The 72,089-nt window shown below is 35.6% G+C and overlaps 1 long non-coding RNA gene across 1 annotated transcript; it reads left to right on the top strand.

The window, feature by feature from the left end:
* The first annotated feature begins 32,773 nt into the window (after positions 1-32,773).
* On the top strand, positions 32,774-34,076 carry LOC113352936. The gene is made up of 2 exons (XR_003360997.1): positions 32,774-33,573; positions 33,753-34,076. It is a non-coding gene; the product is annotated as an uncharacterized LOC113352936 (long non-coding RNA).
* Positions 34,077-72,089: the final 38,013 nt, after the last annotated feature.

Raw genomic sequence — 72,089 nt, 5'->3', positions numbered from 1 at the left:
AAAGATAGCCCAACACTTTTGCGTACAACCAAACAAATCATTTAAGCAGATTATAATTTTATAGAGGTTGTAACAAGAACCAAGAGATGACAGGAAATAGACAAAAGCTAATACTTTAAGTACCACAGGTCTATAAACAACAGTTTAGCTATAGACGATAAGAAGATAGCTCAACATAACAGACGCAAATACGAAAAGTATACCTGCTTATTAACACATCTTACTCACAAGGATTTTTATGAGTAATCTCTTTAAACCTTGTGATTAATTAGCACAAGTATGAGCAATACGCTCATCAAGAGTTTTGTGTTTATGATCAAGTCTCATTTTCCTCCTGAACCTAGAGAGGGATCCCTTTTCATGCGAGAAGTTATAATAAAACTTACTGTCATCAAAGTATGAGATAACGTTTGAATTCATACCATAAGGGTTTTGGTTTGAGGGGTAAGATACCCTGTTGACGAAATCTTTATACTCTTCAATTTCCTTCAAATTGTTTATTATTTCATCAATTTTCCTCCTCTCTTCTGAACTTCCTTTGTTAAAGACACCATAATTCCCAGAGATCAAAACACTATATTCCTTTAGAGGATGTCTTCTTTGCTCTTGAGCATTCGAGGAACTCACTGAACTGACTTTCCTATACACAGGATAAGTACGAAAACCAATTGGTTTAGTCATACGAATGTCAGTTACACATTTAAGAATTAAATCTAAGGTGTGTTGAAGATGAACAAGGGAGTTTTTCTTCAACCTAGAGGATCCTTTTTGCATAACAGAGCATTTTGTTTCACAGACAAGACAAGACAAGACATACTTTCTCGCATGGATCCTTAGAGGACGTTATATAGTTGTTACACTATTTCTCGTCAAAGCAATTTTCAAGATGATCGAAACATACATGACTTGCGTCACTAGGTAAATAAAAACATGATAGAAGCGAAACGCTTACCAACACATATTTCGAGATGTAGATAAGCGAGGTATACTCGGCCAGAAATACCAAATGTGTATAATCTAAGTCTATATATAGCATAAGAATTTTTTCTCAAGAAGTAGGAGATAGAATAGATAGACTTTTGAGTGACAGATAAGTTCAAGTCTTCACATTCCTTTTTGTCGAGAAGTTCCACTGGTTTCTTGAGTAGTTCTTCCACTTGTATGATGAATCTCCATGAAGTCCTTGAGCTCAACTACACTTACTATCCTAGTCCGAGACTTAGCTATAATAGACTAGAAATCAAGACTCATAGTTTTGATCACTAACATTGATAAACATGCTTGAGATAGCAACACATGCGAGTTTGACCGAGCAGTGCTCTAACAGAAAGAACTTTTGCTCTTTTGATTCCAGAAGAATGACTTTGTTTGGATTCAAAAATCGCTTGCAACTCTTCTTGAATTGCCTTTGTTCTTGCGGTGAAGGTCGCCTTAAAAATCTTACATAAGTTCCAAAAGTCTCTGTTTTTATAGAAGGAATAAACTGGAGTTGTTAGAGCACTTCTCGGTCGAACTCGCAAGCGTTGATATCTCAAGCTTGTTTGTCAAGTTTAGTTGTCAAAATTATAAGCTTGATTTCTAGTCTACTTATAGATATGTCTCGGATTAGGATAGAATGTGTATTTGAGCTTTAGATTTCACGACGTTCATCGATTGAAGACGAAGAACTACTAAGGGGAGCTTGTGAAACTTCATCAACAAAAGGTATGTGGAGACTTGAACTTATCAATCACTCAAAAGTCTATTCTATCTCCTATTGAGACAAAAGTCGTATAGCTATATAAACTTTATTTATACACATTTGATATTTCGATCTGAGTTTAACTCGCTTATATCTTTCTCGAAATATGTGTTGGAAAGCTTTTTGCTTTAACTACATCCATCATTATTCTTGACGAAAGTCAAAAGATGATCATGTGAAAATCACCTGGTAACATCTTACATGATTTGTGTGAGACAATCATTTGATGTAGGCTCGGAATATTTCGTATTGATCATTCGATCACTTGAGCTAATAGTTTGTGTGAGACAGCTATTGTCGTCTTCTAAGAATGTTTCAATTATTAAAATGGGAGTTAAGAGCTAACACCCATGTCTGGATGCATTACGGTTTGTGTATTAAGTGTACGAACTATTTTTTCGGAATTCAGGATCGGAAGTTTGCATTTCCTTTCACAAACTTATTCAACTATTAAGTCATGGTACTTAAGTTTGCATACCCATTCGCAAACTGATTTAACTGTTGAAGTCCGGAACCAAGTTTGCGTACCCGTTCGCAAATGGTTTCAACTGAGTTCGGTCCGAAGATAAAGTTTGTGTACCCGTTTGCAAACTGTCGGCTTGTGACCAATGTCCGGAACTTAAGTTCGCGTACCCGCTCGCAAACTTAAGTGGCTCAAGTTCTTAAATTGGTTAAGCATGATTTCATACTCATGAAAAAATATATTTATAGGTTAAGGAATGCAATCTTTGCAAATAGTGGCTAATGATCCTTTTGAATCAATCAGATTTTGCTTTAATTGTGTCTTGTATACTTCTACGAGAATATAAACAATTGAACAACTCTATGAGTAACATAATTAGGTTCATTTGATTATCAATTGATCTATAAGTGTTAAGATGAACATGGTTAAGAGAAAGTGTTCATATGGCTAACTTCGGTTAATTGTTATTGAGCCAACTCAATATATACGTTTAGGTACCTTTACAATATCTAAATGAAGGTATGTTTCATTTGTGTGTAACAAGATAAGACAGTCTAACGGTTGAAACATATTAGCTTGGATCTTAAATCAGGTTTCATCTAACGGTGAATATTGATTTCTTTGTTCCAAAGTTATCAAACCCTGATTTGAAGACTATATAAGGGAGAACTCTAGCAACTGGAAAACCTAATCCCCACACCTCCTGTGTGATAGTAGTTGCAACTAGATTCGATTCTCTTTAACCCAGGTTTTTCGTAAAACCATTACAGGTTAACGACTTAAAAACTTCATTGGGATTCTGAAGCCAGACCCAACTATTTTCTCTGTAGTTGTGTGTTCTGATCTTACTTTGTCCTATCGTATTCAGTACTATCTTCTCCAAGATTTTCTCGAGATTTATCTCTGATAGGTAAGATATAAAAAGTACTCACAAAGCTCTTCATCTCATTCTTTGTGATTCCGCAATAACTTTTTCTACCACCATATAGTTAAGTTATTGTAAGGTGATTGATATTACTAGGCTGTTCTTCCGGAATATAAGACCGGTGTATCAATTGGTTCCTGTTCACCTTGATTATCAAAAAACGGAACAAAAACTCGTAGGTATTTATGTGGAACAAATTTATCTATTCAATAGACTTTTCTGTGTGAGACATATTTGTTTATCAAGTCTTCGACTTTGGGTCGTAGAAACTCTTAGTTGTGGGTGAGATCAGGTAAGGGAATCAAGTGCGTAGAGTCTTGCTGGGATTCAGAGGCATAAGGAACGCGACTGTACCTTAATCAGTGTGAGATTGGTTAAGGCTCAACTACATTCCAGTCCGAAGTTAACTTGTAGTAGGATAGAATCCTTAGATGATTAATACAATATGGTGTTCAAATCTGGACTAGGTCCTGGAGTTTTTCTACATTTGCAGTTTCCTCGTTAACAAAACTTCTAGTGTCTGTGTTGTTTCTTTTCCGCATTATATTTTCTATATAATTGAAATATCACAGGTTGTGCGTAGTTCAATCAATTGGTAAATCCAACCTTTGGTTGTCGATTGAAATTGATTAACACTTGAACATTGGTCTTTGGTACCGTTCAAGTTGTTTCTCATAATAATCAGGCTCGCGAACTTCTATCTGTTTGATTTGCTGACTACATTGAGAAACAGAGATATAACTCTTGGATATATTTTCCTTGATTGAGTCTAACTGTCTAGTTGATTCTCTTAGAATTATATTGGAGTTAGTCCATACAAATTGCCTAAACGAAATATTGGGTGTAGTTGTTAGACACCCTCTTTTTCAGGAGTGACTCAGGAGTTAGAAGCGAGGGCCACTATAAAAAGTATTATTACGGAGAAGTGAATTCATTCGTGAAGAAACAACCAGCGTAACTTGCTTAGCAAGAAATGTAAGACTCAATTTCAAATACAAACAATATATGAGAGATTATGTTATTGTTATATATTATACCCATATAGGTGCTTCAAGCCTCTCATTAATAGTGAAATCTGCGAGTATTGGTTGGTTCACTTTTTACTATAGGAACTAACTAAGAACTTCCTATCTCCTCTTTATACAATTATCATGAATTATACCCGTTATAAACCAGATCAACCTGACTAAGAGAAATAAGTTTCTTAAGTAGAGGCTTAATCCTATTGGTCAAGAATTTGGAGATTATTATATATGGTGTATTTTGCAAACTAGAAAGTCTACATTTACAATAAGCTGGGTCATCCATTTTTGGAATAATAGCGGACAAAGATAAATGAATTTAGACCACAATAACCACATCTTTACCAACTTACAACCGTTTCTAAGTCACAATTTGAATTTGGTGGGGTGTTAATATCAAAAAAAAAAAAACTTGGAAAAGAAAACTTCTTCTGTTGACTGTTCCAATATATTTCAATAGTTGTAGTTTGGTAGTTGTTTGTCGGTGAAAAAGGTTTCTGCTGGTTCTGGTTAATTCGTGTGTGTGGATGATAAATGAGTCTAAACCCTAAACAATGTACTACACGGGAGTACTTTTGATTCGAGAGATCAATCTGTACAATCCTGGCCTAAACCAAGAAATGGCCATTCCAGGATTGCTTCGGTCACAATGTGAAGGAGAAGGGTTGGTCTTAGGGAGGGAAGCGAAGAGAGTGTTGAGACCAGAATCATTGATCCTGAAGGTGTGGTTGTTTATGACTTTTATCAGAAAGTAGAACTGACTAGCAGAATAGAAAGCTACCAGGTGATTTCTGGATACTACGTTGTTCTCCGACCAAAACTTGTTGTTTGGTGGAAATAGGTGAAACCTACTTATACAAGTTGTAGTAAAACGTACCCTGGTCTCGTAGGAAGTGAAAACGATTGAGTAGTGGAAGAGTGGAGTAACGTGTAACGTCAGAATTTATTCTTCCATGATGAAGGAAACGTTTACACCATTACTTCTTTCCATTGCTAACCTCCCTTCTTCATGACAATTTCTTGTAACGGGTGTATTGCACGCCGCACGCTGTAAACCGCCATACCAATACCATGATGAGTATCCCCCAGTTTCTGACATGTTTTATGTATCTAGTGTTTTCGTGGAAAACATGTAGCAATTTGCTACGTGTGGCAAGTTAAAATCGAAAGGCTTGCCGCAGGAAAATAGCATGCGATGCTATTAGGCTTATCTTGGCTAGTCGCCTGAAACTTGCCACGAGCCTGCCGGCTCTGTGGAGAATTTTGATGGCTGAGATTGCATCTCATGATGAAGGGTATCCGTTGTTTATGGCTACCTTCTGTTGGCGTCTGGTAATGGCGCAATGGCACCTTTGGTGCATTCCAGCGGCGTTGCAGCATGGCTGGCATGGCTCGTGCATGCCAGTGGCACAGTGGAATGGCTGGCATAGTTTGTGCATACCAGCAGCATGATGGTATAAGTGTCACCTGGTGTAGCCATGGCCACTGGATTTAGGCGGCTGGTCGCCTAAAAGTTTCCACAAGTCTTTCAGTTTGGTGGAAAACTTGGAGGCTGAGATCGCATCTCATGAGGAAGGGCAGCCGTTGATTATGGCTACCTTCTGTTGGCGCCTGGTAATGGCGCAATGGCACCTTTGGTGCATGCCAGTGGCACGGTGGAATGGTTGGCATAGTTTGTGCATGCCAGCGGCTTGATGGTATAAGTGGCACCTGGCGTAGCCATGACCACTGAATTTAGGCGGCTGGTCACCTAAAAGTTTCCACAAGTCTTTCAGTTTGGTGGCAAACTTGGAAGGTTGAGATTGCATCTCATGGGGAAGGGTAACCGCTGATTATGCCTACCTTCCCTTGGCGCCTGACAATGGCACAGTGGCGCCTTTAATGAATTCCAGTGGCACGATGGTGCGAGTGGCGCCTGGTGTAGCCATGGACACTGAAATTTTGGCACGTTGGTGTTAGACCCAAACGTGGTGTGGCAACATCAGTTTTAACAGCCACATTGATCCCCATGTTCTGTGGAACATTTTTTTGGCTCGGTTGGTGCGACAACTTTGCCCAAATTAGGGTTTCGACATGCGAAACCCTAATTAGCATATATGGCATGTAGTATGCAGTAGGTGGCACGTTTGGCATGTGCACTTGACACACCTGTTTGGCGTGTGCGATTGGCATGTTTGGCATTCCGTTTGGCTCATGCGCGTTTGGCATGGCATTTGGCATGTGCTCCTGGCATGTTTGTTTTTGTCATGTTTGGCATGCCGTTAGCATGTTGGCATAGTTTTGGGAAGCCAACTTAGTATGGTACCCTTTTGACACAATTTCTATCCTTTTTAAAGCTGTGGCAGGTTTAGAGCAACCTGATTGGTCAATGGAAGCAGGGAGTCGGCCAAGCATGGGCGTGGACACCCTTTTGGTGCGCGTGGCAGGTTTAATGCGACCTGATTGGTCGATGGGAAATAGGACCGGCAAGTATGGGCCCAGCCACAACTTATGTGCGTGTGGCGAGTTTAAGGCGACCTGATTGGTCGAAGGAAATATGGCCGGTTTAGGATGGGGTGTGGCCAATGGAAAATGGCACCGGTTGTCCTAAGGCATGGCCATGCCTCTCTTTGTTGCCGGTCCTATCTCGCGGCTCCTTGTTTTCTGATTCTGGGCGAGATTTTGCATCTGCTAATCCATGGAGGATCAATTACCTAGTTTTCCTAGGCTTAATTTCGACAAACAAGGTTTGATATACTGCACAAGGCGCAAAACCCTAACTTTTGCAAATTAGTCAGGATAATTGATTGAATTATATGTGTTTACACAAAGTTATTTTAAGTTCATTGCCAGAGGGCAGCATGCTTTCTGATTGAATACCTTATGCAAAGACCTTATCCTTGATACTTGGAAATTCGTGCTACTCTGCTACGAGTGAACACATATTGTCATGCCATATCAACATTAAGGGTTCAGCCGAGGAACATAGCACAGAAAGCATTCAAAGAAACTTATATTAATTGAATGTAGGCAAGGTGCCAAAATTACAGAATGCCATACATGCACCATTCTGGGTAAATTTCATAAGAAAAGATTGAGTTGCTCAATAAACGTTCTAGTGAAGAGGTTGACACTCATGGCTCCGCGATGCCACATCAAATGTAAGGTTTTAAAATTTTAACCCTAAGCTAAAAACCACCATCAACAATATTTACTTAATATTGTTAACTGCTACGTATTGATCTTTGTACCATGATGACTATTATTATAGAGGCGGAATTCAGAATAATAATAGACGAAAACTAGAAAACAGAACACACTTAAAACCAGATTCGAAAAAAATATCTTCTCTAGATTATGAACAAGAAAACTATTACAATTCTCTCTTTGTTACGCTCACAATCTCTCTAAACAGTGGATAACCTTAAACTGTTTACTAAGCTTGCTTTTGCAATAATCAATTGCCTCACAAACTTCTCTCTAGGTGTGCGTGTTAAACCTCCTTTTCTAGGGGTAAAACCACACTCTCTAGATTTAGGTATGCCTGTATCACAAACCACACTCTAGATCTAAGTGTGTCTGTATCACAAACCACACTCCAGATGTCTTAGCTATGAGATAAACATCTCTATTTATAGCTTTAACAGTTTCCTAAAACCTTATAGGAATCTATTTCCTTATATAGGAATAATACCTTTTCTAGGTATATTACCTTGTCTAGGAAGTATTCATTTTCTAGGTATATTTCCTTATTTATGAATAATACCTTGTTTAGGAATATTTCCTTATCTAAGAATACTTCCTAAAAATCAGTATTCCTTCACAAATTACATTTCTATCCTCAATTAGTCTTGAGGATCATTAGTTCCCGGAGAGAGGAAGATACACATGTATGATGCGCCCCGACTCAAGAACTTGAACTCCCGTGAAAGTTGGATTTGGAGGTTAGGGAACTCGAGGGTTCCTTTCAACTTGATGAACCATCTCTCTTTGATGGAAAATGGACCTTGACGTCTAATTTTAAAAGCTTCCATATCTCTTCGTCTTGTCGTAGTCATTCTTCATTCTGTGATGCAATCCTGTTTGAGCGGTTCTTCTTCTCCTTCTTCAAAAACACTAGATGGAGACGTAATCTTTTTATTCGCCTTACGATTGTGTGTATGAGAATGAATACCTTTGTTCGATTCCTTAAGGGTAACTTGAACCGATTGCGTGTCTTCTTATAGCTCATCCACCTTTTCTTCCATAGTTTGTGGTTCTCCATGCTTAGGATCATCAACTGACTTTCCCATCTTTGATTCCCTTGTTCTACTAACGTATTCTAGCTTCTCGAGCACCTCACCAAGTTTTACGTAGAGAGACCTAGTGAAAACCATAAACTGAAAAAGCGGGGGTCTAACAACACCACCCTATATTTTGCTTAGCAATCTGTATGGACTAACTCCAATATACTTTTCTAGAGAATCAACTAGACAGTCAGACTCAATCTAGATTAAAGTATATCGAGGAGTTAATATCCCTCTCTTGATTTGATTTACTTGAGCTAATAGAATCAACGAGTCTTTAATCAAATACAAGGAATAACTTGGATGGTACCAAAGACCAATATCCAAGGATCAATCAACGACCAAAGGTTGGATTACTCTAATTGATGATCTAACGCACAACCTGTATTATTTCAATTATAAAGATAAAACAATATAATGCGGAAATTGAAATAACACGGACACTAGAAATTTTGTTAACGAGGAAACCGCAAATGCAGAAAAACCCCGAGAACTAGTCCAGATTGAACACACATTGTATTAAGCCGCTACAGACACTAGCCTACTCCAAGATAACTTCGGACTGGACTTTAGTTGAACCCCAATCAATCTCCCACTGACCCAAGGTACATTTATGCTCCTACGCCTCTGATCCCAGCAGAATACTGCGCACTTGATTCCCTTAGATGATCTCACCCACAACTAAGAGTTGTTACGACCAAAAATCACAGGCTTTGATAATAAACAAATCTATCTCACACATACAAGTCTATCAAAGAATCAATCTGTCTCCCACAGATAAATCCTAAAGGTTTTGTTCCGTGTTTTGATAATAATCAGGTAAACAGGATCCAATTGATAATCCGGTCTTATATTCCTGAAGAACAGCCTAGAGTTACCAATCACCTCACAACAATCTTAATCCTATGGTAGCGAAACAAGATGTTGCGGAATCACGAACAATGAGACGAAGATGTTTGTGATTACTTTTTATATCTTGCCTATCGGAGATATCAATCTCAAGACAATCAATCTGATTGTACTCGTACGATAGAAGATGCAAGATCAGATCACACAACTACGATAGAAGTAGTATCGGTCTGGCTTCACAATCCCAATGAAGTCTTTAAGTCGTTAACCTGGTTTTAGAAGAATAAAACCAAAGGTTAAAGGAGAATCAACTCTAGCACGCAAACTAGTATCACTCGTAAGGTGTGGGGATTAGTTTTGCACAATACTAGATGTCTCCTTTATATAGTCTTTCAAATCAGGGTTTGCAATCAATGTTAGCTTAATAACAAAGCATTCAATATTCACGGTTAGATGCAAACCTGATTTTGATTCAAGCTAATATTTCTCAACCGTTAGATCGAAAACTTAGCTTGTTATACACACTTGACAATGCACGCTTCTAGGTTTGTTAACCGTACCCAAACGTATGCACTTATTGGTTCAACAACAGTTAACCAAATGGTTAGCCATATGAGCATTTCATATCAACCATGTTCTTCCTCACGATAACTAGTTCAAATAACTTCAAATCAACTAGTTAGAGAGTTGTTCAATTGCAAGGAAATCTTATGTACTATACAAGACACAATTGAAGAAAAGATGATTTGATTCGCTCAAATCGGTTCATGAACTTTTTATAGACACGGTTTGCAAACTGCATTCCTTAGTCTTTTTAAGTTTAAGTTCAGAAATCATCTTCAGATATATAACCTTCTCAAGTTCGCAGACTAGGTTCGCGGACTTAAGTTACCGGGTAGAGTTTACAAACTCCAGCAGAAATTCTTGGGTATGAGAACTTCGCCGGTTCGCGGACTTAGTTTCACGCAAGTAGTTTGTCAACTCCAACAGAAATTCTCGGGTTTGAGAACTTCGACAGTTCGCGAACTGGGTTCGCGGACTTGGCTCACGCCATTCTTCCGGTTCTCTTGATCAACAAAGTTCGCAAACTTTGGTTCAAGGAATAAGAATTATACATAAATGTGTTTCCACAACAATGCTTATGTCCACCATTGGTTATGTAATCTAAAATCTCATTTCAATCATTGAAACATTCTTAGAGGACGTTATATAGTTGTTACACCATTTCTCGTCAAAGCAGTTTTCAAGATGATTGAAACATAACATGACTTTCGTCACATGGTAAATATAAACTTGATCGAAGCGAAAATCTTACCAACACATATTTCGAGATATAGATAGGCGAGGTATATTCGGCTCGAAATACCAAATGTGTATAATCCAAGTCTATATATATAGGATACAACTTCTTGTCTCAAAGAGTAGGAGATATAGAAGATAGACTTTTGAGTGATAGATAAGTTCAAGTCTTCACATACCTTTTTTTCGAGAAGTTCCACCGGTTCCTTGAGTAGTTCTTCTACTTGTATGACGAATCGCCATGAAGTCCTGGAGCTCAACTACACTTTCTATCCTATCCGAGACTTAGCTATAATAGACTAGAAATCAATACTTATAGTTTTGATCACTAACATTGAAAAACATGCTTGAGATAACAACGCATGCGAGTTCGACCGATCAATGCTCTAATAATCTCCCCCTTTGTCAATTTTTAGTGACAAAACTATCAATACATATGGAATACAAAAAAGATAATGAAACTTTAGTAGCTCGTATTCCACATGTCTAATCTTCAACATTCCTCAAAATTTTCGTCACTTCCAAGTACTCCAATGATCCCAAAGGTTATAAGTTTAGCATCACCGCTGTTGAAGATCCGTAGCTATAACAATGAGAAAACATAGTTCTCGATCATTGTTATACAGTGTCATAGTATTATTATTCAGCGTCAAAGTTCAATTGTATCACAACTTCAACAATAATACTATGGTGATCTGTATCGCTCCCCCTTAGTCAATACTCCATCTCACATGGAAACCACTCCCACTTACATAATGATCCGAAAACCATATGTATTTGTAGTATGAACTACATATTAATTCTTCCCCTTTTTGTCAATAAAATTGGCAAAGGTGCAAGAACGGGATCATAATGAAATTTCCGAAAGAGACATTTCATGACCAAAAGAAAAAATGCATACCAACTAATTTAGTTGCAATCATAAAGCCGAAGCTAAATGCATTCATCAAGGAGTTTAAAGATACAAGATAACCCCTTTAATATCCCACAGCCGCACACCCTTCAAGATATGACCATTAAGCACAATTCAAAAGAACTCTCCCCCATTTTATGTCATTCCCGAAAGAACAACAAGAGCGACCTTAATTTCAAAAGAAAAGAAGGATTTCATTGGATGCCAAAAACCATGAGAATGATTTTCTATATCCAAAAAACTCAATCAAATTAATCACAAGTAAACCCATGATTAATTTAATCGGAATACGTAATTGAATTAAACACAAGAGGTGATCAATTCAATTAATTATGCTCAACATAAGAGAACTTATGGAGACACGAAAATACTCAACTAGATTAATTACAAGAGAACCCATAATTAATCTAATTGGAATGCACAAATAAACTAATCACAAAAGTAATTAATTTAATTGTCATTTGTTTTGCTCGACATAAGAAACCTTACAGAGCAATAACTAAATAACCAAACAAAATGATCAATTTAGTTCAATATGCTCGACATAACATATCTCACGGAACACCAACTAAGATAATAAATCAACTTGGTTATATAGTGCTCAACATAAGATGCATTACGGAGCCTCACAGTAACACATACAAATATGGATCAGGGATGATCAATGCTGCAGAATACACAAGGATTCATTCTATCTTCAATCACTATTTTCATAACGACAATTAATAGACATAATCCTTGAGAACAAAAGATTTTAACCTATCTTCTATCAAATGTTTGACTATATAGTCTTAACTTTTGTATTTGTCAAAAGTCTATTCATTCTTTTACCAATACGTGAATACTGATCACAAACGACTTTACTTTTGACAGAGTATAGGACAAACATAGTTCATGGACGTAAATACCAATATCCCATAACAAATTGCAATATATCAAATCATAAAGATTAACACTTCAAAAACATCATCCTCCAAATATTTTTAGAATTTAAACCAAAAAACCTAAAAAATAACAAGAAGATGAAACATAATAACTATGTGTAGTCACAATCATTGCTATTCAAGCACTAGTTATTCTTCCAACTAAGCCAAAAAGAAGACAAACTAGGCAACAATGTCTTTGAGAAATTCCTTATCATTCCCGAACTCCTTGTCGTCAACAACCATTGAAATATAAGGTTCATGGAGGAAGGAGTCAATACCAACGAACCGTCTTGGCTGATGATGTCGAAACAGGGCCTTTTGAATTCCAAAGATCTTAAAACGCAAGCCTTTATTTCACTAATCTCCTTTCTTACATCCTTAGACTCATCAAGAACATCGGAAAACTTCTGAGAGTTAGAAGGGACATCCCTTGGCTTTCTTGTATTCCTCCTCTTTCTTTTCAAGGAAAGAGTTACTGGAGATTTATCTTTTTCCTTGATTGATGGCTTAACAATCATATTGACATCTTTTCCATCCAAAGACATGATGCTTATAGAACAATTATAAAAAATTGGTTTTTGTGAGTGGAATTCACAATCTCATCAAGCAGTCTTAAGATATAAAGGATATCAGAGAGGAAAAAGGAATGTAAGGTCCGCAACCTTTAAACAGGTTCGTGGACGCCCAACTCTAAACCCTATAAAGAGTAGAATTGTCGATAATAACCCTTTACTTTATTTGATAGACAGGAAAAACAAACTAAAAGAATTTTTTCTTCCTAAAGCCTGAGCGGTACACAATCTTATCTCTTTTGATCAGGCACATGAGACAAGATTTACCAAACAACACAATCAATTTGTGTTGTGATGAACAACAATTTTTCCACCATTTTCCTCTAGAGAGGAATCCTCAGACTTCTGTCTATCAAAGCGATTTGACCATACCTTCTTCTATAATGGTCTTATTTTGTCTTTGGAAACCAACTTCTCAGACGAAGATAAAATCCTACATACCTCAGCAGTCTTCTGAGCAAGTTTAAGATTTCTTACCAATCGATTTGATCTTCGTTGAAGTTTGTTGGCGTGCCTCACTTGATGTTTGTGCTTGTAACATCTTGATAGTTCATGACCTTTCTGAGAACAAAACGAGCACGTCAAACTTGGATAGTATTCAGGCATCTGAACGCATCTAAACACATAGTAAATCCTGAAACATTACAACCATAGTTTCCAAAGGATGGGTCAATTGATTCTTCCAGCTTGATTGGATTCTCCTCTTCACCGAAACCATCAATGTTGATATATGTATTGCTACAATTATCAAAATCAATGTTTTCACATAGAAGACCGACACTTGATTTCCTGTCTTCATCTGAATCATAGATCTCAGACATCTCATCAAGTGTTACATCAAGACCTTTGTTCCCAGTGTATTTTCTACGATTTGGGCACTCGTTTGCAAAATGACCAAAACCTTTACACTTAAAGCACTGTGGCATATCCTCGTCATCAGCCTCGTCAGCATCCCTGTTTTTAGGAGGAGCGTGATTATGAGGTTTATCTAGGTTTGTCTCTTGAAAACCGTTTACTTCTCTTCAATAGAAGATCCCTAAACTGTCTTGTGATCAAGGAGACTGATTTGTCAAGATCTTCATCCGAAAAATCCTCAGGCCGATCATCCTCAGAGACATAAAAACTTTTACCTTTATCAAGTAATTTAGTGTTCTTGTGTGCTTTAAAGGCAACATCCTTTCCGATTTTGTATGTTTGCTCATGATCAAAGATATTTAGCTTTCCAACCAATGTATTTCTGGAAAGATTATCAAGGTTATTTCCCTCAACGATGGCATGCTTCTTAGACTCGTATCTAGATGGCAGCGATCTGAGAATTTTCATCACAATGTCCTTTTCAGGAATAGTCTTACCCAATGCAAAAGATGCATTAACAATTTAAGACACTCTATAATTAAACTCATCAAATGTATCTTCATATGCCATACGAAGGTTCTCCCAATCAGAATTAAGATTTTGAAGTCTAGCTCCCTTTTCACTGGAGTTACCTTCAAATATGTTTTCTAAGATATCCAAAGCATCTTTGGACCTAGTGCAATTTGACACATGGTGCTGAAGATTTGGGGTAATGGCATGTATGATTGCATTCAAACTGTCGGAATTTCGCTTTGCAGCAAGTATCTCGGCAGGACTGCATTCACTAATATTCTTGGGAACGTTTACATCTCCTTCTGCCATAACGGGAGCATCATAGCTATTAAACATATACCCATGATTGAAAATCACGTGCTTAAAGAAAAGCTCGCATAGCAATTTTCCACCATAAGTAATTAGATCCATCGATGACTGGTGGTACGTTAATAGAGATAACACCTCTGTCCATAGAGTCAGATCGCTACAAACACAGACTTGTAAGGTCTTGAACGTGTTGCCTGCTCTGATACCAATTGAAAAAGTGGGGTTCTAACAACACCACCCAATATTTCACTTAGCAATCTGTATGGACTAACTCCAATATACTTTTCTAGAGAATCAACTAGACAGTCAGACTCAATCTAGATTAAAGTATATCGAGGAGTTAATATCTCTCTCTTGATTTGATTTACTCGAGCTAATAGAATCAGCGAGTCTTTAATCAAATACAACGAATAACTTGGATGGTACCAAAGACCAATATCCAAGGATCAATAAATGAAAATCAACAACCAAAGGTTGGATTACTCTAATTGATGATCTAACACACAACCTGTATTATTTCAATTATAAAGATAAAACAATATAATGCGGAAATTGAAATAACACAAACACCAAAAATTTTGTTAACGAGGAAACCGCAAATGCAGAAAAACCGGGGGACCTAGTCCAGATTGAACACACAATGTATTAAGCCGTTACAGACACTAGCCTACTCCAAGCTAACTTCGGACTGGACTGTAGTTGAACCCCAATCAATCTCCCACTGATCCAAGGTACAATTATGCTCATATGCCTCTGATCCCAGCATGATACTGCGCACTTGATTCCCTTAGCTGATCTCACCCAAAACTAAGAGTTTTTATGACCCAAAATCTCATGCTATGACAATAAACAAATCTGTCTCACACAGACAAGTCTATCAAAGGATCAATCTGTCTCCCACAGATAAACCTTAAAGGTTTTGTTCCGTCTTTTGATAATAATCAAGGTGAACAGGAACCAATTGATAATCCGGCCTTATATTCCCGAAGAATAGCCAAGAGTTATCAATCACCTCATAACAATCTTAATCGTATGGTAGCGAAACAAGATGTTGCGGAATCACAAACAATGAGACGAAGATGTTTGTGATTACTTTTTATATCTTGCCTATCGGAGATATCAATCTCAAGACAATCAATCTGATTGTACTCGTACGATAGAAGATGCAAGATCAGATCACACAACTACGATAAAAGTAGTATCGGTCTGGCTTCACAATCCCAATGAAGTCTTTAAGTCGTTAACCTGGTTTTAGAAGAAGAAAACCAAAGGTTAAAGGAGAATCGACTCTAGCACGCAAACTAGTATCACACGTAAGGTGTGGGGATTAGTTTTGCACAATACTAGATGTCTCCTTTATATAGTCTTTCAAATCAGGGTTTGCAATCAATGTTAGCTTAGTAACAAAGCATTCAATATTCACCGCTAGATGAAAACGTGATTTAGATTCAAGCTAATATTTCTCAACCGTTAAATCGAAAACTTAGCTTGTTACACACACTTGACAATGCATGCTTCTAGGTTTGTTAACTGTACCCAAATGTATGCACTTGTTGGTTCAACAATAGTTAACCAAATAGTTAGCCATACGAGCATTTCATATCAACCATGTTCTTCTTCACCATAACGAGTTCAAATAACTTCAAATCAACTAGTTAGAGAGTTGTTCAATTTCAAGGAAATCTTATGTACTACACAAAACACAATTGAAGCAAAGATGATTTGATTCACTCGAATCGGTTCATGAACTTTTTATAGCCACGGTTTGCAAAATGCATTCCTTAGTCTTTTGAAGTTTAAGTTCAAAAATCATCTTCAGATATATAACCTTCTCAAGTTCGCAGACTAGGTTCGCAGACTTAAGTTACCGGGTAGAGTTTACAAACTCCAGCAGAAATTCTCGGGTATGAGAACTTCGCCGGTTCACGGACTGGGTTCGCGGACTTAGTTTCACGCAAGTAGTTTGTCAACTCCAGCAGAAATTCTTGGGTTTGAGAACTTCAGAAGTTCGCGGACTGGGTTCGCGGACTTGGCTCACGCCATTCTTCCGGTTCTCTTGATAAACAAAGTTCGCAAACTTTGGTTCAAGGAATAGGACTTATACATAAATGTGTTTCCACAACAATGCTTATGTCCACCATTGGTTATGTACTCTAAACTCTAATTTTAATTATTGAAACATTCTTAGAGGACGTAATATAGTTGTTACACCATTTCTCGTCAAAGCAATTTTCAAGATAATTGAAACATAACATGAATTTCGTCACATGGTAAAGATAAACTTGACTGAAGCGAAAATCTTACCAACACATATTTCGAGATATATATAGGTGAGGTATACTCGGCTCAAAATACCAATTGTGTATAATCCAAGTCTATATATATAGCATACGACTTCTTGTCTCAAAGAGTAGGAGATACAGTAGATAGACTTTTGAGTGATAGATAAGTTCAAGTTTTCACATACCTTTTTGTCGAGAAGTTCCACCGGTTCCTTGAGTAGTTCTTCTATTTGTATGATGAATCGCCATGAAGTCCATGAGCTCAACTACACTTTCTATCCTAGTCTGAGACTTAGCTATAATATACTAGAAATCAAGACTTATAGTTTTGATCACTAACATTGACAAATATGGTTGAGATAGCAATGCACGCGAGTTCGACCGAGCAACGCTCTAACGTAAACCACAAGAATCTTTTCTAAAAGAATGAACCTTGCTCTGATACCAACTTGGTACATATTGATCTCTATACCTTGATGACTACTATTATAGAGGCGGAATTCAGAATAATAATAGGCGAAAACTAGAAAACAGAACACACTGAAAACCAAATTCGAAGAAAATATCTTCTCTAAATTATGAACAAGAAAACTATTACAATTCTCTCTTTTTTACGCTCACAATCTCTATAAACAGTGGATAACCTTAAACTGTTTACTAAACTTGCGTTTGCAATAACCAATTGCCTCACAAACTTCTCTCTAGGTGTGTGTGTTAAACCTCCTTTTCTAGGGGTAAAACCACACTCTCTAGATTTAGGTGTTTCTTTATCACAAACCACACTCTAGATCTAAGTGTGTTTCTATCACAAACAACACTCCATATGTCTTAGTTATGAGCTAAACATCTCTATTTATAGCTTTAACGGTTTCCCAAAACCTTCTAGGAATCTATTTCCTTATCTAGGAATAATACCTTTTCTAGGTATATTACCTTGTCTAGGAAGTATTCATTTTCTAGGTATATTTCCTTATTTATGAATAATACCTTGTTTAGGAATATTTCCTTATCTAAGAATACTGCCTAAAAAACAGTATTCCTTCCCGAATTGCATTTCTATCCTCAATCGGTCTTGAGGATCATTAGTTCCCGGAGATAGGAAGATACACATGTATCATTAACATTATGTTTCCTTCAAAAGAATCTGTGACTTTGTTGTGGTTTTTTTTTTTTGGTTCAAAAGATAATTTCATTATGAAGACAATGACCGACGATGTATAAGCGTGTGAAAGATTACTGTTCACCATTTTGAACAACTCAATTGGTGCTTGATAATCAATGTAATCCACGTAGATCAGCCTTTGGAAGAATGAAAAGATAAAAGATATCTAAAATCTATTTATCACTAATTAGAAGAATCACAAACGGATTCGCCTTCGAGTGCAAATTTTGAGACAAAAGGAAATTTTTTGGTTAACTGATCAGTCTTAATGCCATAAAAAAATAAGAACTGTAAGATGATGCAAGATAAGAAAATATACACGGATTTCAAGATGCATCCTCAGCTCCTTCTTGAACAATCTTCAAATGTTTGATATACCGTTAATATGCATTAGGATTTTCATTCTTATACTATTATAGAATCTACGCTCTGATAAGGTTACAAATGAAATGAGAGACCAATCTCTTTTCAATAAACCCTTTATTTCAAGACACTTTCGATGTAATTTGCGCCAAGGTATAACCATTTTATCCATACTGAGATCCAAAAGATTAGATTTCGTTGCAGCCTAACTAGACTCGCACCCTAGCTCCTTTATCTAGAAATTTAATGCGCAATGATTTTTTTCTTCAGAAGTATTCATACAATAAAGAAATAGAAGACGAACCTTCGAAGCAAATTCATATTTAGATCACCCAAAGCAAAATCTTTTGGAAACCACTGCTTCTTTCAAATCTAAGCATCTTGAGAACGAAACACGGTACAAAGAATGATAGGTTATTGGCTACTTGGCAAGGCTATATCAACGGTCACCATGTAATTTACAAGTTGGAGTGTAACTAAAAAGGTGTTTAGCACTAAAATCAAAATTACTACTTTTTTTCCTGAAAAGGTAAAAGCAAATTTTAGAAGTCGAAAGTACAGAAAAAGGATTACTTCATAAAACCGCACTCTCTTACTTTCAGAAATCATTTTTAGATTGTTTCCCAAATTTAACTTTCATTTCCCACTTATTAAGTTGAAAAACTATTTCTTATGTGGTACCAAATATAAAGTATCCTTTTTTTTTATTTATTTAAGAAAAGCTAAACCCAATCTTCTGGATAGATCCAATTATACTGAACAACCTTTTTGCCAACTCATTCCAAACTGAACACTTGACTCCAAGTTATGTAGGCAATGAGAAATTCATCGTATGCGGATTCTCGGGCAAGTGCACTTGTGACCTCCCTGTAAACTTGGGTGTACATTTCTCACATTTCCTTTGGTCGTTTTGTTTGATTACTTTTTTATTTCTATCCGAAAAAACGTTATCTCATTAATATTTTTAATGTTTCCAATGCGTGCATATGATAGAATAAGGTACAAAAAAATAAATTTTCGAATACTAGTCAAATAAACAAACAATAAGAAGGTGCGCCAATTGCACCAAGGTTTTTAAGAGGTGCACAAATTTGCATTCATTGAGAAGTAGTTTTGTTGAAAAATATGTTGTAAAGTTTCTTACATTATGTTGATTGTGTTGTCTATCTCTATGACCCTTTCACTATTCTAGCCAATACTTGACAAACAATCTTACTGTTCATAATGAAGATCTTGTATATGTTTTCTTTGCCTTGTTCTTGTTTGCAAAGGATGTGAAGTCAACTAAATTTACTCAATATTTTGCTAGTAGGGGTATGCAGGGTCATTCCCACTTAGGAATTGGAGAAAAAATTGGTTTATGGAGCTCTTACTCACTCACTAGTGGTGAAAACCGTGACCTAGAAAGTAGAAGATTCACTGCAGCCTATGGTCAAGTGGTTGTAGAAGGTGAAACAACATCAATTATTAGTTGGCATATGTTTTTTAATTCACAAAAACTGATGCAAATGTCCCATAAATCATTGATTTGGTGCGTACATATACTATTCTATCTTTGAGATTAATTTATTCTGTTGATGATGATTTTGTGAAAAAGATAAAAGCTTCAACTAGGGTAAGGTGCAAATAAGAGTGCTCTGAATGAAATAGTATATTAATGTCTACACATTTAAAAAAAAGATTGAAAGAAATATGTTTAAATATGTTAAAGAGAAACTTTTAAAATATTACAAGAAATTACAAACCATTACATTTGAATGAAGGACTTCAAAACGGAAATAACTCATTTATATGTTTACCCAGATAACTAGATATTTGTTAATCATGAAATTTAAGAGTGTGTATGTTATTTCCAATCAAATAATATTACTTTTCCCTTTTATTGATATTTATCCACATATGATTTTTTCTTTTTTTAGATTTTTTTCTTCCATTTGGTTATTTTTATCATGTTTTTAATGTTTAAGACTTCTGATATATTATAAAATACTTTCATAATAAGTTAATATCAATACACAAAGTAAATATATTAAGATATATGAATACTAATGATAGATAAAAATTGTAATAATATTTGGAGGAGGCGATGATGTAAGATAATTCTTTAACCTAATTTAATTTTCATATTTGTTGTCCACCGAGTTATACAGTAAACTTCCCAGTTAAAATGCTAAAATTTATAATGGGTCATCATCAATCTGAAATAAGAAACTTAGAAATAGGTTTTCTTTCTAGGATTATATCGACAACTATAATATCTTATATTGTTGGATTGCTTTCATAAATACATGATCCAGATTTATACATATTTATGTCCGGGAGTTTCACCATTATTTTGTCATGTTCTTTATTCATGGGTTTCACAACTGAAAAGAGTGTTTTATTAGACTTCATATTCGGCGTATTTTTTGGTTTAACCCTTCATCACCAAACACAGTCCTGAAGAACCCAATCGCTGACTCAGCACCTCGAATGTCCATAAGTTGTTGGACAGAATGAACACTCACCTCATGATAAAAAAAATTCACCAGACCAATGTGAAACTTCTGATTAAATAAGTTTAGCCCTTTTAAAATGTTATGAATCCCACTGAAAAAAAGACCAATACTATAAGAATCTGAACGAAGTGCATCGGTATTACTTGATATAAAGATAACAATATCACCAACTTTATCAAGTCTTATCCAAATCTTTCGAAGTCAAGATCACACATATTTGAAATGGAGTTATAAAGACCTACAACTTTTTTCAAGTTCAATAACATATCATAGACATCTTTAAGTAGACCTTTGTAGGCTATTAAGTTATCTAGCACTTCCAATGCATCTGCTATTTCTCTCATACCAACTTTAAAGAAATGCTGAGACACATTCATGGTTAGTTTTCTAGTAGTATAAGTATTTTTGAGTTGTATGTGATTCAAATATTGATCAATAAAACAAGTTTTTGATTTGAAAGTACCCATTGAAACTGAAGAACCAAGAGAAAGACTTCCCTGATGATAACATAGAGAAAAAGATAAAGCTAGAAAGAGGAAAAAATAATTAACTTCCTTTAAAATGGACCCCGGTTCAAGTTAAGGAATCCAATTTGTTTGCACGTTCCGAACATTACAGTAAAAGGAGAAGGATCATGTGATCCTTTTAGCCATGATTTCATGTTTTTGTCCTATTTTCATAACCCACAGAGGTCTGTTGAATCTAACAGATGATTTCTCTTTTCTTGTACGACTGCTTCTCTCTCCCCCTCACCTGAATTTCCTTTCTCTCACCTGAATTTCTCTGCCTCTCTCCCTTTTTTCCGACTATTGTTCTGTTTGTTGCGCTCCAATCTTATTCCAATTAATGTTAACCAATATTTCCAAAAGCTATCATAGAAAAACTTATATTATTAGTATAACACATTAACTAATAATATTTTCCATAGGATATGCTTTAATTGCTGGTAATTAAAACATATATGATGAAAACCATCATTAATTGTTCAAAGATATTGCTTGATGCTCAAGGTGATCCTGGTACGAAATATTGAAAAACATTTAATTATAAGAGTTATGTACATGTTCAAATATGTCGACATCTGGAAGCTTCTCATCTTTACAAACCAAAAACCCTAATTCACACACACCATGAAGAAATATGTGAACCATGGATATTGGTTTTGTTCATGGAACCGATTAAACCATCACTCCAATATATGTTGTGACTGGTTATAACATGATTCCCAATATAGGCTGTAATTGGTTATACCTTGCTCCACAAAGTATCTTGTGACCGGTTACAACTTGTTTCCCGAAGTATTCTGTGACCGGTTAAACCTTGCTTCCCAAAGGTAGCTTGTGATCTATAACAACTAACTACCCAATTCATCTTGTGACTGGTTATACTTTGGTTCCCAAAGTAACTTGTGACCAGTTATAACTTGCATCCCAATATTGCTTGTAATAGGTTACATCTTGAATTCCAAAGTTACTTGTGACCGATTCCAACTAGCTATATGTCATAGACATGACCGGGTACACCTCAAGTCTCAACAAAGTTAAGATAGGTTCTACCATATACATCTTCTATTGGTCATCCAAAAGATATTCAATGAATAACAAGACCAATCATGATTTCCCCTTCGATTATAAAATCAAGTTCATACATCTACTTCCTTAAACTAATGTAATGATACGTATTTTTCTAGGATGAAATCACACCTATATAATGCACACATAATCAAGTAACTATGTACCATACATTATGTCGATGTCGTATTTACGAAGTTCCAAAAGATAAGCGTTTATACTTCGTAATATGTTTCCCTGATAATTTGATCATACTGTTATGACCAAGTCTCATCACTAGAATATTATATACAATATATACAACTTTTCATGTTATGTTTTCAATATAGCACGACTTGAAAGATACTTTAGGAATGGAAACATAATCAAGTCAATATTACTAACGTGGAAGGATGATGTCGTCGTTGTAGTCATTACTTCTTCTCATTCTTCAGGTTTTCGGAGTAATACTTGTACGTCTCAACACTTCTATACTTTCTAGTATAACCTAAACGAAGTTAATTCTAGTATTTAATCAAGCGACTCTATATGAGTTTTGATACAACAATATGACAACCAAACTTGACATACCAACGCTTGATGGGATCAATCAATCTATGCTTTAACAAATATTAAATTTTTTTTAACCAAATTCATCAAGTATGAACAAATGTTATTAAGCTTAGTCAGTGTATTTCGGGAACGATTAACAAGATAAACTTGACTCAAAATTTATATTATGCAGGTAATGTCTAATTTAGTCATGCGACATTGTCTCATAGATAAAAAGGTAAAAACTTGAGTAATATGTGGTTCAGTATTCACTAACCTTTTATTGACATTTGACAAAGTTCTCCAAAAGCTTCGGTTGATCTTCGCCTTCAAACGATGCAGTGATGTCTGGTGCTCAACTACACACTTCTTTGCTAATCCAAGACTTGACTAAATGTAGACTAGAAGTCAAAAATATAATTTTGATCAACTAAATTTTACAACAATCTTGAGATAGAAACACTTGTGAGTTTGACCAAGCAATGCTTTAACAGTATTGTCCAGAAAAGAGTACATGAAGCCTCTCGTTTTAAACTGAGCGTAACCAACTCCCAATTTACTGACAAATATATAAAATTGACCTATGAACCAGCATGTTTGATCGATCAATAGAATTATCGCTCCGAAGAAGTAAACCAAATGAGTGCAAGAGGGATTGAAGCTTCTCATGGCACTTCCGATGCGTATGCGAGTTACATGGAAAAGTATCAAAAGTAGTCTCATCCTTATGTGGAATACTTTAGATCCGGAAGCGATGAAATACTTCAAGAAGGGAGAGAGTTCAAAATCAAGGACATCAAGGAATGATGAAAGTGATTGGAGGGAGACGGTGGTACTATACTACTAATTATCCTTATGTTTGTATATGTTTTTTCTTTTTGAATTATCTATGAATAATTACAGTTCGCGTATTTGATAGGAAAAAAATAGATTGAACGAGTTAATTGGGTGGTCGAGGACTTGACCCGTAACATGAATCCAGGTGAGAAGATAACGGTCCCTGAATAAATGTTACTCCGGAGTCGAGTTAAAGACATAATAAACCCTGAAAAAGGAGGTCTATCTGCATATGAAGAGGAACGAACAAGGAAAAGTAAAAGGGCTAGGTCTCTTTCTTCTAGCGAAGGACTTGGATACTCCCTCCAATGAACATATTGAATCAAAACAAAGAAAAGGTGGTCGAGGTAGACATGGTGGAGGTAAAAAGGGTGGACGTGGTGGAGGTACAAGTGATAAAAGTGGCAAAGGTCCAAGTGGTCAAGGTGGACGTGGTAAAGGTAAAAAAAGCTCATGTTCAAGGTGGTTGTGGAAAAAGTAAAAAAGCAAAAGTTGTAGAAGAGGTTGTGGAAGAGGAGAAAGAGAACGAGGATTCAGATGAGGCATCGCGATCGGGTTCAAAGTCTGGATAGGGCGAGGAATCCAGTGAATGACTAACAAATATGTTGTGGCTTTTTAGTATTTTGCTTCATGGACTTTTTATCATCTAAGACTTTGTCTGTTTAGTATTTTCGTTGTTTGGTTATGGATTTGTATGGATGAATTTTTATAACTTTGCATTTACGAATGAATGTTAGTATTTCCTTTTGTCCAAACCTAAGTAAAATGATGAAAAAATCAATTAAATGGAAATTGTTGAGCATTTATGGCTAGGTAGTTATCTAAAAAATCAATAAAATAGAAATTGTTGAGTATTTTCGCAACTACGTAGCCGTAAATGCCTATAATTGTTATCTAAAAACAGACCTCATATCCTCGCCTGGGTTTTCCCAACCGTAATGGTCTCTGAGTTTTCAAAAAAAATGGCACATAGTATCTGTTAGAAACTCCTGGACGTAAAAGTGGAAACGGATAGGTAAACCAACCGTGTTTTGTGTACGGTTGGAAGGACCTACCTATGTCTTTTACTGATAACCAAAATAAATAAATTGAATTCATGTTACGGCTAGATATCCAGGTTGTGTTTTGTTTCACGGTTAGGACTCCAAACCGTAAATTTAACATAAAGTAAAAAATCAGTTTTACGGTGTGGATTCCTAGCTGTAAATCTGACATACCCCAAAACCCACAGGTTTATACTTACGGCTTGGTCGACATATCAATTTCCTAGCCGTAAATACAAGAATTTTCTTCTGTACAATATCCTATCGGCTACCTTTTTAATGTTGAAAAATAGATCCGTTGGAAGACTGATTTATAGAAGGTTCTACCTGTTCATCCACTTATTTATACTTGAAATAACTCCATCTCCGTATAACCACCAATTCCAAATCAAAATCACACTTTCTAAATCAATAATCTCCATCAAAACCCCCACAAACTCAATGCAATGCACTTAAAGGATAAACCCGACTTTACTTTGGATTAAGACATATCTCTTTGCAAAAAACTTGTACTATGCTATCCAAAGAGGGGAGAAGAACGAAGGAAAGATGGTGTATCTAGTCAATCGCATTGGAGTAAAATTTTTGAATTTTTTTTATAATGAAACAGATACACTAATAACCATGATGGAGTTGAATTGTATCTCCGATTTGCAGACGTACGCAAAAAAAGTGGAAGAATATTTGGCTTTAATTTGTATTTGCAAGAAACTTCAACTTAAAGGTGAAACTGATGATGAAGTCGTAGCTCAAGTTAATAAGGAATTGAGAAATTTGAAGGGTTATAATTTCAACTTCGAAGCTCAATTCGCCATCATCAAAAAATTCTTGATACATCGTAAAGGATGTTATTAAAACCAACTTTGTTATGCGAATCTAATAAGTATGTAATGGGTTGATTGTGGTCTAATTAATGAAAGTATTACTACCTTTCAATCGTAGTATGTATTCATGTTGAAACTCTAAATTTTTCAACTTACATATTCATTTACGGACGGGAAAATTTCCTTCCAAACATCTTAACCCAGCCGTAAGATAGACTCAGGTGATGCTGGACCAAATAACGGCCATAATTTCTTCACTTCCCATACATTATTCTTATGTACGACTAGGAGTTCATCAGTTTCCAACCGTATATAATTTTTTTACGGCTAGTTCGTACATTATCCCAGATGTAACACGTAAAAAACTCATATTTTCCCCGAATTTTTAACGGATTTGAATTGATAAAATTGCTATTGGGAGTTGATTATAAGGTTTTACTGAGTATTGTGACGAAATTCATCATTTTTCTTCAAAGTTTTTCAAAAAAGATTCACCAGAATCATCCCTCTCCTTCTTAAAATCCAGGAAAACCAAGTTTTGATTTTCAGAAAATTAATCATTTGATTAGTCTAATTCATTCACTAATACTAATTAGTTAGTATAATCATTTTAATTAGCACGAATCAAATTGAAGATAGATTAGGTATTAGAATAAACATCAAAATAAGGGTTTTATGGATTACTATTTAGGGCTCTTCTTTTTAACTAAGTTCTTCGGCATTACCAAAACTGACCTTGCATATTATTCACATGGTCGGTCTTCTAGCACCATATATGGTCCATATTAGACAAATAGGGGGTAACCTAACAGTCATATCACCTTGTATATTTAATTTGTATATCAGCAAATTACAAGAAAGGAAAACTAATTCAAACCTTTGTAGGAACTTTGATCATTGGAAAAGGAATTTAAACTCCAATTTTTAAACTCTAATATTTGTAATGTTATTTAGTTATGTGGAGTAGTTAAACAAACTCATTACTTTATTAGTTGAATCGATGAACAATTATTCATCTGGGGTCCTGTACAACCTGTATTCATTCTTAACTAGTACTGCTATATAAATGAGAAGTTTAGATACCAAAACGCAAGTCTCATACTCAACTCCCACTTAGATAAAGAAAAAAAACCCTTCATTTCTCACTTGAAAGCTTGTATTCGATAATACTGCGAAAATGCAGAATCTAGTAGTCAGAGTTTCAAAATATGTCCTTCCAAAAACTAAACCAATGGAGTATCTAAAGATTGTAGAAGAAAAGGGAATGTTATCACCTAAGAGAGCAGATTCCCGCCTTTCGCTTAAGTTTGGAGAAGAAATGGGGATGTCATCACCTAAGAGAGCAGATTCCCGCCTTTCGCTTAAGTTTGGAGAAGAAATGGGGATGTCATCACCTAAGAGAGCAGATTCCCGCCTTTCGCTAAAGATTGCAGAAGAAATGGGAGTGTCATCACCTAAGAGAGATTCCCTCCTTTCGCTATCAGCTCGAAGTCAAAAGGCTACTGCAAAATCTAATTTGTTAGAATCTGTTGCGCAATTACATGGAGCTGGTGTTGTTTCTCATACCGATGAAAATGGTGCCGTGCGAATGAAAATTCGTGTTAAGAAACAAGATCTCAAACAAATGTTGGAAATGATGAACAATGGGCAGAAGAATAATACTAATGATACTCAACATCATAATCAATCCTCTACGTTAGTGTCGTCGGATTTGTCCTTAGAGCAAAGATTGCAATTTATGAGACGGAGACATCAAAGAAGAGTCCAACACGCCAAAGGAGGATGTCGCAAAACTTGGCGACCTGCTCTTCAAAGTATCCCCGAAGACAACTTCTAAACTATGATACACGTAGCTTTAGGCCGCAACCTCTTACATTCATTAATTTCTAGTTCATGTAATTCATTTTTTCTCAAGTACCTTGAGTTCCTTCCTAATAAATTACAACCCTATTCTTTTTGTAACATTCATTGATTGTTTCAACAGTTATTAAATTTTAGTACCTTGTGTGTAAAATACTTCCCTTTATATAATTTTCTCCTTGAAAAGCTGCAATGTTAATAAGGTTTTTGGGTAACTTTTAGAACTTATTTTTCGACTTCTAAAATCAGAATTAGTGGCAATACAATTTGATACTTTAGCGTTTTGCTTGTAGGTTGTTGATAATTTAGCGTCATTGAATTAATGTCCCTTCTTCTCATAGGATTCACAAATATCCTTATGCATCAATAATTATATCCCTAATTTCTTTTTATAGAAAAATTTAATCATAAGTACTAACTCTGCCCTCTTTGTATAAGAATAATAAGATTAAAGGTTCTCAACCAAATGAAATCAATCTTCTCTTTTCTTATATTCTCTCTTCCTTCCAACTACGGCCACCACCACCTTCTTCGTCCGATCCACCACCTCCTACCACCAGCAACACCACCGCCACCTCCTAAATAATCTATTGAGATCGATTTTCACCTTGATTCAACTGCAAAACTTAAATCTAGTTATGAATCAACGAGAATCTGATCTCCAAAACCTAATCTCGAGCATCAAATCCATTAAACTGATAAACCAACACCACCACAACCATCGCCTCCATCCGTATCTCCATCGCCACCATTGATTAGATTTGAGATTGATTAGATTTGATATTTGAGAGAGAGAGTTCTGTGATTGAAAATCAAATCAAACCAAACCACTCCCACCACCACCATCTTCATCTTCACCAGCTCTGCAACTATCACCACCTTCGTCGCTGCTAACTGTTTCGGGATTTTGAAGATTAATTTTCAAAATCAGATCTGACGAGATGGAGATTTGATTTAGGAAGAGGTTTATGAAATTGAAGGATGGGTTTTGGTTCATTTCGAGATTCAGAAGGAATTGATTTCGTTTGTGGAAGTTAGGGTTTCAGATGATTATGGATTTGAAGTGATTTTGCTGTTTGAAGATTCAGATGGATTTGATTGTAGCTGTTGGTGGTGATGAAGTCGCAAGACCAGTTGTTGCTGCCATGATGAATGTGTGTTGGAAGTGAGAAGTACATAAATAGATTTCGGTTTTTATGGATCAACTACCATTGTTGATCCCCTAAATTGGATCAACTCCTACTGTTGACCATTTTCTTTTTGATCAATTACTGTTGTTGATCCCCTACTTTGAATCAAATTCTACTGTTGATCCTTTTTTCTTTTTGGATCAACTACTGTAGTTGATCCCCTAAATTTACATGGATCAATTTCATTATTGATCTCCTAAATTGGATCAACTTCTACTGTTGATCCTTTTTTTTTGGATCAACTACTGTTGTTGATCCCCTAATTTGGATCAACTTCTAATGTTGATCTTTTTTTCTTTTTGGATCAATTACTGCTATTGATCCCCTAATTTGGATCAACTTCTGCTGCTGATTCTATTTTTATTTGGATCAATTATTGTTGTTGATACAAAATATCTAAAACCAGTGGTGGTGGCGGCGACAGAGGTGGTGGCGGTAGCGGACTGATGGAAACATCAGTGGTGGTGGCGGTGGACTCGTGGTGGTGGTGGCGGCGGCGGCGGAGTAGTAATGGTGGCGGTGGGGGTGGAGTAGTGGTGGTGGCAGGATGGTGGTGGTAGTGGTGGTGGCGGCGGTAGACCGGTGGTGGTGGTGTCAGTGGTGGTGGGGGTGGCGGACTGGTGGTGGTGTTGCAATGGTGCTGGAGTAGTGGTGGCGGTTGGTAAGTGGTGGTCATTGAAGGTTGGTGATGGAATGGTAGTTGAATATTGGAGGTGAGGGTATTAATGTAATCTAATTTTAAATGGATAAGGTTATTAAAAAGTAGGGACATATTTATTGCTGTATGCGGATATATTTATTGGATGTCAAAAGTAGGGACATATAAATAATGTACCCTTTTACATTTATTAAATTTTTTACATTTCGACTTCTATTTTTGGTACTCAAACATGGTCTAAGAGACTATTATTGCAAATTGATATTTTAGCGTTTTGCTAGTAGGTTAAAAAGCTTATAAATTTTGATCTCACCTAGAATAACGGGATAAGAAGTGCCTAAACAAGAAAAAAATACTAAGTTACCCTCATCATGGAAATTTAATCCCAAATTTTATTCTTTTAAAATTGAGACTTACTCAAATCATTTTCCAAATGAAAACAAAAACTAAAACCTAACTACGTCTATTATTTATATTGATTCGAAGAAAATTTTATTCCGTTATTTTTTATTTTTGTTTCAAACTAAACATTACAATTTCAACTCATTAATTTGTTAATTATGAACGTAATTGGTTTATCCATCAATAAATTTAAAATTACAAGAAGTCTGGGTTGTGTTTATCCAGAATCAGTCCATGTTTATGACCACGTCGATCAATTGTTCTTGAGTTTTTCGTGGTTGAAAAACATCAACTCAGAATCGGTTAATGTGGACATTTATCTAGACAGCTTTTGGTTAAAGGAAATCACCAATTTTTCTATTGGTTATTTAGGATATAATCGGCCGATATGGACATTCAAATTGACCGATTCCTGGTTAAGAAATGCCAAATTATTTTGTCGGTTTTTAGGCTATAATCAGTTGATATGAACATTCATATCGACCGCTTGTTGACCATTTTTTGGTGTTTTTTTGGTTACAATCGGCTATTTCAACCAATTTCCGCTGATTATAGAGTGTCATATGCTTCTATTAGTAGATGTGGATGTATCGAGATTGCCGATTGTTGGTTAAATTACTTAAAAACATGTCCAACAATTTCGTAATAATATGGCGGGACTTGAAAAAAACACCTTTAATAAATTACATAGTCCGGCTGTTTTGAATAATATGGCCGAAATTTATGTGTGCCCAATCATTTTTTTTTATATAACTCGGTTGGGTATTCTTCTTTGCATAACAATTGGTTTATATATACATCCACAACCACCAATTATATTAAACGGTCTAATTAGTAAGTAGTATTCACTGATTCCTGATGTTCTTCGTGAATCCAGAACACCAACCCAAAATCAGTCTATGAGGACATGAACATCCACCGATTCTAGGTTGATGTTCTTTAAAAAAAAGAAACTTATGATGTTTTGATGATCAATTAACATCAGTTGATTTTTAAGTTAGCAGATTAAACAACAATAAATCGACCAAATTAACACTAATTAGCCATTAACGAAATATTTTGTTTCCTAGTGATAGGCCCAAATCAGGTAAAAAAATTGGTGAGATATTTGTTTATTTATCCTTTATATCTATGTTAACAATTTCGAAAGAGTACTATATTCAAATAAGTGAAGGTTTTTTATTCCGAAACTTTGGTAAAAATCGGCAAGTATATCATGGAATGCTACTTGCCCCTTAACCTCATTTTTCATGCTAAAATGTAATACCCCACGAGACACTTCCACTTTTGCGGAAACAAATGGAGTAATATTTTTTGCTTAAATTGCATTTGCCGTGATCTTCTGTTCCGAGTGAGGTATATGTGAATTAGAATTATGCAAAAGTAGTCTCCATAGTCCATCCCATTTTATACTTGAGGTATATGTAAAAAGCCAGATTGTGATGGTTTCCACAATGGCGTGGCTTTGGGGTACGCCCGAACGGTTGGCGACCGATTATCGCCATGAGGAAATCCCACAATACAGCGACTTCCTTACGCAAAGAAATTAATTTGTAATTTTGTATATCGATTGTTGTGCGCAATAGTTGGCATAACATGTGAGGGGTTGGTGGTCTGTCTATCCATCATCAATTTGACTCGGATATGCATATGAATAAAGCGCGTAAAATGACAACACATGTGACATGTTAATGCGGGATAAAAGGAATAGTAGTAGCTCTAACATCCATTCAATACCAACGTATGCATGTCAAGTGTCAACCCTTATGAAGAACTTCAATGTGGATACCCGAATAAATCCGATGCCATGGGTCCTAGTCCTACAAAATAGTCTTACAATTACTAAGATAGTATGTTGGTGGTGCACTAAATTAATTCCAAGGCAGATAAGAATACGGTTTCTTTTTCCTTAAAGAAAATGCAGGGCTATAAAAATTTGAAATAAAGAAAGATCAAACTCACATGGGTACCTAGAGGTAAGGGCTGACACTGCTAATTCAGAAAGTCAACCTCCAAGAGAACTTCATCGTCGAGAGGTTCCCCTGTTTTCTTTTATTTAAATTTTTTTCAAACCCTAATTTTTAATATTATGTTAGCTAACAAACTAGTAGTAGTAGTTTATTAAGCTGGATAGATTGACAGTTATGCATGTGGGGGGGTCCAATACAACCTGGGTTCAACTATATTCATAACCACTGCGAACTACCCTATATATAAATCGGAAGTTCTGCTAGATCCTAAATCTCAGACTCAATCTTGAAAACATAACATCTGATAACATTCCAAGTTTTATAATATCACCACAAATCAAATCAATGGAGTATCTAAAGTTTGTAAAAGGAAAGGGGATGGCGGCAACCAAGAGAAAGTCCCGACTTTCATTACCAGCCAGAAATCAAAAGCCTACTACTACCACTACCACCACCGAATCTAACCTATTAGAAGCCATTGCACAATTTCATGGAGCTGGTGTTGTTTCTCATACTGATGAAAATGGTGTCGTTCGGATGAAAATTCTTGTTAAGAAGCAAGATCTCAAACAGATGCTAGAGATGATGGACAATGGAAAGGAAAGTAGTGGTAATAATATTCAGCAACAATCGTCGAGTTTGTCTTTAGAACAACGATTACATGTTATGAGACGGAAACATCAACGAAGAGCCGAGCATGCCAAAGGAAGAAGAACTTGGCAACCTGCTCTACAAAGTATCCCGGAAGACTTGTAATGTAACCTATGATATTTGTCCTTAGGAACATAAATAATTAGACATGTAATCCAAAATTGATATTCTTGTTGATTCAATTCTTACTTCTCAGGAACTTAGTTCTTCGTCGAATCACAACCCTATTTATTCGTTCAGTAACAATGTAATAAATCTTTTGTTGAACGCTGAAATTGGTTCTTCATGTACTCTACATTAATGCTGCAGTGAAGAACACGAGCAGCATGTATTTTTTACTGTTTCTAACAAATTGTATTTTCTTCTTCTACCTTATGCACAATTCTCGTTATCAATGTAGTTGCTGGTCACTCGACACGCTCCGCAACTCTGAAACCTGTGCCCAAGTGTTACGCCCTCTTCTCACTCTTTCTTACTCCCTCGACAGACTCACTTCGCAGCTCTGAAACCTGTGTTCAAGTGTTACGCCCTTTTCTCACTCTTTCTTACTCCCTTGACCTTGGGTATGAGAAAGCTTCGAATTTTTCGAGCTCATTTAAGAGAGAGGGCCAAAACAAAAATATCCAGGGTCATGGGATGGGAATTATATTGTTTGATGACGTCAAACATTAATACCTAAAGTAACCTTCAGATTTCTTTCACTTCCGTAAACAGATCGACAGAGAAGAAGAAGATACAATCGCAAACTTAATATGGAGATCTCTGATAATCCTATCTATCTAGATCGAGAGACAGGAGAAGTAATGGTCGCAATTTTAATTTGGAGTTTTCATAATCAGATTAAAGTTGATTTTGATTTTGGAGAGAATTAGGGAGAAATTCATTTGTGTAAACGTGAATCGAAACCCTAGTTTTAGATGGAGTTCAGATTGAGATTTATATTGAAGCTATGGATATCAGGAAACTTCGAGAGCTTGATCAGTTTGTTTTTAATTATAAGAAGATGCATGTTGAATAAGATGGGAAAGAAATCACTATATAGTGTAAATCATAATTATCCACCAGTGGAAGAGAACAAGGTAAGAACATTTGTTTTGATATTATGTTTATATCTCTTTTATTTCCCATGTTGCAATTCACTTTACTAATTGTCATGTTTTGAATTTGAGTGACTCAGTCTCCAATCACTGTTTCAATTATTTTAGAAAAGTAGTTTGATGAACGTATACTAATTTTGATTTTGATGGTTGTTCACAAGGTGTTTTTAGGTGTAGAGACTATCCAAGAAACTGAGTAGATAATTAACGAAATGAAAGAAAATGACGCGACACGGCTACTGAATCTAGAGGTTAGTGTGTCGTATCCAGATATTGTTCATGATTTTCTTTTAGTTTTTGTGGTCATCGTTTTCATATTAGATATGTTGGTCAGTTCGAATTGTTGTTGTTGTGGATTTGTGATAATGAGGTGATGAAGATGTAAAATTTGGTGATTGTTGTTGCTGAGATTAATTAAATTATTAAAGCAATTGTGGTGATTTGTGAAACTTTCTAAAGGTATATATGTTTTTCATTATGGGAAGAAATTAATCATACCCTTTTTTTGTGTATATACTATCCACACAAATAATTTTCTGCAGAAAATATAGAAATATTGAAAACGCGTAGGTCTAACAACACCACCCAATATTCGTTTCGGTAACCTGAATGGACTAAACCCCAATACTATTCTGAGAGCAAAACTCAATCAAAGAATAATATCAAAGAGCTTTATCTCTTTCTCTTATATAATCACAAACTCAACGGATATAAGAATGAATCCGTAATCCTGATTATATTGAAGAGAAACTTGGACGGTACTGTAGATGGGGAAAAACGATTTGCTGGTTTTTGCGGAATGGATGAGACGTCCGTGTGGAGACTCCTTGAACCGAGCGAAATGTTGAACCTCACACAGATGCACTGCAAGAAGGGAGTTCTTTAAGTTCAAGAGATCAATCTGTAAGCCCCCGGCCTAAACCAAGAACAATGGCCGTTCCAGAGTCAATTCGGTCACAAGAGAGGATGGGTTGATCTGTAGGAGGGAAGCTGAGAAATGTGTGGGATCAATGGTGAACTGAGATTGTAGGTGTGTTGTGAATTCAGCGTAAGAACGCTCTGAAATATTGAATTTTACTCAATTGAGAGTGATTGATCAGACGATGAGTTCGTGTAGACGAAAGATTGTCTGTATGAACTTGCCGAGAAATTCCTTGTCCTTTCAATCATGATTCAGAAGTATTTTATATTGCTAAGTTGAAAACACCATGATCCCATGAAGTGTGACAGTTGTTGGAATCAGAGAATGGGGAAGTGGGAAATCATGTCAAAACCTGTTGCTTATCGTGCGAAGACTTGGTTAACTTTGCACCCACTACTTTGCTGACTCTTCCAACTGATTGCACGACTTGCTCACATTCTCGTCGCGTGTATGAACACACGTGTCATAGACCGCCAGACCAAAACCCTAGTTAATATCCCCCCATATGACACGATTGATGTCTCGTGATTGTGGAGTCAATTGCTGACTTTATGGGACGATGAGTCCATGTATTGCTGAGTTGAACATGATTTGCAAATGTTCTGAAACTCATGAATTAAATGTCTGCTGAGACGAGGCATTATTTTGTTGATAACCTAAGACGAGCAAGTGTTGCTGAATTGTTGAATATTGATAGCTCAACCAATATTCTTTAATCTGAGCAAATATTGCTGGTTTGAACAAATATTGCCAGTTTGAGCAAATATTGCTCGTTTGATGAATTGTTGGTAGCAGGACCAAATAAAATATTAATTTAAGATACTGACTGCTGGGTGGAGTATAATAAATAAAAGTGTTGATCATGTGATCAACATAAAATTATCAGTATTTAAATCTGCTCAGAATCACGTTTTTGCAGAGCTTTGGATTCAAAAACCCTAATTTTAATTAAATTGATGATTTATTGAAAATCAACCGCACGGAGCGAAGGGACCGGCTACCTGGGATGATAAGTCCACCATGTAACACCCAGATGCTCGAATGAGCAAAATGCCAAAGTCTCTTGGGGACCAGTTGGTGAAAGAATGATTAAATGCTGGTTTAATCATTTATTAAAATAATGCTCGTGTGAGCGTCAGATAATAAAACCTAGTCATGAAAAGATGAGGTACCGTCTAAGAGGTCATGAGACCGTCTCTTGGTGGTCGTGGGACCAATTGATGGTCGTTTGAGCAAACCTTGAATTGTTTGAAAAGAGTTTGAACCTAATATGAGCAATCGAGCAAATAAGGTTAAAATCATTAAAACGTGTGGGACCGGCTGTTTGCAAGCCTTAGGGCCACCCTTGGTCGGTCAAGGTGATGTGCCCGTGTCACCATGGTGTCCGTGTCTCAGTCCTGAGAGTTTCGATATTTTCCGATGCGCGTTTGAGCAACATTTTGAGAAAATATGCAGAATCCAGGGTTTTGCTGGGTTTTGCTGAAACTAGCAAAAATACATGAGATGATGAAAAATAATAGATAAAATAGGGAATTACAAGGTGTGGGACCGACCACGGCTAGGGAATGGCCGGCCGGCTGACAAGCACGGTCCCACACTTTCCCAGTATTATGTGATTTTATGTATTATCTATGATTTGAGGGAAATTCCATGAAACTTGAGAGTTTTATGAAATTAGGGAACTTCCATGAGATGAGAGAAATAAAATAATAATAAAATAGGGAATGATGGAGTGTGGGACCGTCAATGGCCAAAGCATGGCCGGCCGGCCAACGGGCACGGTCCCAGGGCACTCTTCCCAATTTTATGTAATTTTCATGATTTTATGTAATTTTCATAAAATCAAAGAGATTTGTTGAAACCAAGGTATTTTGTTGAAATCAGAAGTTTTCATGGAATGAGGAAAAAAAAACAAGTAATAATAATAAAATAAGGAGCGTGTGGGACCGGGTAGGGCATGACCAACCGACTAGAGCCCGGTCCCACGGTTTCCCTAATTTTACAATAATTTTCATGAGTTTAGGGAAAATTCATGAAATCAGAGAATTTTCATGGGATGAGAGAAATAATAAAATAATAAGGAACCGTGAGGTGTGGGACCGGCCACGGCCAGTGCATGCCGGCTGGCTAGTGGGCTTGGTCCCGCGACACGTTTCCTAATTTTATTATTTCTTTGACATAAGGAAATATCATGAGATTAGGGAATTTCCTTGAAACGAAGGAGATTTGCTCAAATAAAAGGATTTTCATGAGATCGGAGAAAAATAACAAAATATGATAAAATATAAAATTAGGCGCGGGACTGGTCACGACATGACTGGACGGCTGGTGAGCCCAGTCCCTTGGCACCTTTGCAAATATTTTATTATTATTATTTTTCTTCCTATTTTGAATAGGATCATCATTCCTTCGTGTTCTGAAATGCTCGTTCGCGCATTCAGATGCTGGTCTATGCATTATTGTTAAACACACTTGCACCATTTTAGTCAGGGCTTATTCGATGCTCAGATGCATGCACGTTGAATACTTGTTACTAACCCATGGAATTCTGCTGGGAAAACCATAAATTGAAGTAACGAAACATTCAAAGAATCGTAGAATATAGTTGAATATTCAGCTACGATTAGAGATAATTAATTGATGGCTCAATACTAGCAGGGCTTCCTATCTAGGAACATTAATTATCTGAGAGTTGAGCAATATGAACTTGCTGGAGTGTCATATTTCTCCTATATATTCAGGGAAAACCTGGTTGCATCCTGAAGACGTTGTTGCTCTATACTAGCAGGCATGCTGTCTAGGAGCCGTCCAATCTTTCGATTCTATACAGAAATAATTACTGAAATTTCTCAGTATTCATGAGATGTGCCATCCTGGAAATGCTTTGTCCAAAATATTGACCGAAAATCTCTTTGAAAAATCTCCAACCAGTAAATGCACATTACCAATTCTCATTTTCGTAAAATAAAGTTAAAAACCTTAAACAAAAGATTCTTAACTTATTTATGTTTCGATCCTGGGATTTTCTTCCTTTAGCTATTAAGGAATAACTATGAACAATTAAAGATTAACATTCACTGCACGTGTTCAAAGTATGTCGACATCCTTACTTTGTAAGTCCTCTTTCATACTTACAACCTTGAAACCGATTTGCCACACTTCCAAACAAGTTTAGGATTGGTTTATCTTACTTTCAAGAACTATGCGATTGATCAAGAACACTCAATCACAAATCATGGGTTTAACGGTTCTACCAAAACAAGTTTCGGTTCTACCTCCATATGAGTATTGTGCATAGTCACACTAGCTTTCCAAAATTCGGTTGACAAGGTACTAGGATCGGTTCCCCACATATATACGGTATCTAACTTGTACTTGTTGCACATGTCCATAGGATCGGTTCCCCTTTGCCTAAAAACGTATTGAACATGTCCATAGGATCAGTTCCCCTTTCTGCTATAAACTTGCTGCACCTCATACAAGGATCGATTCCCCTTTGTGATGTGTTGCACCTCTTACTAGGATCGGTTCCCCTTTATCCAGAGTTGGTCATACACAAATCACAAACTCGATTATACCATCTCAGGTGATTACTTAAGATCGGTTTCACTAACAAAAGTCATCACAATACAAAAGTCAGGCCTTTGTGAATAGTTTTACCAAGAACATAAACAAGTCATGTGCGGTTATACTAATCACACATATTGGTTGTTATAAAGATATGCAATGAATAACAATACCAATAATGCCTAGCGATTTCCTTTTCGATTCACAAAACAAGATCATTACACATACGCTTGATTCCCGAATTCAACAGCATAATAACCTGTATACATTCAATCCTTTAAATGTCGTTGTTGACATTATAATAACAAAGCTAATACTCCCCCTAAAGGTAAGATAGGTATATTTTCAATCCGCACGTATTTGTTATTCATCAATATGATTTGTTACTCCCCCTTAGTCTATGCTTTCACTCTTTCGTTAGATAAACGTTTAAGCACCAATGTCATTTCCCTTAGTGATACCAATCAATATAAACCAGTGCCAGTATCACTTGTTTACTCCATATATTTCTCCCCATTTTTGTCACAAAATGACAAAGAAACGAAAAAATAAAGGACAAACCGAAAGGATCTTACAAATCTCAAAATAGACTTGCACCCTATAGAGTTAAGCACGAGGGTTCCACACACCATTTTTGATAACTAATATCAAAACCGAAACTACAAAGTAATTTTATTTTGATATGTTATCAAGGAAACAATTGCCCGAAAGAATTTTCCCTAATAGTTTACCAAACCAAAAACAACTAAGCACCTTATTTCCTTTGCCAAACCGATTGTACAAATACAATCTCTTATTCAATAAGACCAAAATAAAGAAAACTATATTTTTCTCATCAGGTTCTAATTATCCATATAACTTAGACCTTTAACTTTTAAACAAGACAAATACTAGGTTAGTTAACTAGCATTTCTTGTCAGGGCATTCGATTAGACTTGAATAACCGAAACCTCCACTTTGATAAGTCTAACTAAGATCAGAATTAACTTAGTTTCTCTTATCCGGAATCGAATTGGACTAAACAACTCATCCCGTAAACTTTTTCTTTCATTAATCCATAACCAATTCATACAAACCAAATAAATCAGCTTGCATAGTTATTCACCTCAACCGGAAGCAATTGAAACAACATAGACATTAAATCACCGCAATTGCACCAACATAGACATTAAATCACCGCAATTGCACCGAAATTTTGTAAGCCTAAACAATTGATACCACACAATAAAGCAAGATAACAATAGTTTTTCTTAACCGAAAACAATTGAATCACACACACATCCATGCACAAATAATGGAATAAAACATCAATTGTACCGAAATTTTGTTAAGCAAAAGTAATAAATATATGAAATAAAATCAGGCTTTTTTTAAACAGGAAAACAATTAACTAACAAGATTGTTATCTTAAATTTCGCATCCTCTTCTCCAATATGTTTGCATCTTCATCCAGGGAGAATTGATATCGAAATATCATTATGTTGCCATCCTTATGCAAAACAAAAGAATAACAACAACCAACCTTTACCAGAGAAATATTGAAAATCGGTTTTAACAATTGCAAGCAAAAGTTGAAAACCGCCGAAACACATATGCTTTTATGCTAAACCAAAACCGATTCAACATATTGTGACTTTTTCACATATTGTTTCTATCAAAACCCCTCATGATCCTTTGATAAAGCCTACCAACATGGGCTAGAACTTAATTCTGCTAAATCAAAAAGTCACCCAAACCATAAGGGTTCACAACCATTATGAGATCGAATATCAAGGTTAAAAAACAGAAATCAAACATCCCATAAATATACATAGCAATAATATAAAGCATTCAAGCACAAGCTATGTAAATTAAAAACTATCACAAGAAAAATTATAAATCAAATAATTTTATTCATAATAAAAAGATAGTTTCATTCATAATAGACTTTATTGAAATAATCAAAAACTAATGTTTATTCTTCAAAAGATTTTCTTTTTTAAAGATCATCTTCAATTTCCTCAAATTTTTCAGGATCTTCATCAATAACATCTCGACTGATATCTCGGATTCTGCACACAGTACCTTGATTATGTTCACAGGCTAAAGCATTAACCTTTCGATTAATATTTCGAGCAAAATCCATGTTACCGATTCCAAGTATAATCAGCTTTCTTTGGTTACGGATAAAATTTCTTAGTAATGCTGCCTGTCTATGATGAGTTTCGATAGTACTGAGGAGGACTTGTCGTAGATTGATAATATCAACCTTAGCATCCAAACTGTTTTGTACAAGGAGATGCGTTACATCATCTTTTTCCTTTTCGACATATTCACAACCATATTTCTTGAAGGCATTATCAAGATGAACAATTTCCACTCAAGGCTTTCAGGAGTTTTGCCTGAGATCTTGTTTGAGAATTCATTCTTTAGTATACGTTCTCAGGCACGATGAGTACATATAATTGAAATACCTTTAACACATACCAAAAATAGATATCAGTCTTAAATGAATAATTCTGACAAGATTTGAAAAGATTTTTCGCATCTAATGTGTTACAACTTTACATCTTTCTTCGAAAGGAAATTATCTTTCTAGATTTGTATCAAGAGATATATTTAGCTTGGAAATTTATCCTGTTTTACACAAGTTGTTTGCAATACAATTTTTCTACACATAGAGCCAGAAAATTGCATCTTCATGTAGGTTGTGTAAGCTCTCTATACTGAATAAGAAATTATTTACAGGATACAGAATGCCCGGATACATATTCTCCCTTACATCCGAAGATTGGGCATTGTAAGGATGCACATTCCAATGTGGTTAAGCTCTGGGATGAGGATATTCCTCATCAAATACCTCTTGAGGATATCTTCTACCTTCTTGAACATCATCATGTTCCTCTTCGTGGGTTTTGAACCCATCCTCTTTGTTATGAAAATTGCGATATGCAATATCCTCGATTACATCTTGTGTCCAGGATGGTATGTTCTTTGAATTTGAAACCGTGTGATCTAGATCTGTCAGTCGACAGTTTGCTAATGTCTCCTGTTCAAGACATTTTATATGTCCTCTTAAGGTATCCATTACTTGTTGGAAATGTTTTTCTAAACATCTGTTTAGATATACCTCTTGACATGTTACAGTAAGAAGTTTCTCAATAAGGACCTTATTATCTGTGAATGTTCCAGTGATTGAGTAAGAATTTCACACTTCGTAGTTTTTTGATGAACTTTATTGCACAAGGACAGTTTTGTTCCATATAATCTGCCAGATTATTTTGGAGACTGAGTGTTTCTCGCTTTCCTTCAAATATTCTTACATTTAATTGAACAATGAGTTTTGTGACATCATCTATACTGTCAATGGTCTTTCCCTTTTCTGAATAGTTTTCAACATGTTTGAAAAATCTTCCTAACACCTTTCGAAATTCAGAACTTGGGCAGGCTAGTGAATCGAATATCTTTTTAGACGATTTTTCACTAGGAATTTGAGTCGGATCCAAAACATGTTTCTTGAGTTTCGGACTCATTCTTTTCTGATCAGTAACCTGACTCGTAATCAAGTCATTAGTCATAGACTTTTTCTTTGATTTGAAAAGACTTTCGAGACCAATTTCTATTGACCTTCTCTGAGATATTATTCTCATTATCTTGACATACGTTAATTGAGTTATTCATAAGTTTAGCTTTGCTTTTCTTATTTTGACTCATATCTTATATAGGTTGGATCACACCAAACACAGATTGTTAGATCTTTTCGTGTTTTCCTACTCTGGTACCAATTGAAAACACGAGGGTGCCCAAATATACCTCAATCTAAAAAATTTCCTACATATAAGTCCTTTCTCCGAAAGTGATTGTCTATGGACTGAGTTGAGACAATACAACTAATCGGTTAACACTTCGTGTGATCGTCTATGGATACATGATCGAGACAATACAACAACGAAGTATGTTTACTTGATAAAAAGGTTCGGACTTAACCAAACAAAATAGGATTACTTATCAAGTAAATAGGAATTAACGTTTGTGTAATTTACTTTAAACTATAATAACAACAATTATAATTTCGGAAAATAAAAGTAAATGACACAACAAGATTTTGTTAACGAGGAAACCTCAAATGCAGAAAAAACCCGGGACCTTGTCCAGAACTGGATACTCTCAGGATTAATTCGCTATACAAAATAAACCAACTTCGTATAGTTGAGACCAAGCAACTAAACCTATAGTTCACTTAGTTCCGTCTGTATTCCCACACCTCCAACTTATGAATAAGTCATGTACTTGGAACAGTTCCTTTGGTTCGTATTCCAAACAGTAAAGGAACAACAAATCTGTTTGGTATTAACTCTTTTCAACCAAGTGACGTGAGTTCGACAAAAGGCTCTTCTGTTTATCTCAATAAACTCCTTTGTGAGGTCCTTAGATATATCCACTAACGACTACCAAAGTAATTGCCTAGATTTTGCAATCAATACCTTGAATCACAAAGAATCGTATTGATGTCGATCTACTCAACTAATCAATCCAATCTACCACAAGGATAAACTGATTATAGTTGGATCCTCTTTAACCTAAATAGGTATTGTGCACACCAAAGATTATGAACCCAAATCAGAAATCTTCAAAGTCTTTTTTGTGTTCAAATCTTCTTAGATCTTCAATAAATACTTGCACACAATCAACTTGAATCTCTTGTGATCAATCACGCACAGAACGGAGTCTGTTAACAATGGATTTATCACAAGAGTTCTTTAGATCTACGAACAGTCTAAATATCCCCGTCGAAACTTCGATCTAGTTTGAGTGAATCTTATATCAGAAGAGAAGATTCTCAAGCATAAACAAACTAGGTGCAATCAAATTTCAACAACCGTTAGTCAATCAAATCAATCGAAAACTAATAATAAACCGCAATTATCTAGTTTCCCACCAATGGTACTAATAGAGATTCTCAATTCCAAAGAAGTTTTTAAATTGAACGGTCGTAAGAGATTTTGCCTAATTAGGTTACTTTCCTCTCCGAATAGGCGGCTCTAACAGTAAAAACACAACTAAGTAGTTTTGCTGGCTCCGAGGATTAGTTTGCTCGAAATGCAAACTTTGGTATTTATAGACCAAGGAAGTTTGGACACCAAGGAATTTCCAAAACCAAAAATATTCTCAAGATATACAATATATTCCAGATTCGGTTTCCATAATTCCTGGAAATGCTTTGTCCAAACATTGGCCGAAAATCTCTTAGAAAACCTCCAATTAGTAGATGCACATTACCAATTTTCATTTTTCTAAAAATAAATTTAACAACCTTAATTAAAAGATTCTTAACTTATATTTCGATCCGGGATTTTCCATTAGCTATTAAGGAATATCTTTGAACGATAAAAGATAAGCGTTACTGCACATGTTCAAATAATGTCGACATTTTTACTTTGTAAGTCCTCTTTCATACTTACAATATTGAAACCGATTTGACACACTTACAAACAAGTTTAGAATTGGTTCATCTAACTTTCAAGAACTATGTGATTGATTAAGAACTCAATCACAAATCATGGGTTTAACGGTTCTAACAAAAAAAGTTTCGGTTCTACCTCCATGTGAGTACTGTGCATAGTCAAACTAGTTTTCCGAAAATTCGGTTGACTAGGTACTAGGATCGGTTCCTCACATACTTATGGTAACTACTTGTATTTGCTGCACATTTCCATAGGATCGGTTCCCCTTTCACTAAAAACTTGTTGCACATGTTCATAGGATAGGTTCCCCCATCTACTAAAAACGTTTTGCACCTCTTACAAGGATCGATTCTCCTTTTGTGATTGGATGCACCTCTTCATATGATAGGTTTCCCTTTGCCTAGAGTTGGTCATACCAATAACACTAAATCGATCATACCATCTCATGTGATTACTTAATATCGGTTTCACTAATAAAAGTCATACCAATACAAAAGTCAGGCCTTGTGAATAGTTTTACCAAGAACATAAACAAGTCATGAGAGGTTATATTAATAACACATATTGGTAGTTCAAAAGATATCAATTAATAACAATACTAATAAGCCTAGCTATTTCCCTTTATATTCACAAAACGAGTTCATGAATTTACTTCCTTTAAACGAATGTAAAACATTGTTTCCTAGGACGAAATCTTCACCTCATACACATACATAATCACAATAGCATTCAAATGATTATGTCGATGTCTTATATACAAAGTTTAACGGTTAAGCAATAAACCTCGTATTGTATTACTTAATACTACGTCTAACCAGAGTATAATCGTTCATTCTTCGCAATTATGTTTTCAATATGCACGACTTGAAAGATACGTTAGGGAATGAAACAATTCAAGTCAAATATCACTAACCTCAAGTGGAAGAATGATGTTGTCGTTGTATCTCCTTGCTTCTTCACTTCTTGTTTTTTTCGTAATACTTGTAATGTCTTATATCCTAATACTTTCAAGCTAACCTATATGAAGTTGACTCTAGTACATAATCAAGCGACTCTTTAAATGATTTTTGGTTCACTAAAATATGACAACCAAACTTGACATACCAACGCTTGGTGTGTTCCACCGAGCTATGCTCTAACAATCTCCATCTTTTTCAATTTTAGTGACAAAACTCTTACATCATATGGATAAAAAAATTACAAGAATTCATTACACATACGCTTGATTCCCGAATTCGACAACACAATTACATGTATACATTCAATCCATAAATGTCGTTGTTGAAATTATAATAACAAAGCTAATACTTCCCCTAAAGGTAAGATAGGTAGATTTTCAATCCGCACGTCTTTTTCATTCCTTTGTTGTTCATATAACTACAAGTATCATATGATATGCTACTCCCCCTTAGTCTATGCTTTACTCTTTTAGTTAGACAAACGTTTAAGCACAAATGTCCTTTCTCTTAGTGATACCAATCAATATAAATCAATACCAGTATCACTTGTTTACTTCATATATTTCTCCCCCCTTTGTCACAAAATGACAAGAAACGAAAAAATAAAGGACAAACCGAAAGGAACTTACAAATCTCAAAATAGACTTGCAAACCTATCAGAGTTAAGCACGAGGGTTCCATACACCGTTTTTGATAACCAATATCAAAACTGAAACTACAAAGTAATTTTGTTTTGATATGTTACCAAGGAAACAATTTCCCGAAGTAATTTTCCCTAATAATTTAGCAAACCAAAAATCGACTAAGCACCTTATTTCCTTTACTAAACCGATTGTATAAATACAATCACTTGTTGGTAGACTCGGAAACCTACAATAATATACTGAAAGTGCACATCGTCTAACTAGTAGACAATGACAAGTACAGGTCGTTCCCACGAGGAGTGTGAAATACTCTACCAACTAATACCAAAAATTAAGTAATCAACAAGATAACTTTTAAGGATTTTTAGAAATTCGGAACAAAATGAAATGATAAATAATTTAAAGATAAACAAAATGAGTGTGGGTTATTAGGGTTTTCGGTTTCCACCAATTAATTATGAAAATTCTACTATTCATTAAAAATAAATTCCATGCATTTTCAAATATTGTTTCTCCGCTATAGTTTTCTTCGCTTCATGGATAACGATTCTAAAGCATTACCTACCAATCCTAAAGAATATCATGTCAAGGGATTTAACCAAAGCACGCCATATCAGTTGAAAAGCATAAATAATCAATGAAATCACATGAAAAATAAAATACCAAGCTATATGAAGAAAAACTACTAGTCATTCAAATCATTATTGAGCATATAAATATAGAGTTTACACAATTTATTGGTTTCTACCTAAACCCTAACATAACACTAGGTAGAAATGGCTTTCTCAAAAGCAATAAACATATTAAAATTAAACTCTAGATAATGAAAAATGAACGAAAACAAAACTTTAAAACCCTTCATTTGTTGCGGCACTGTGGCCGGGTGCCCCCTATTTTCAGTTTGAAACAACACATAAATATAGCCCACAGATGAATTCACGTCGTCTCCACATCACCTCCCAATAGAAGTCTGCCACACGTCATGAAATACAATCCGCCCAATAATATTGTGCCGGTGTCATAATATGACGAAACATTGTAAAGTATCAGCAAATCTCCACTTTCCATAGTATATGAAACCACCAAGGAAATGAATTAATTTCATTTAAAAGCATGATATTTTCTTGCATGTGTTGGGCCTACCTTAACTGTATTTGCACAAATGACATCATTTGGTCGCAAACATTCCTTCATATGCTTTATATATATAAATAGCAAGAGAACTTATGTAAGGACAAGATATGTTAATCTTTCCTTTTTCTTCATTTGCACTTTATTTGCACGTGGTCATGGAGGTGATATTCTTTGATTCTTATGCCAACAATAATTAAGTCACTCTTGACCAATCTTAGGTGGCATTAGCGTGCTGACGTCGACTCGCTTCACCATGCATTAATTGAAGAGAAAATTAAAACTTGTCTTCCCATTGTGACCTCAGATGTGAAATAATTCTATGCTTCTGATATATATGGAGATACCAGGCCAACATAATAAGTGCTGCTGATATATAGAAATACCAGGCCAACATATTTGATCATTGTGGTTGCTGATACATGGAAATACCAGGCAAACCCCATTTCATCATTGTGGTTGCTGATACATGGAAATACCAGGCCAACCACGTTTCATCATTGTGATTGCTGATATATGGAAATACCAGGCCAACCACATTTCATCATTGTGGTTGCTGATATATGGAAATACCAGGCCAACCACATTTTGCAATTTTCATCGCAAACACCATTAAGTCTCACATTTTGCTGTTTATTCGCTGGATGATCGAATTCACTTGTACTTTCTACAAAAGTACTAAAATAGTATTAGCAACTAAAATATTGTATCCTAGCTAATATAAATATGGGTATAAAATGTAGCGTTTACATGCTTATCAACACCCCCACACTTATATTTTGCTAGTCCTCGAGCAAAACAGAGATTATACAATAGATTTTTTTTTCTTTTAAATAAAAATCCTAGCAAAAGCGCCACTCCACCACACTTAAACATTACATTGTCCTCAATGTAATTGAGTCATCCAACATAGAAATTAAGGTGGGAAATTCTAAAATACATATGCAAAAACTAAATAACTAAAAATAAAAGATAGAGTGCAGGGAACAAATCTGATGGGTTGATGATAGACACATTTTTGTATCTAAGTTGTCCTCAATTTTCTGTATTGTTGGTACTCAATTTCGTACTTATTGTGGTGTTTTATGTGTTTGTAGGTATTTTTTGGAAATAAACGTTTTGGAAGAATCAGCTCGAAAAACTGCTAAAGGCACACCCGGAGGACATTTGCTAAACGGACCCCAGATTTGGATAAGGGGCACCTCAGTTGAACACCTGTTATTCGCACCCCAGGACTCAGATAGGGGCAAACCTTCTTCTTCACGAATTTAAATTTGAAATTGGCGGGAAAATGTGGTAGACTATTATCAGAATTAGAGTCGTTTTAGAGAGATTCAATAGCTGAGATTCTTTGGGATGAGTTGTTTGTGCGTAACAGGCGTTGTATGATTGTCTGTTTTGACTGAATTTGGCTAGATAATCCAAGGGATCAAACCAGGGCAGTTCGTGCACGGGAGAAATATGTTGTCATCTGCGTAACTGCTGAATCGAGTTTGGGAAGATTTTGTGGGAATTCTTTCATGGTTTTGGACTTGTATGGGCCTGTTAAGACGAAACAGGACTGGTAACCCGGTAGGTTGAAGAAAAATGAAGTTTCCTCGGTGTTTCAGTCAATCAGGGAAGAAATATATTCTCGGCTTTATTTCTGGGAAGTGTTTGAGGATTGCGTGTGTCTAAAGTGTTGGGATCTTTCTGTTCTAGTTCTGAGCAAAATTGGAGTATGTTTGGATGCAACAGAAGCGTGTAGGAGTTAAACAGGGAAAAAAATCTCGGTAATATGCAGAGTGAGTAAAGAGAAGATATTGGCATTAACTAGTGATATTTTGAGGTCCTGTTGAGTATAAAAGAAGTGTCCGGGGGTCGTAAAAGGGGTACGGAGAGTTTAGAACACCACAGTGCAAAGAAAAATCGAGTTGCAGAGCTACCATTTATGCTGCTGCATAGCTGAAGAAAACGAAGAACAGACTAACCAAGACAGTCGTTTATCAACAGTGTTAACCACACAGAGGCGTGGCTCTTAGAAGCTATAGTAAACAACAACATTTTCCTTTTATCGTTCTCTGTAACAGTATTTTGCAACAATTAAAAACGTTGCAAACACCCGATTTTCATCATTTTCTCTCCATTTCATCTTTGTAAACAATTTTTGAAGCAATGAACAAATATTTTGAGCGTGTTTACACAATGATGAGCTAAACCCATCCTCTGGGGCGAAGGAGGAAGCTATTTCATCAATGAAAAGTGGTAATCTCTAATTTATGCAATTATTATATGATTATTTGCCTAGATAAATAAATTGATAAAATGGTTTTTGTTAAACAATTTTCATTTCAATTGATAGAGCATGCTAGCCTAGGGTTTTGATGTCCCATACCTTCGGTCTACAATTGTTATTTCTAAAAAATAAATTATTGCAATATTAAGAATCAATTTGAATGCATGGTTTGCATGATTATAATTAGAGAATATAAATCACTTTTATATTGGTAAATAGTGGATTCCATAGCCCCAATCTTCTCCATATTTTTCATATCACTTTTATTTAAGTTTGCTATATTTTTAGTATTAAAATTAAATCTAGAATCTTTTGCTTTCACAAGTCTCAACGAACCTATTACTACAACATCATTGAAAAATCCCCTTAGTTGACTCCCATGAAGCGAAATGTATTTGTTTCCCGACTTGCCAGTAGCACGTTCTCAAACAATGTGGGGTTGGTACCCCAAGGTAGGCTGCGAATTATATATATAAAGCCTGAAGAGTTGGGTATCAACCCAACTAATCTGATTAGTTGAAAACATGAACCTACAGTAAGAAAGATTAATACCCAGAGAGATAAAACTGAATTCAATCTTATTTAAAGCATAATTCGAACCTTGAATATGAAGTAAATCAGGTTCGCATATGATTACTAAAGATTGTCTAAAGAATTGAACAGTTATTGTACTCCCTAAATCTGGTTCTAAGTCAGCGTAAATAACTTCCACGACTGATATTTTTTCAAATTCACTCACCGAACAAGGCCTCAATGGAGCAATAATATCACGACTCTTAGACCCATTATCATCTAAAACGGTTTCATTATGAATATCATCGAGACGAAAAAATTCAGAACTTAATGGCTTATGGGTCAAGGTAGGAGCATTGTCGACTGATTGAACTAGTCGAGATTCAGACAGAACTAGAGGTTCTAGTTTGGGATTCCATTTATTAGTGTCTAGCAGTGGTGTGGAGTCTAATAAGGCATTGACTTCACAAATAACACTATCATCATCAAAATCATACCAAAAATGAGCTAATAAAATCTCTAATGTATCTTCCAAGTGGCTCTTGTAAATGTTTTGCGACTGCATACTTTCTTTTTGCCTGCACTTCAAACTAAAGTACCTAAAAAAAATCAAATAAACTGAGTAAAAAGAGCTAAAATAAATCTAAAAGAAAAAGAAAAAGAAATTATGTACAAAAATTAAAAATAAGCTATATACGCTGATATCAACTAGTGAGTATTTTTCTACCACTCCCCGGCAGCGGCGCCAAAAACTTGGTAGGCTCGGAAACCTACAATAATATACTGCAAGTGCACAACGTCTAACTAGTAGACAATGGCAAGTACAGGTCGTTCCCACGAGGAGTGTGAAATACTCTACCAACTAATACCAAAAATTAAGTAATCAACAAGATAATGTTTTAAGGATTTTTAGAAATTCGGAACAAAATGAAATGATAAATAATTTAAAGATAAACAAAATGAGTGTTGGTTATTAGGGTTTTCGGTTTCCACCAATTAATTATGAAAATTCTACTATTCGTTAAAAATAAACTCCATGCATTTTCAAATATTGTTTCTCCGCTATAGTTTTCTTCGCTTCATGGATAGCGATTATAAAGCATTACCTATCAATCCTAAATCATATCACGTCAAGGGATTTAACCAAAGCACGCCATATCAATTGAAAAGCATAAATAATCAATGAAATCATATGAACAATAAAATACCAAGCTATATGAAGAAAAACTACTAGTCATTCAAATCATTATTGAGCATATAAATATAGAGTTTACACAATTTATTGGTTTCTACCTAAACCCTAACATAACACTAGGTAGAAATGGCTTTCTCAAAATTCATAAACATATTAAAATTAAACTCTAGCTAATGAAAAATGAAGAATCGAAAACAAAGCTTCAAAACCCTTCCTTTGTTGCGGCACTGTGGCCGGGTTCCCCCCCCCCCCCCCCCATTTTACTTTTGAAACAACACATAAATATAGCCCACAGATGAATTCACGTCGTCGCCACATCACCTCCCAATAGAAGTCTGCCACATGTCATGAAATACAATCCGCCCAATAATATTATGCCGCGTGTCATAATATGACGAAACATTGTAAAGTATCAGCGAATCTCCACTTTCCATAGTATATGAAACCACCAAGGAAATGAATTAATTTCATTTAAAAAGCATGATATTTTCTTGCATCTGTTGGACCCACCTTAACTGTATTTGCACAAATGACGTCATTTCGTCTCAAAAATTCCTTCAGATTCTCTCTCTATATATATAGCAAGAGAACTTATGTAGGGACAAGATATGTTAATCTTTCCTTTTTCTTGATTTGCACGTGGTCATGGAGGTGATATTCTTCCATTCTTATGCTAACAATAATAAAGTCACTCTTGACCAATCTTAGGTGGCATTAGCGTGCTGACGTCGACTCGCTTCACCATGCATTAATTGAAGAGAAAATTAAAACTTGTCTGCCCATTGTGACCTCGGCTCTGAAATAATTCTACGCTGCTGATATATATGGAGATTCCAGGCCGACATTGTAAGTGCTGCTGATATATAGAAATACCAGGCCAGCATAATAAGTGCTGCTGATATATATAAATACCAGGCCAGCATAATAAGTGTTGATGATATATAGAAATACCAGGCCAACATATTTGATCATTGTGGTTGCTGATACATGGAAATACCAGGCCAACCACGTTTCATCATTGTGTTTGCTGATATATGGAAATACCAGGCCAACCACATTTTGCAATTTTCGTCGCAAACACCATTAAGTCTCACATTTTGCTGTTTATTCTCTGGATGATCGTATTCACTTGTACTTTCTACAAAAGCAATAAAAAAAAATTAGCAACTAAAATATTGTATCCAAGCTAATATAAATATGGGTATAAAATGTAGCATTTACATGCTTATCACTTGTTCGACAAGACCAAAATAAAGATAACTCTATTTTTCTCATCATGTTCTAATTATCCATATAACTTAGACCTTTCAATTTCAAACAAGACAAGTACTAGGTTAGTTAACTAGCATTCCTTGTTAAGGAATTCAATTAGACTTGAAAAACCGAAACTTCCACTTTGATAAGTCTAACTAAGATCAGAATTAACTTAGTTTCTCTTATCCGGAATCGAATTGGACTAAACAATTCATCCCATAAACCTTTTATTTCGCTAATCCATAAACAATTCATAAAAACCAAAATAAATCAACTTGCATAATTATTCACCTCAAGCGGAAGCAATTGAAACAACATAGATATTAAAGCACCGAAATTTTGTAAGCCTAAACAATTGATACCACACAATAAGGCAAGATAACAATAGTGTTTTTTAACCGGAACCAATTAAATCACACACACATCCATACACAAATAATGGAATAAAATATCAATTGTACCGAAATTTTGTTAAGAAAAAGCAATAAATATATGCAATAAACTCAGGCTTTTCTTAAACAGGAAAACGATTAACTAACAAAGTCGTTCCCTCAAATTTTGCATCCACTTCTCCAATATGTTTGCATCTTATTCCAGGGAGAATTGATAACGAAATATCATTATGTTGTCATCCTTATGCAAAACAAAAGAATAACAACAACCAACCTTTACCAGAGAAAGGTTGAAAACCGGTTTTAACTATTGCAAGCAAAAGTTGAAAACCGTGAAACACATATGCTTTTATGCTAAACCAAACGATTCAACATATTGTGACTTTTCACATGTTGTTTCTATCAGAACCCCTCATGATCCTTTGATAAATACTACCAACATGGGCTAGAACTTAATCCTTCTAAACCAAAAAGTCACCCAAACCATAAGGGTTCTCCACATATGAGATCGAATATTAAGGTCATGAAACCGAAATCAAACATCCCATAAATCAATTTGCAATACACCAAAAATATTCAACATAAAATCAAGTATTGCAATTACCTCAATCTTGTAAGAAATTCAATTACGAAACCAACGCAAAAAGAATGAGGTCATTCCTAGCTCGGACGAAGAAGTTATAGGCAAAACAGTTTTACACTCCTTCGTATTGCACCTCTCGCTAGGATCGGTACCCATGTGTTGCACCTCTCACTAGGATCGGTACCCATGTGTTGCTGGTGAAAGATCACAATACTAAACTGTTTTTGGCATAACTTTTGCATACGATGTCGGAATTCAGTGACTTTTGTCTCTTTTTAACCGTAAAAACAAGAGCTACACATATATATGATCAGTATATATCAACATCGTAAACTCAAAATTACCGTTTCTATCAAAATCTCAAATATAGATAGATAAATTATGAGTATAGGAGAAAATAAATCTCCCTAAAGATGTTAATTAGTCGTATAATAACCGAGATATCATGTGCTCAGTTTAACATGCTTCCTTACCCTTCAAAAGACTGAGCACAAAGGTGAGCATGCACAATTCAACATAACTAGGTTGTGTTGAGTTGATCCTTGTCTTGTTCGTCACGAGTGACTAAGACAGAATCATCATTCTTGACCTCTTGCTTGGTTTGTTTTCTCTTTTTCCATCTCTTGTTTTTCTTATTTGACTTGTGATGAAGAGTGTCATTATCACAATGTTCACTTGTACAAGAGATTTCAGACATGATGTCTTTCTTTAGTATTTCAAGAAAACTATTGTATTTATTGTCACCAACAATTAACAGCTGAGAGTCATTCTTGTGACTAACTTTTGGTCCCTTCTTGGCTATGGAGGACTATGGGACCCATTTAGAGCTGGGTTTCGCAGGAGCAGCTTTCTCCTTCATACCATTAGGATCATTGTCCTTTCGAATATTTTGCAAAACACCTTTTCTCCAATTTGGAATATCAGATCTTGTTTTTGCATTTAAAACGTCATCTCTCTTTCTATAATTGGGTCTTTTATGAAACGAACTTGTCGAGTGATATGCAAAACTTGAACTATCATCATAATAATTCGTTTCCCTAAACTTAAGACAATACCGATCTGAGTTCCTTTAGGGAGCAATCTTAGACAATTCGTTTGATACAAAAGAAAGTGTGTCTTTTAACTTACGAATAATGCATCCCCATTCCACGTGACCTTTACTACCACAATAACTACAATGCTTAGTAACATACGAAGTGTGAGTTTTAATGTTACCTTTTTGTGGATCCTCTTGTTCTTCTTATCCTTGCCCAACTTTGTCTCTTCCTTGACATTAGCAGAAGTGCTCTCTTTGATTGTCATACTTGAAGAAAATGATTGAACATGATTTTTAGGCTTGACTTGTCTTACTTCTTTACAAGAAATACGAGCATTTTTTGCATCAATGGAAGCCTCTGGTTTAGAAGAATTTTTAGCTTTAACAAATTTTACCTCTTTGCTAATATTTGAAGCATCTATTCCCTTATAGCCCAATCCTCGTGTCCCACGATGATTTCTGCTTGCTTCTAACATTGAGGTTAAATTATTTGAGCTAGCATTGAACTTTTTAAGGTCCAAATTTTCTTCTTCCAACATCTTGATTCTATCAAGAGCACTGGATAGATCATCCTCAAGGCGTTTTTCTCGGGAGAGATATTCACTTTCTTTCTCTTCAAATATTTTTTGTTGAGAGTTAATCCTTGCATCATAATCAGCGAGTTTCTCTTCCAACAAATGTACTTTTTCAAGAGTAGCATCACGATCTTTCTCTAAAAGTTCTGCTCGAGAAAGACTAGCACTTGCTTTTTCTTCAAGATTCTGTATATATTTAGAATCAGTTTTCTTTGCTTCCTCAAGGCAATTGTTAAGCGTTTCTTTCAGAGAATGTAACTCTAATGAAGCTTCTCTTTTTAGAGAACCAAATTCAGACTTTGTGGAGTCAAGATCAATAGCAAGTTTATCATTCGTATCTTGCAGATAATATATATCGTCTAGAAGATTCTTTTCTCTTTCGAATGCAAGAATTAGTTCAGTTGAACATGAGAGAATTTTTTCGCTTAATTCGTTTTGATGAAATGTTTCTATTTTCGATGAATTAATGTTTTTCTCGTCATCAAGAAGATTTCTTTCAGAGTCCGAATCATTGATTACGAATACATGACTTAACTTAATCTCATCTTGAGAACATTCAGACTTATTCTCAGAAGAGCAAGTAGAACTTGACGAAAAAGCCCCTTTTAAACATTTCTTAAAACCAAAACTTTCAACGTCTTGCGATACGTTAACTGAGTCTTTCTTTAGTTTTCGCTCTCACTTAGATTTACTTTGACTCATGTCTTATAGGTTGGATCGCATCAAACACAGATTGTCAGATCTTTTCGTGTTTGCCCGCTCTAATACCAATTGAAAAGACGAGGGTACCCAAATATACCTCAATCTAAATTTTTTCCACCTATAAGTCCTTTCTCCGAAAGTGATTGTCTATGGACTGAGTCGAGACAATACAACTAATCGTTTCACACTTCGTGTGATCTTCTATGGACACGAGATCGAGACAATACAACAACGAAGTATGTTTACTTGATAAAGGGTTCAGACTTAACCAAACACAACATGATTACTATCAAGTAAATAGGAATTAAAGTTTGTGTATTTTACTTCTAATTATAATAAAAACAATTATAATTATGGAAAAAGAAAATTAAAAGACACAACAAGATTTTGTTAACGAGGAAACTGCAAATGCAGAAAAACCTCAGGAACTTGTCCAAAATTGAATACTCTCAGGATTAAGCCGCTATATAAAATCAAATCAACTTCGTATAGTTGATACCAAGCAACTAAACCTGTAGTTCACCTAGTTCTGTATGTATTCTCACGCCTCCAACTTATGAATAAGTCACGTACTTGGAACAATTCTTTTGGTTCGTATTCCAAACAGTAAAGGAACAAAAAATCTGTTTGGTATCAACTCTTTTCAACCAAGTGATTTGAGTTCGACAAAAGGCTCTTCCATTTATCTCAATAAACTCCTTTGTCGGGTCCTTAGATCTATCCACTAACGACTACCGAAGTAATCGCCTAGATTCTTGAATCACAAATAATCGTATTGATGCCGATCTACTCAACTAATCAATCCAATCTACCACAAGGATAAACTGATTATAGTTGGATCCTCTTTAACCGAAACAAGTATTGCGTACACCAAAGATTATGAACCCAAATCAGAAATCTTCAAAGTCTTCTTTGTCTTCAAATCTTCTTAGATCTTCAATAAACACATGCACACAATCAACTTGAATCTATTGTGATCAATTACGCACAGAACGGAGTCTGTTAACAATGGATTATCATAAGACGTCTTTAGATCTACAAACAGTCTAAAGATCCTCTTCGAAACTTCGATCTAGTTTGAGTGAATCTTATATCAGAAGAGAAGATTCACAAGCATAAACAAACTAGATGCAATCAAAGTTCAACAACCGTTAGTCAATCAAATAAATCGAAAACTAATAATAAACCGCAATTATCTAGTTTCTCACCAACGGTACTAATAGAGGTTCTCAATCCCAAAGAAGTCTTTAAACTGAACGGCTGTAAGAGATTTCGCCGAATTAGGTTACTTTCCTCTCTGAATAAGCGACTCCACTAGTAACAACACAACTAGGTAGTTTTGCTGGATCTGAGGATTAGTTTGCTCGAAATGCAAACTTTGGTATTTATAGATAAGGAAGTTTGGACACCAATGAATTTCCAAAACCGAAAATATTCTCAAGATATGCAACATATTCCAGATTCGGTTTCCATAATTCCTGGAAATGCTTTGTCCAAATATTAACCGAAAATCTCTTAGAATATCTCCAATTAGTAAATGCACATTACCAATTTTCAGTTTTCTAAAAATAAAATTAACAACCTTAATTAAAAGATTCTTAACTTATATTTCGATCCGAGATTTTCCTTTAGCTATTAAGGAATATCTTTGAACAATAAAAGATAAGCGTTACTGCACATGTTCAAAGAATGTCGACATCTTTACTTTGTAAGTCCTCTTTCATACTTACAATCTTGAAACCGATTTTCCACACTTCCAAACAAGTTTAGGATTGGTTCATCTGAATTTCAAGAACTATGTGATTGATTAAGAACATTAAATCACAAATCATGGGTTTAACGGTTCTACCAAAACAAGTTTCGGTTCTACCTCCATGTGAGTATTGTGAATAGTCACATTAGTTTTCCAAAAATTCGGTTGACTAGGTACTAGGATCGGTTCCCCACATACTTATGGTAACTACTTGTATTTTCTGCACATGTCCATAGGATCGGTTCCCCTTTCACTAAAAACTTGTTGCACATGTTCATAGGATCGGTTCCCCTATCTACTAAAAACGTGTTGCACATCTTACAAGGATCGATTCCCCTTTTGTGATCGGTTTCACCTATTCATAAGATCGGTTCCCCTTTGCCTAGAGTTGGTCATACCAATAACACTAAATCGATCATACCATCTCAGGTGATTACTTAAGATCGGTTTCACTAATAAAAGTCATACCAATACAAAAGGCAGGCCTTGTGAATAGTTTTACCAAGAACATAAACAAGTCACGAGCGGTTATACTAATCACACATATTGGTAGTTCAAAAAATATGCAATGAATGACAATACCAATAAGCCTAGAGATTTCCCTTTCGATTCACAAAACGAGTTCATGAATTTACTTCCTTTAAACGAATGTAAAACATTGTTTCATAGGATGAAATCTTTACCTCATACCCATACATAATCACAATAGCATTCCAACGATTATGTCGATGTCTTATATACAAAGTTTAATGGTTATGTAATAGACCTCGTATTGTATTCCTTAATACTACGTCTAACTAGAGTACAATCATTCATGCTTCACAGTTATGTTTCAATATGCACGACTTGAAAGATATGTTAGGGAATGAAACAGTTCAAGTCAAATATCACTAACGTCAAGTGGAAGGATGATGTTGTCGTTGTAGCTCCTTGCTTCTTCAGTTCTTCAAGTCTTCGCAATACTTGTAATGTCTCATATCCTAATACTTTCAAGATAACCTATACGAAGTTGACTCTAGTACATAATCAAGCGTTTCTTTAAATGAGTTTTGGTTCACTAAAATATGACAACCAAACTTGACATACCAACGCTTGGTGGGTTCAACCGAGCTATGCTCTAACACATGATTTTTTAGATTAATGTTGATAAAGGGAAAAAACCTTTAGTAGTTTCAAGATATATTGTAATAATATGAAATTTAGCATGTCTTACTAAGATATATAGTAATAAATCTAAGAAAAAAAAGTGTTATCCACACATTTGTTTCTCAGCAGAATTTTTCACGTATTAACATGAAACCTAACACATATCTAGATGAGCTAAAACAGATGCATCTGCACAACAAATTACCAATTAATCAACAGGTGCAAATAACCTAAGCGTTTTATATTTGGGTTCTTTTTTTCTTTCTGCGGATCCATTTAGGAAATCTTTTCATTATTGACCAAATTTAGAAAAATATTTTAGATTATCGTCATTTTTTGTTTGTTATGGAATATATTTTTTTCAATAATTTTAGTATACAAAATATGCGGCATATCAAAATATAACAAAACTATAAATCCACCTTATTTAATTAATGTTTTATTTTTTATCTATTTTTTTAAATTATGGTTCTAATAAAATTAAGAAAAGTAATGTGGAAATGATGTTTGTTTGCTCGATTTTTTGTTTTGCTCGATTTTTTATATGCTAATCAATATTTTCTCCCATTTTTCCTGTTTCAAATTTAATGATTTGTTATTTTTTTGTATGCAAACAGGATCAACAATAAAGTTGTTCGCAAGAGATACATATTATACGATCGAAAGGTTAACACCCACGATTAAATTAATCTTTTTTTTTTAAAATAAATTTCGTCATTGGAAGTGTAATCACCGTGAATAACTTATTCGTAGCTTCCAAAAAAATTAATCGCAAGTATTTTCTTTTACCCGTGGGTTGGTGTTGTAATTAGGCAAATTTTATTACAAAAACTGTAAATGGAACATTGCATATATTTAATTTTATCATGATGAAATCTTTTTTTTTTTGGTAATGTTGAAGTTGTTTTGTTATATTTCCAAGATTAAATAAGATTTAGTAAATTTAGGTAATTATTTTATTAAATGTAATTGGCCAAATAATATTTCATGAGCCCAAAAGATTCTCTTGATTATTGGCAAAAAAAATAATTTAATATTTAGCTATCTTATTATTGGCAAAAAAATATTTTCCTGATTATTTATTTTTGTTTAAGTTTAATAAGTTTTCCAAAAAAAACTGGTGGGAACAGAATCAACCAGAAGCGAGAATTAACGTGGAGGTCTAGTGAACGTGGAGCTCCGGTGAATGGGAACGCTTTAGAAAACTCTGTTAAGCTTCATCAAGCACGCTATAATGAGTTTTGTGTTGTGCATCAAAAGAACAAAAGAGAAAAGAAACTTCGACGAGGCAACAAGACTAGGTAGTACTCTATTTTGTGCTTCTTCTGTTTTTGTTTTCATAAATTTCGCTGGCTAATGAAGTTTTTTATTTTTTTGATGAATGAAGGGTAGCAGCAAACCTGTATGGAGGTTTAGGGAGGTAACAAGTGATTAAGATTATTATACCTACATGTACTCTTAATACATTTTTTCTTATGCTTACTGATAAGTGATAAATGATATAAAATTTTCGAAATTATGTCATAAACCAGACATTTTGCGTTCTTAACATAATGTTCATTTTTATTGTCTAAGAACTCTCCATTTTTTATTTGATCGTTCATACAAGCTGCATCATGATTTGTTTACTTACAGGAAAACACTCTATTTTTTCTTACTGTTATTTCATCCCTGAATTTTATATCACAATCCCTCTTTTTATGTGCCGGAGATTTTCTTAATCTTTTGAGTGTATGCTCGATAAGAAGGTTTTACCTACTTTATAAGACGAACTAAATCCTTCTCTTGGGATGCATCGCCACAAGGTAGCCATTACTATTTGTGTTATGTTCCCCGAATTTTGATTCATAAAGAGTGGGTTAATTTTTTGTTTGATATAGTTAATTCTAAACAATTTGCAATGTTTCTCAAAATGCGGTGATATCACACCAAATAAAAAATCCAAAGCGACGGGGAGAGGCGAAGCCGAGCCATACCAAATCAAAAATGCAGACGAGGTGAAGCGAAACCACATCACACCAAATTATAAATATGATTAAAAGAAAAAGCTGCCCGATACTATGCACCGGGCACAAAATCTAGTACAACTAAAAATCCTTATACTACTAGAAAACTAACCATGAATGTGTCTCAGCATTTCTTTAAAGTTGGTGTGAGAGAAATAACAAATGCATTGGAAGTGGTAGATAATTTAATAGCCTACAAAGGTTTACTTTAAGATGTTTATGATATGTTACTAAACTTGAAAAAAGTTGTAGGTCTTTATAACTCCATTTCAAATATGCGCTATCTTGATACATATCTTCAAAAGATTTGGAGAAGACTTGATAAAGTTGGTGATATTACTATCTTTATATCAAGTAATACCGATGCATTTCGTTCAGATTCTTATAGTATTAGTCTTTTCAGTGGGATTCATAACCTTTTAAAATGGTTAAACTTATTTAATCAGAAGTTTCACATTGGTCTGGTGAATTTTTTTTAATCATGTGGTGAGCGTTTATTATGTCCAACAACTTATAGACATTCGAGGTGCTGAGTCAGCGGTTGGGTTCTTCGCGACTATGTTTGATGCTGAAGCGTTAAACCATCCACCTGATTTTGCTGAACTTACAATTGGATCATTCTCTTTTAGTGTTTTCGATCTTTCCGATGAAACAACCACCTTTTAAATGCAATTTTCTGCTCTTTATCTATTATTCTTTTGTTTTTGTCAAGGGATGTATAAAATGCCCAGAATCCTGTGGCCTGCCATGTATCGCCTGGGTCTGAAGCATCCCATGGACGCCATTACATGTGAAAAAAGAACACCAAGTAATAATTCATGCACAAGATCTCTTTCCGGTAGTGATTCCTCTTCTTATACAAGATCTTATCACTGTAAATCAATTTTAATCTAGTTTTCTTCCTTCATATGAAACGAGAAATCAATATGGCGACATTTTCTCTTCATTGTACACCAATTTTTCGTTGATTACGATAAACGACTTTTTCTTTCTTCGTATGGATCTAGAAGTTATGGTAATGATGAAATATTTTGAGTTTTGATTCTCATTTTCGTTTGATTTCGAGTTTTGGTTAATGAAATCTCCGATCGAGTGGTTTGATGAGAGAGATAGAGGCGGGAAGAAACTGATTGTTCAAATGGGTTTAACGATGGTTTTGTGATTTTAAGAAAGGTTATTATCGTAACCTTATAATATAACATTTTCTAGGGCCATCAGAATAATTGTCAAATATTATTAAAATGACCTTAGGGCCATGAGAGTAAGACCCGATACTTTTAGGATCATATAAATAATTTACTCTTTATTATTTTAGGCTAAACATAGGTCAAACGGGAAAAATGATAATAATTCTGGGAAAAATTAGTAGCTACATAAACGGAAATACATCCAAAAACTTAACCTATGGGAAAGGGAGGAAAGATGTTGTTACGAGTGGAAAAAAACAAATAATGACCTGCAAGCCCAAACTTTAAGAAAAAGAAAGGCTCGGGAGCCAGCTAGCTAGGCATGCCTCCGGGATATATACCAAGATTGATTATTTTTATTTTATTTTAATAAGAAAGAGAATATTTTAGGACGAAATCTAAGTGTTTACATTATCTTTCTCCATTTTTAGAATGAGAAAAATTTAGAGGACCATCTAACCATATAGATCATACTAGTTCAAGTAAAGTTTGTTAATTCATCAGCTACTCCATTTGCTTCACTTCTAAGATGAGAGTAAGTCTAACTATCACTATTAAATAAAACAAGACATTTTTAGATTACACTATTTTTAGTCCAGCTTATTCTGCTGAAAGCACCATTGATACCATCCACAATATTCTTATTATCGCTTTCCAAATATAGCACGATAATGTTTTTTCTTTGGATCATCTAGATGCCTCCATTGCTACAACTGCTTCTTCTTGTATCTCATCTAAAGTTTTTGAGTTATCACCTTTTGCTCGGAGGAATGCACATGTGTCATTTCTAATTATTATTCCAATACCATTAGGAAGATTATGTTTGATAAAAGAGACATCAAATTTGACTTTGATAGCAAGACCAGCACGTGGACACCTTTTCTTTATATGCAAGTTAGTAGTAACAAGGATTTCATTTGGAATCCTCTCATTTCCAATATCTGAAATGAACTTCTTAACAGAATTAATAAGTTCAGTTGGTCTAAATTGGATTATTTTAAAGATATAGAGCACCTGGACTTTCAAGTATGTCAAACTAACATATGCCACAAACCTTATTGTTTCCCGCATATCTACATTCATAAGTTGATTATAAGAGAATATATCAACAAGCCGAGCAGTGAAATCAACATTGCTTATCATGCTAAAAAGCAAGAGTCATAGCAAACCAAATTATGTTAGCCGCATAGCATTGTATTAAAATATGTTGCATAGTTTCATTGCAAATTACGACACAAAGGACAAGAATTACAAATATTAGGTACAAACTATCTTATCTATAGTTGGAAGGTAATTCTGGATACATCAGTGAAAATCCAGACCCTTAGGAAAAATCTGCATATTCCAGAGACTTCTCAAGGAAAAGATATAATTAGGAATTAGAGCATTCCGTTGAGACTCATTTAAAAGAATGGCATAAGCAGACTCACAGAAAATTTCCCATTCTTGTTTCATGTCTAATTTGATCATTCCTATAAGAGGTATTCTAATTTTACAGGTTTTCTCTACAACGTCAATATGAAATTGATTAACTGTAAAAGTTCAAGTCCCAATTTCTAGTACCTCTATCAATCAATTGAGAAACAATATGCGGATTAGCAGAATAATAAGTAGAGGCTAAATGTTCATCTAGAGCAAGAACGTACACATCTATCCAGATTTGTATATGCGTACGATAAACAACTTCCGACCAATAATTTGTTAAAATTTTTATAACTTGACAAACTACTCACCATTTTCAAACCATGTTAGTACTTACCTCATCAGGAAGATAACTACAATTAGTAAAAATATTTGTGCTTAAGAAGATCCACGAGGACAATCTAACCAGCCTTGCAGGGTTTGAACCCATAAAACACTAGAATCCTGCAACATTCTCCAAGCAACTTGCCTAATACTTAGACTTCCTCTACACTTAGAATTAAAATAGTAGCTCCAATTCTTCAAATAAGTACCTCTAGTATTATTATCTTTCTGCTGCCGAAATATTATTTGAATAGAACCAGTCTATCAGTTAATTTTTATGGAATAAGCGTAACAAAAATTTGGTGAGTAGCTAGCCATGTGGATATCTTACTGAAAACACGGGGGTCAAACAAAACCACCCAATATTTCGTTCGACAACTTGAATGGACTTAACCCTAATACTATTCCGAGAGTAAAACTCAATCAAGGAACAATACTAAAGAGCTTTACCTATTTCTATTATACAAGCACAATCCAACAAATATGAAAGATGAATCCATAAGTATGATTATATTGAAGAGAAAAACTTGGACGGAACCAAAGACAAATATCCAAGATCAATCAAAGTCATATCCAACAAACAAGTCGGATTTATCAATGATGATTGATTAACGCATAACCTGTGATATTTCAATTATAAAGATAAAAAATATAATGCGGAAAAGAAATAACACGGACACCAGAAATTTTGTTAACGAGGAAACCACAAATGCAGAAAAATCGTGGGACCTTGTCCAGTCTTGAACACCACACCGTATGAAACAGCTACAAACATTAGCCTACTAAAATTAACTTCACACTGGAATATAGTTGAGCCCTAACCAAGTATCATACTGATTAAGTTACAGTTGCGTTCCTTACGCCTCTTGAATCTCGCAAGACTTTGCGTACTTGATTCTCTTAGCTGATCTCACCCACAACTAAGAGTTATTACGACTCAAAGTCGAAGACTTGATAAATAAACCCGTTTCCCGCAGATATATCTATTGGTTGATTTATAGTTCTGATTGCTTAGATCAAGGTGGAATGAAATCTTGGTTCGACCAATCAAAAGATCTATAAAACCTATCAGAAAATCCGGTCATATGTCTCCCGGAGAGCAGCCTACATTTTCCTAATCACCTCACAACAGAGACTCAACCGACTAGCAGTTGTACTGTGTTGCAGAATGACAAAGTTTGAGACGAAGGTACTTTGTGACTACTTGTATCCTACCTATCGGAGATAAATCTCGAGGTAACTCAAATTCGAGTTGAGCTCATAACGATAAATGGTAAGATCAGGATAACCAGACTATCAAAGATAAAATAGTCGGCCCTGGATTCACGAATCCTCTAAGAGAAATCTTGATAGTCGTAAACCTAATAGTGTTTTAACAGAAGAACTGGAAACTAGTTTAAGAGAGAATCAACTCTAGTTTGCAACTAGGACACAAGAAAGTGTCGGGAATTAATTTTCCCAGTATCAAGAGGATCTCTTTATATAGACTTTCAAATTAGGGTTTTTTAGAATCAAAGCTAAGATAGCTTGGTAACAAAGCAATCAATCTTCACCGTTAGATGAAAAACCTAATTTGAGATTCAAGCTAAGTTAGCTTAGAAACTAAATGTTAATATCCACCGTTAGATGGTTAAGCTTGAGTCATACGCAAATAAAACATTCATTCATTTGGATATGGATGAACCGTACCTAAACCGTGTATAATGAGTTGGCTCAATACTAGTTAACCGAAGTTAGCCAAGTTAATGAACACCTTAGACTAGACTTGATAATCATCCAATGATTAATCGGCGATCAAGTATGTATCTAATATGTGTTCTTGAGAGTTATTTAAGTGCTAATATTTCATAGAAACATCCAAAACACTTGAACAATAATCGATAGGGTAAATAAGTTCGTGAGCTGCTATGCCACTGTTCGCAAACCAAGTTCACGTATAAGAATGAGCTTAACAGTTCAGGTACTTTATTATGGGAACACAGTTCGCGAATAACCCTGATCCACAAGCACAATTAACTTAATTCGGGAACATAGTCCGTGAACACAAAGTTATCATGCCGAATACTATAGAAAGTACCAGTTCGGGAACAGAGGTCACGAAAAAAAAGTTCAGGAACTTAACCAGCTGAGCTAGTTCGCGAACACAGTTCGCGAACAACAACTACAGATCAAAAGATGCACCAAGTTCGTAAACTAGAGTTCCGGATCCATATTAGTTTAGTTATTTAATATACATAGTACACATAGTAAACTGTATCCATACTTTTGATAGTAGTTCTAAAACTCTCATCTACCATTAGTTCCGAGTCAATCTCATTACCTAATCAATACGAAACATCCCAAGTTAACATTAAATGATTGTCTCACACAGATCACATAAAATTTTCAAGTTTATTTTCACATGATTGGAATGAATCGAATTGAGACTTTCCTGTCTGATGATAATATCACACATACCATCTTCAAGGGTATTCTCACATGATCATCTTGAACAATAAATTGTTCGTAAAAGACTTCCAAGTTTAATACTCATATTTGGAGAAACATATTTGAATTAAGTTCATCTCGAAACATTCATTGTGTATGGTGTTTAAAGTCCACATAGCCATTACGATTTTTTTCTCATTGAATATAGATAGAATAGACAAATTTGAGTGATAGATAAGTTTATAGTCTTCACATACCTTTTGTCGATATAGTTCCTCCAAACGCCTTCGGTTGATTTTCGTCTTCAAATGGTGAACGTCGTGAAGTATAATGCTCAACTACACACTTTTATCCTAAACCGATACATGACTAGTAGTAGACTAGTAATCAAATATTTAGTTTTGCTTGAGATAACAACGCTTGCGAGTTCGGTCGAGCAGTGCTCTAACAATCTCTCCCTTTGTCAATTTTAGTGACAAAACTATCAATACATATGAATTACAAAATAAATAAAACTTTTTAGCTTCCTATCCATCATGCTTGATTTCCTTGGTTCTTCAGCTTCTTGAATCTTTGTCACTTCAAGATTTTCCAGCGATACTGAACGTGTTCAGCTCAGCATTATTGTTGTTGAATATTCGTAATGTTAACAAAAAGAAAACATATTGATAAACAAATTTTCTTGGTCATTGTTATACAGTGTTATAGATGGGGAAAACGGTTTGCTGGTTTTCTAGGAAAGTGGAGAGTCGAGCGTGTTGTCGAGACTCCTCAACCGAGCGAACTGCTGAACCTCACACAGATGCACCGCTGCAAAGGGTGTGCTTAGATTCGGGAAATCAATCTGTATAACTCCGTCCTAAACCAAGACAATGGCCGTTCCAGAGTCAATTCGGTCATAAAGAGGGAGATGGGTTGATCTATAGGAGGAAAGCTGAGAGTTGTGTCGGATTAGTGATGATCAAGGATTGTGGGTGTGTTGAAGGTTTCTGCAATATTGCTAAACTGTTGAAGTTGAGTTCTGTGAATAAGTTTATATCGAGTTGTTGACGGATAATGATGATAATCGATGATTGATGATATTCCATCCTCGTGTTTTCCTCGATTTAGACTTATTTATATTGCAAGAATGATGCACCACTGATCCCTGTAAGTGTGACGGTTTCTTGAGTGAAAGAGTGAGAAAGTGGGAGATCGTGGTAAAGTCAGTTCCACGTCATGTGGATACTTGACTCATCGTGCAACCAATACTTTGCTAACTCCTTCAACCGTTTACACGACTTACACACATTTTTCGTTGTGGATGAATCCACGTGCCGTAGACCGCCAGACCAAAACCCTAAGAGATATCCCCCATTTTTGACGTGATTGATATTTCACGAATTATGGAGTCTGCAAGGTAGACGTGTATTAGTTGGTCAGTTGTTGACTGATTTATACTGTGAGTCTAGTTTTGTTGAATCGAGCATAAATGGTGAATGCTCGGCGATTCATGGATTGAACATGTACTTCTATGAGATGTCAATGAATTACTGACTAGATCGACTGAGCAAGTATTGCTCAACTCGACGAATTGCCGAAAATTGAGAGTTTGTCGAGAAACTGAGCAAGTATTGCTCAATTAGACGAATTGCCGAATATCGAGAGTTTCTCGAGCAATTGAGCAATATTCGACGAATTCGATAATTTTGGTGTGCAACTGAGCAAGTGTTGCTCAGTTCAACAAAATACTGAATATTGGTAATTTGACGTGCAATTGAGCAAGTGTTGCTCAATTCGAAAAACTACTGATGAATTAATGAACATTGATGGTTGGATCGATATTCGAGCAACTGAGCAAGTATTGCTCAATTCGACGAATTATTTACTGGTGTCGTGACCCAATAAAATATTAATCAAAAATATTGGTGAATTACCGAATATTATTGATTTGGATATTGATTGCTGAATCAACATTATTTTGTGTTTGAACTTGCTCAGAATGGTGATTCGTGGAGCTTTTGTTCGAAACCCTAATTTTTGATCAATCCTTCAATAATTGGTGAATTGCTGAAAATTGGTCATGAGTGAAGAGGGACCGATCACATGGGATGATGAGCGTCCATGTGATGCTCAGTGCTCGAGTGAGAACGCTCCAGGTTTCTCAGTTTGAGAGTTGGTCAAAGAACGATGATTAAATTCAGGTTTCATCATTTATTGAAATATTGCTGGATTCAGCATTAGGTGATAAAACCTAGGTATGAGAGATGAGGACCGACCAAGATAGCATGGGACCGGATCTTGGTGGTCACGGGACCAGTTATTGGTCATTTGTAGAATCCCCCAGTTGGTTGGAGAGAGTTCGGGCCCAGTATGAGCAATTGAGCAAATTAGGTCAGAATAATGAAAACGTGTGGGACCAGCTTTGTGCAAGCCCTAAGAATGACCATGTTCGGTCATGAAGGCGTGCACGTGTTGTCGTGGTTTTCCTGTTTCCATACTGAGGATTTCAGTATTTTCTGATGCGCGTTCGAGCAATATCGTGAATTTTCAGAAGAGTTTCATCTTCACTGAGAATTCTCGATTTTTGTTGGAATGAGCATGTACGCTCAATTCATCAATATTTTGAAAATATTTAAATAAAAGTGTTTTAATATTTAAAATTGACGTGAGAGGCTAGCCAGTTGTGTGACTATGTTGGCTTTCGGTTTTTTCATGATTTGAGCAATATTTGAGAAAATATGGAGAAATCATGGATTTTTCTCAAACCCAGGAGTTTCATGAATTGAGGAAAATAATAATTATGCAAGATTAGGGATTAAAAGGTGTGAGACCGTCCATAGCTAGGACATGGCTAGCCGTCTAGGTTGCCCGGTCCCGCACACCTTTCCCTATTTTATTATTTTTCATGAATCCTTGATGTTGTGGAGAATCCTTGAAGTTATGGAGAATCCACGAGTTTCTGTTAAAACGGAGGAGTTTCGTGAGATTAGGGAATAATAATTATAAAAATCTAAGGATTGTGAGGTGTGGGACCGGCCACGCCTTAGGCATGGACGTCCGTTTAGGTTGCCCGGTCCCGCACATCTCTCCTTATTTTATAATATTATTTCGTGAATCCACCAAATTATGGAGAATTCACGAGTTTTGCAAAAACAAGGAAAGTTGCTAAACCAAGGGAGTTTTCGTGAGTTCACGAAATAACAAAAAATAAGGAAAATAATGGGAGAGGCATGGACCGACCATGGCTAGGGCACGGCCGGCTGGTGGGCCCGATCCTGGGTGTCTCTTATTATTTTATTAATATTTATTGTTTTATCTTGTTTTTGCGAAGGATTCCTCATTATTTCATATTTTTGGACACTCGTTCGTGCATCCGGGTGCTCAGTCGTGCATCATTGTCGAGTACACTCGCACCATTTTTGTGGGGCTTACTCAGTGATAGTCCAGATGCCCGGTTGTTGAGTATTATTACTAATCTATGAATTCAGTGGAGAATAATTCATGAAACTGAGTAATAAAAATGAATAGTTATTCATTATTAATTTGCAGGATCAGCTGTGGATTCGACTACGAATTCAGAATAATAAAACAAGCATTACCATCCCATGGGATCGTGGATTCGACCATAGAATCGGAGTAATTAAGATTATCTATTACCATTTCATGAGATCAGTGGAATCGATCATGAAATCGAAGTAATGAGATAACACAGTTGTTTTATTGCCATTCTATGAGATCAAGCCGTGGATTCGATCATAGAATCGAAGCAATTGTTATTTCCATGTCGTGGATTCGATCATAGAATCGAAGCAATTGTTATTTCCATTCCATGGGATCAGGCCGTGGATTCGACCATGGAATAGGAGCAATTGTTATTTCCATTCCATGGGATCAGGCCGTGGATTCGACCATGGAACATGAGAAATAATAGATTATTCTGGGAATTGAGTGGTGAATGTCGCAGCAGAATTAATCTATTGCATAAAAGATATTAACTAGTTAAAGTGTCACATCTATTCTGAATGGTGCATAGTCAGGGAGTCACGATGTTGTTTACGACTTGAAGGCGTTAGTGTTCAATCTACGGAGAACCGCCTGAATCTATGCACAATCTCTCCACATAATCAGGGAACGGTGAGTGTCACCGACGTCCTAAAGGCGTACGCCGACCAACTATTCTTCTATGTGTAGGTGGGTCTCTCTCCTGCAGTCAGGGAACAATGAGTATCACCGACGTCCTGAAGGCGTTAAGCTCTCAATCTACGGAGAACCGCCCAAATACGTTATTCTGCATAGAGGTCACGACGAAATGCCAGGGATCGAACGCTCAGCTGGTGGGGGCTTTTCGAAAACATATTCATCATGGCTTCGTAAAATATGAATCGTTGCATGCCTGAAAGCCGTGTCAAAAACATGCCTCATGATTTTACGGTTTTGCCCTTTGTTGAAAATCCACCATCTACATTAAGTCCCCTGCTTAGTGAGGAACAGTCATGTTCCGCAGTAAGCATTAAATGGTGATTTTCAGTCAAAGAGATCAGCGGTCGAACTCAGTCTACAAAGGTAGTTTCGGAATCCTCGATTTACCCCAATGATGTCATGTACGAGCAAATGCACAGACGAGGACCCTGATAGTAATATAGAGTGTCATCTCGTGAGCGTGGAGAGATGAGGCACTGCTGATTTAGGCGTTCAGAAGCTTAGTTATGGTCGGTCTGGGATTTACGGGCCCGAGCCCCATAAAGGAAACCCATGTTTTATTAGGTTTTGGAAATAAATTTGATATAAAAGGGAATAACCCTAAAAATTTATTTTATTTTTTGGTCAACCAAGCTTCATCACCAACTTCACGCGAGTAGCAGCACCAGGGAGGAGGAAAAAAAAATTCGCCGGAAAACCAGCACCGATCAACGCCCGGCCAATTTCCGGCCAGCGACAGGTCAGCCAAATTTCTTTTTTTTCTTTTTGCTGTTAGTTTTATGATTCATGCGTTGTTCGCAAAATGATAAATCCCCTAATTGCATGCATGCATAGGATTTATGAAGGGTTTTTAGAAAACGTATGTATATGCCCGTTTGTTCGTTAGTTGAAGGAACAAGCAAAAATCCCTAATATGGAAGAGATACATAAAAATTTGAATAGACATGGTCTAGTTGCAGTAGCAAAAGTTTTGTTTATTAGGTTTCATGAAAACCCAAGTTTGTTTTCGAAGCATGAATTTTGTAAATACTTTTAGAAACGTAGGTTTGTTCATAAAAGTAATAAATAATAATCCTTAGGGTTAAAGGAATTTTGAAAAAACCTGTAGTTCATGATAAAAATTTGTTTATGAACTTTCAAAATTTTGTTTGAAATATGTAGACTTTTAAAAAAATAGAAAAGACCCTCGTTTCATAGACGGATGCTCGATTGAGCAATTTTTTTTTTTATATATATTTACGTGAATTATTAACTCACGATTTTTTTTAAGGTACATGACCTGTTCACATTTTATTGAATATAAATCAAGTTTTGATTTATGAAAATTGTTGAAAGCAAATAATTCATGAGTCGATGAATTCGTAGTGTATGTGTGGGTTTAGTGATTTTATAGTGTATGTACACGTAAAAATCAGCGAATGTTCACATGGAAAGTTATGTGAATTATTCATAGTTTATCGAAAAGTCAGTGTTGACTCTTGAATAATATGTTTTATGACCGACTTTGCAGGTTCGAAAGAACGAGCAAGTTTTGAGGTTTTACGTTGTTATCACTAAGTTCGTGAAATTGTAAATAGGTAAGAGTTAAGGATTACCATTTTTGTAGACGTCAATATGAGCATCATAATTGTGTTGTTGCTTTAATTCCATTATATTGATGAAATTCGTGTATGTATGTTACAGCAAATTTGTGAAAATGGCTCAGTCTTGTAGCTCTTCTGAAGATGATGCTTCTTCGAGAGAGGATGTTTCCACAGACGCCTCTTCCAGAGGTGATGGTTCCTCCAGAAATGATGATTCTGAGATTTCCAAGGAGAAAGAGGGAAGTCCCAAGACTAAGAACATTCCAACTGCTGAGGATAAGTTCTTTACGTATCTATATAGACCAGAAACGCGTCCCTTAGGCTCCTCGTTTCGGTTGTTAATAAATCCCAGGAGCACTACTCAGCATAAATTGGTATCTCCTCAAGCAGTAATCCGGTTTTGTTTGCAAGGAAAACACTTTTCGGCTTATCATGTGGAGTTCAAGCTTTCACGAAATCCCCTGATGCATTTCTCTGGATGGGAAAGACACATGCTGGGTCATAGCGGTGTTAGGACCATATTGGATAGTGCCAAGGTAACACGAGCCATTCAAGTTGCTGGAGATTTAATCATCAACCATGATATACCAGGTATGGTAGACTTGCTCACCCGTTGGTGTGTTCCTACTCACACGTTTATATGCAGATGGGGAGAATTCACCATTACTTTAGAAGATGTAGTTGCTTTGTTGCACCTTCCAATTACTGGTAATTTCCCTGAAGAGATTTCATCATAGGAGAAGGAGATATCTAACATATTAGAGGCCAAGATGCACGAATTCAATGAGTCACCCGCATCCTGCTATGATCAACGGTTATCACATTGGTGGCCGAGAGATAGAATTCCTGAATAACCGGTTGATGGCGCTTTAACAATTGCTGCTTTATTATGCTTGTGGATTTCCAGGGATATCTTTGAAGATTGTGGACACTTGCTGAAGCCGTTTAAGGTGAGAAAATTCCCATTGGCAGTCTATTCTTGGGTTCGTTGTTCGCCAATTTAGACTCTCTAGTTATAGACTCCAGTATTTCTGATGGCTTCATGAAAGTCGAGACATATGCCAATACCATGTTCCTCCAAGCCTTGATGTGGGAGCATCTCGAGAGTTACGCCCCAATACCCCACAGCATTTTGCAAGGCCCCAAGGTCGACACTCGTCACTCCTTCCTTGAGAAGAATAACGCCAGGATCATGCGCTGGTCTAGAAAGAAAACACAATACAAGATATGCATTACTGACGTTTTGGACATTGAGTCCGAGTTCAATTTTCGCCCC

The sequence above is a fragment of the Papaver somniferum genome, chromosome 2, assembly GCF_003573695.1.
Source record: "Papaver somniferum cultivar HN1 chromosome 2, ASM357369v1, whole genome shotgun sequence".
Classification (NCBI taxonomy): Eukaryota; Viridiplantae; Streptophyta; class Magnoliopsida; order Ranunculales; family Papaveraceae; genus Papaver; species Papaver somniferum.
Note: the sequence above shows the minus strand (reverse complement) of the source record. Positions and strands in the feature narration are given on the sequence as shown.